Source organism: Artibeus jamaicensis, unplaced genomic scaffold (assembly GCF_021234435.1).
Source record: "Artibeus jamaicensis isolate MK-2021 breed Jamaican fruit bat unplaced genomic scaffold, CSHL_Jam_final contig_685, whole genome shotgun sequence".
Lineage (NCBI taxonomy): Eukaryota > Metazoa > Chordata > Mammalia > Chiroptera > Phyllostomidae > Artibeus > Artibeus jamaicensis.
In genome coordinates, this window is record NW_026521924.1 from 14,578,980 (window position 1) to 14,649,256 (window position 70,277).

General features: G+C 54.7%; 2 protein-coding genes across 3 annotated transcripts; both read left to right on the forward strand.

The window, feature by feature from the left end:
- The first annotated feature begins 27,357 nt into the window (after window positions 1–27,357).
- SCRT2 (scratch family transcriptional repressor 2) lies at window positions 27,358–38,793 on the forward strand. Its single transcript, XM_037143159.2, has 2 exons — window positions 27,358–27,580; window positions 38,003–38,793. The coding sequence occupies exons 1-2, from the start codon at window positions 27,448–27,450 to the stop codon at window positions 38,791–38,793; spliced, it is 924 nt and encodes a 307-aa protein (XP_036999054.2). The 5' UTR covers window positions 27,358–27,447.
- Window positions 38,794–50,924: 12,131 nt separating this feature from the next.
- SRXN1 (sulfiredoxin 1) lies at window positions 50,925–56,866 on the forward strand. Of its 2 annotated transcripts, XM_053671309.1 has the most exons (3): window positions 50,925–51,301; window positions 52,811–52,868; window positions 54,598–54,687. In XM_053671309.1, coding segments are annotated over exons 1-3 (348 nt in total). In that variant the 5' UTR covers window positions 50,925–51,013; the 3' UTR covers window positions 54,600–54,687. The 2 variants fall into 2 exon arrangements, with proteins under 2 accessions (XP_053527284.1, XP_036999053.2); XM_037143158.2 differs by lacking the exon at window positions 52,811–52,868 and having other exon boundaries at window positions 51,038–51,301; window positions 54,598–56,866.
- The last annotated feature ends 13,411 nt before the right edge of the window (window positions 56,867–70,277 follow it).

A 70,277-nucleotide genomic window follows, 5' to 3' on the forward strand; every position in this document is an offset into this window, starting at 1 on the left:
AATAAAAACACTCAATTCATTAAAAAGGAGGCAGAAAAAGGAAACAAAGAGCAGACAGGACAAACACAAGGCAAACAGCAAGGTGAGGTATTGAATCTAACCGTAGCACTGATCGCATTAAACGTAAATGCTCTAAACACCCCCAATTAAAAAGCAGAGATTGTCAGACTGGATTTTTTTTAAAGAACCAATATGTGCCACCTACAAAAAATTATACTTTAAATATAAAGACACATGTTAAAAGCACAAGGACAGAGCCCTGACTGGTGTGGTTTGGTGGGTTGAGCGCCAGCCTGCAAACCAGAAGGTCACCACTTTGATTCCCAGTCAGGGCACATGCCTGGGTTGTGGGCCAGGTCCCCAGCCGGGGGCATGTGAGAGGCAACCACTCTGTTTCTCTCCCTTTCTTTTTCCCTATCTTTCTGCCTCCCTTCTCCTGTCTCTAAAAAAATAAATAAAATCTAAAACCAAAAGTACAAGGATAGAAAAAGACAGACCACACTAACACTAATCAAAAGAACACAGGAGTGGCTAGTTTAATAGCAAAGTTCATCTTAGAACAAAGAATCATGGAGTCAGATAACCAAGCCTGTAACAGTTTAAAACGTTTATTCCCCCAATGGCAGGTATTCAAAATCCATGAAGCAAAAACTGATAGATCTGTAAGGAGAAATAAATCTACAATCATAGACTGAGATCTTAAATCTCAGTAATGGAAAGGATAGAAAATCAGACGTCACCTTCTTAGTGTGTCCCACCTTGACCTTCAACTTTAATCACAACTCCCCACTCCCTACCCCTCTCGTGGGTACACAATACCTTGTAACAAAATATTCATTTATTTTCATTAATTTATTTGTATAATGCCTAGAACAGTGGCTAGTACTTAGAAGATTCTAAAAATAAATAAGTAAAAACATGAGTGAAAAACTGTTCATTGCTGCTATTATGAGTCGGACCATGTGCCTCTGCATGGACTCTTTCTCTCTTGTCATTTCAAGAGCCAGACCTCAATAAAGTCAACATTGAAGACCCAGAATTCTAGAACATAAGGGCAGAAATCAAAGCAATCTAGAATGTTCGTGTAAGAAATACAGGATGTTAATATTCCAGAAAGTTGGAAGCCTACAATGTTGAATTCTGGGCTCTTTAAAGCCAGACAATTAGAATCAAGGACCAGAGCTGACGAGTCATCTGAAGCTGATGAGGGTACTCGGCAGGGAGGGGCGTCAGGGTCAGACGCACTTTCGTTATCCCACCTGCGGGTTCTGGGTGTCCCCAACCTTAGCGTCCACAGGGAGGCACACACCCCATGCACAGCTCGAGAACCCGGCTCAGCAAGAAAGAGACTGAGGAACTCACCACCCAGGCCTCAGGGGCTGTGGGAATGAGGGAAGTGAGGAGGGGGGAGGGGGGGAGGGGGGAGGGAAGCTGTATTTCTCCATTTTAATTCAGCTCCTGCTGACAGGGCCCCTTCTGGACTGTGGGCCCAGAAGGCCTTTCCGTCATGCAAGACTGGAGGTTGTCATTAGCAGAAGGAGCCACCGCCACCTCCACAGGAATAAGGGGGAGAAGCCGCAGCAGCCTGAGGCCTGCCCATCATCCCCGGGACCCCATGGCCGCAGAGCGGGCTGGGGAGGCCGGGTCCCAGGGACTGGGGAGATGCGCTGCTTGAGATCAGGGATGTAACCTTCACGGCTCCGGCAATGCGGCCTCCTGGTGTGGGCCGGGTGTCCAGCAAGTGGGTCGCACACACCTAGCCGGTTGTCCTGCTTTGTTTTGATCTACGGCCCTGATCACCCACCGAACCTCATGTGTTCTGTGTTGATCTTCTCATCCATTTTCCAAACCAGAGTGCGAGTCTGCGAGGGCAGCCAACAGCCTCCGCCGTGCGCACGCTGTCGGGAGAACCCGGCTTGGGCGGAGACGCCCCCTTCAGCGAGTGTTCGGTCCGAGCTGCCCGCGGACCGCTCAGGCGCGCGGCGTCTCCTACCCCGATCACAAAGATGCGGTGCGCACCGGGGCACACCCTCTCGCCTGAACAAGTGAAGGCCGCGGGTTTTCTCTCGAAACTCACACCCCTCCAACACTGGTGCAGACACTTCCCAAAGACCACACACACACACACACACACACACACACACACACACACACACACTCTACCAGTCCCAAGCTCTGCAGCGACTACAAGTTTTGGGCTCTTGCTCTGGCACCACTCTACCCCTGGCCCGTTCCCAGCACCATCTTTAACCCATCAGCTTTTATCCCCGGCCCGGTGCTGGGAAAACCACGGAAAAGACCCAAACCGTCACTGGCGTGCACACCCCGGGGCTGCACCAGGACAGTCTCCGCCATCCCGACAGGCGCAGGCCAGTCGCCGGACACACCGCCTCGCACGGTGAGTGCGGGGCCCTTTTGGAGCCTCCTTCGGACGCCCTGCCATCGGCCTCTACAACAGCCCCGGACGGACCCTCCATTTAGGACCCAGACCCTCAAACTTACTGGAACCACAGGACGCCTTTTTGAGGCTGGGTCAACTGCTAGTAAAAGGGAAAAAACAAAACAGAAAAATGCACAAAGAGGCACGAATTATCGGGCCAGTTCCCAGGGGTTCTCTCTCCCTCCGCCCTCCCCACTCCCCATCACGCAGCCATTGGAGCCCGTAGACCCCCAACCCGGGAACCAGGCGTTACACACCTGGGGTACGGGATGGGTGGCAGGGTCCCCTCTTTTTTGGACACTGCGGGGGACCCCCTCCCCATTCCTCAGACTGCAGTGCTTCGAGCTCCCGCCCTTAATTACTACCGCGCTGTTTAATTGGGCAACCCGTGCGCGCGCACGTGCGTGTCGGAGGGGGGTGCACTCCTCACACATGGGGCGCGGGGTTGGAGGGGGTGCTGGCTCCCTGCCCAACAGCGAGCCCCCTCCCCCAGCCCAGCCGCTGGAGGATTGTGAGCTCAAACAGATGGACCGAGCCGGAGGGGCGGGGGCGCGCTGATGGGTGCGAGACGGCAGCGCGGCGGCCGGGCCTCCCGGCGCCCTGACAAAGGCGGGGGCCGGGCGGCGCTGGGCGCCTTATCAGCGTTAGCAGACCGCTCGGCCCGGGGAGCGCCCGCGGCCGGCGATCCGGCGCACAAAAGCCCCGGGCCGGGCGGGGGGGTGGGGGGCGCGAAGATTAATTGCCCAATCAAGTTGTCGGCGCGGGGCGGGGGCGGGGCCGCGGCCCCGGGGGACGCGGGGCGGCGCATAATGAAGTGTGCAAAAAGTTAATTTACTCCGCGACTCGCTGCTCGCCACAATCAAAGGCAGGCGGCGGGGAGGGGAGGAGTAGGGAGTGTGCCCCCGGCCCCAGCTAGCGATCCGAGGATGAGGCAGTGGGGACATGGGGCACCCCCAAACACCAGAGGGGGCGGAGGTCCCCAGACCGACGTGCATCCCCAACTTCGCGCCGCCGAGCTCCCCCGCGGGTCCCGGCCAGGTTCCTCTCCACTCCTCTCCTGCACGCACAATGGTTGACATTTCTGGAGCGCTCGCTCTGGGTCGGGCTCCGAGCCAAGCGTTTTCTGGCGTGATCTCTGGTCGCAACCTAAGGAGGTAGGGCCAGCGAGCAGCTCGCTTTGCAAAGGAGGTACCGGAGGCATAGAGGTGCTCAGGAAGTGCTCCAAGGTCGCGCACAGGAGCCTCTCGCGGCCCCGCGGCCCCGAGTGGAAAACGGCAGGGTGCACATATCAAGGACAGAACACATCGGACAATATGGAAGATGATTTTATTCAAGCTTTTGCGATAAGGGCAGCGCCCCGGATCATAGTGCGTGGCCGGGGGGGGGGGGCCGCAGATTTGCCTCAGACTTTCACCGGGAGGTGCGGACAGTGGGGGGAATTCAGCATCTTGCAATCAGGGAAGGCCTCATCAGTCAGGGGAACAGGAAATGTTTATCCTTAGTGCCTAGTTTCAGGTGGGGCAAACAGTTCTAATCTCAGCCAGTCAACCACGGACAAAGAATAGGAAGAGGGAGGTTTGTCTGGCCTTACCAGCAGGTTCAGGCCGAAGGGGAAGGGGCACAGGCAAGCGAGGGAGTCATCCCCGAGACTTACATGGGAGTCTCAAAAAAGACAGACGGTATCTCAGTTATCTCAGTCTTGTGGGAAGGCGGTTGCTGGGGGTCGGCCATTCCCCTGAAGACAGAATAGTAGAGGCGTCCAGAAAATAAAATGTTGGGAGAGTTCTTCACCGAAGCTGTTGTCCCAGGAGCCCTGGGCTCAGATCAAGGTTAACATAGTGGAAAGGTCGGCTGGTAGCACAGGTAGAGGCCCAGGTGCCCTGAAACAGCAGCTTTACCTCAAGGCTTACAGTCACTGTCTGGTGAGGAGCTCGCTCACCCTCCGGGAATATAAGTGCCGCTCAGTCACCCCCTGAGGGCATTACCTTGGGCAAGTCATTTCCCACCTCCTCCCTAAGTGGAAGCCATCACAATTCCTTACAGGGTACTCTTGTCTGTGAGAGCAGAACAGGCCACACGAAACAGGCATGTGGAACATGGTGGGTGCTCAGTTCACGTCCGCTATGAGAATTCGTCCCCCTCCCCCAACCCTGGAAAGTAACTTGGTCAGGATTTGAATTCAAGCCGCATGGCTTTGGCGATGGTGTACCCACGTGCAGGTACATTGCCAGATCTCCATGTAGTCACTCAGTCTTCCAACACCAAACACATCCCAAACCATGTCCCAAACCATCCTGACACAGAAAGGAGCGGGCCCTGTCCTCCCTGAGCAGCTCATCCTGAGAAGCAAGGCAGCCCCAAAAAGACAATGGCCCAGAACCCACAGTGGCCCTGGGAGCTCAGAGGAAGCCAAGCCTGGGGTTAGGGACAGCTTTTGGGAGGCCTGGCAGTCATGTCCCAGATGCCCACGGGCCCGCTGACACAGAGTAGCACCTGCCCCAGTCCCCAGCCCCATCCGACTCCAGCCAAAGCCCATTTCCCAAGAAGCAGCTTCCAGGACAGGCTCACCCCCTGGCACTGACTAGTGGCTCCTGAGTCCTGGTTCTCTAACCCACTGCCCAGGTCGGTCGGTCCCAGGGCCCAGAGAGGACCGGGAACTTGAAGGTGACAAGAGCCAGGCTTGCAACAAGGGGTGGGATCACAGCCAAACCAAGATTTATGGGACCAATCATAATAATGAAAGAAAGAGAGTAAAAAGGGACGCGTGTTCGGCAATGCCCAGGGACCAGGACTGCTGCCCTATTACCAAAAATGTCGTCGCTCTTGACTCTGCAAATTAGCATAAAACATGCTGTTTTGCATTCGTTTGCATCCATTTGCATGCTAATGACTTGACACCACAATGCACCCAGTCCCCTAAGCGGCTTCTGGTCCTTGCTTTTCTCCCAGCCCTGCCCATTGTCTTGGGTTGAGAAAACCAGGAGATCCAGGTTCTAGGCTAGGCTGAGCTAACTCACTCCTTCTGGTGCCTGTTCCCTGTCCCTCTCTGAGTCTCAGTTTCCTTGACTATGAGCCAAAGGAGACAAACTGAACAGGAGTTTTCATATCATGCCCCAGTAGACCCCTTGGGGCTACTGACATGGAGACAGGAGAGCAGGTGGGGCGGGCGCCCCCCTTTCATCCCCTCCTAACAGCTGGGATTCTGAGTAAAATTTCTCTAGAGCAATGCAGAGCTTCTCTGTTAAAAACAAAGACCAAAAAGTTTGCAAACAAATGGACCCAGTTACCCCCACTGTCTTTTGTTTTAGAGAACAAAGATTGTTCTCTAAAGATAGTAACAATCAGAGTTAAATTACCACACTTACAATGGGACGGCACCGTTCTAAGCACCAGATACACACGTACTCAATCTTCACACAACCCTTGAAACAGGCGCCATTATTATACCTCCTGTATTATAAATGGTAAACGGAGGCACTGGAAGTGACTCGGCTAGGTTCGAACAGCCACTACACGGCAGAATGAAAGTTCAGATGGTCTGGCTCTGGAGTCCATACCATGAGTTTAGTCAGGTCAACCCCTGGTACACACAAGGAAACTGAGACCGACAGAGGGAGAGATGCTAAGCACAGCAGCTAATCTGGCACTTGAACTTCGCTTTCTACCCCGGCACCACGCTCTTTGCCACCTGGGGAAGGAGAGTTACAGAAGGGAGGTCTGGGCTCACCAGGGGGAAGGATGCCTTCTTCGCTGGCCACCACCACGGCCTGCTTCCTCCTCCTCCGCCAACCTAGTCCCAGCTGGTGGACTTCAGGAAAGAGGCCCCAGAACCAGCCAGAACAACCTCCTAAATCAGGACAGCCAGCAGGCTGGTGCGAGCGCCAGGTGTGCGGGTCAGAGCCAGCACACAATGCCCTGCGCCGCTGTGCAGGTGGAGGCACTGCCGAGGGGGCTCCACTGCAGGGGGGCTGGGGGGCTTTATCTCCACAGGGGCAGGCAGTGCCAGGCCAGCAGGTGCTTGGCCCCAGCCCCTCGGGGGTCTGGCTGGGAAACCCCCCAGATGCAGGGATGACTGGCCTCCCAGAAGGATGCCCCATGGTGTGTGGGGGAGGAAGCAGCTTGTCATCTCTTCTCTCTATTCAGTGCCCCTCAATGGCACCCTAGCCTTTCCCAGGGCCCCTCCCTCCTGCCAACCTTCCCCACTGAACTGCTCCCTCTCACCCTGCTCCAGCCACCACGGCCTTCTCTCAGCTCCCAGCTTCCACGTCCCAGGCTCAGTCCTGCCTCTGCGCCCTTGCACTGGCCGTTCCCTCCACCGGGGACACCCTGCTTGGCCCCTTCACACCCTTCAGGTCTCACTCAGCTCGAGTCACTTCCTCCGGGAGGCCCTCCCTGACCACCCCATCTAAAGTTAACCCCCATTCCCTCCCCTTCGGAGTTTATCTCATTTATTTATGTGTCTCCTCATTCAGTGCCTGCCTCCACCGCAGGAGTCAGGACCATGTCTGTCTTACAGAAATAGTCTCAATAAACACCTGTTGGAGGAAAGAAACAAAGGAAGACAGCACCTATCGATGATTTCTTTGCCTAACGTCTGTCTCTCCCCTCCCCTCCTCAGCCCTAAAACAGCAGCTCCACATTCCCCGCCGCAATCCCAGAGGCTAGCACAGGGCCTGGCACACAGTAGGTACTCAATAAATATTTGCTGCATAAAGGAGCCAAGTGTGCAAGATCTCCACACTGGTGGTCAGGAGACCGGAGTCCCTTCCCAGCGGTGTCCCTGATGGTGTATAGGACCCTGGGCAAGTTCCCGGAGGGAAGGAACTTCAGCTTCCTCGCATGAAAACCGGACTTTGGAATCGCTGGCACCTTCACCTGGACCGTGGAGTCCCAGTGTGGCCCATCCTCACTCATTCCCCGGGGGAGGCACAGGGGGCAGCTATGGCAAAGGGCAGGCAAGCCTGGGCTGCAGTCGGGAGGCAGCTACCACTCTGTTCCTCCCTGACTCCCCTTGTTCAGAAGGGGACAGAAGCTGCGAGGACTCCATGAGACACGCAAAGGGAAACCGATGTACAGATGTCACACGCCAGACCCATTAGGTGTCACTCTCATCAGCAAAGCAGTGCATCAAGGCAGTCACCGCACAGCGCGTTCTGTGTTTCTGTGAAAGGGGCTCCTGGCCACTCGGATCTCAAGGGACTGCTGTGAGGATTCAAATGAGGAAATGTATGTATGTACCTGACACATAGTAGGGGCTTCATGACCACAGGACTAAATAGTCATTAACTGCTTCTGTGGCTGATCCTAACTGATGATGGGCTTTCCAAATAATCAGAGCACAGCAGAAACCCAGGATGAGGGTGGGCCTGGTTTGAGTTCAGCATTAAGGTGGGCTGGGGAGGATATGGCTGGAGAGGCAGGCCATGGTGAGGTCAGGCAGCCCCGAGGGCCAGATGAGGATGCAGCCTTTTATCAGGAGAGCAATGGGAGGTACAAAAACGGTTTTAAGCAGCAAAGTAAAATGATCTGACCTGAGTTTCAAAATAATCTGGCTGCCAAGTTGCCAGGTATGGCTGGCATTGCTGGTGGTTTCCCATGTCCATTATCTCCCTTCCCCTCAGTATGAGAAGACCCAGATGTAGCTGGGAGCATGGACACCCAGAACAGAAACCACGTTATCTGGTCTCTCCAAGTTATGTGTGCCAAGAGGAGATGTCTCCACAGGTCTCCATTCTGGCCAAGAGGAGATTAAGTAGAGTGCAGTTTCTAGGAAAAGTCCTTAAAGAAAGGGGACATTCTTTGCCACTTCCTCCTTCCCTCTGGATGAAATATGGACATGATGGCTGGAGGGTGAGCAGCCATTTTGGAACATGAGGTGTTAAAGAGGACGGAACAGCAAGACAGAAGAAGCCTGGGGATCAAGGAGCCGCCTTGCTGGCCCAGGACTGCCTATATCCAGACCAATTATAACAAAGAAGAATCAGTATTTATCTCATTTAAGTCATTCTTCTTATGGGCTTGCTGCCACTCACAGCCAACTCCAGAGCAAAGAGGTGAGGTTGGTACAGATGACCCTGGAGCTCTGTGGCCCACCTTGAGGTGTGAGGGCAGAGGACTCTCCTGGGACTTCTTCCTGCTCACGCTGGCCCTGGAGCTGCTGGCCTTCACCACCCAACTCTGCCCATCTGAGGGCACAGCCCGGGTTGGTCCAATTGGCTGGCGTCCCTGGCTGGGCCAAGCTGTGACAGGTGCAAAGCACACGGGGGCCTGAGACCAGGGCTCCTGCTGCTGCCTTTGCAGCTCTGAGAGGCAGAGCAGAGAGGGTGGTGGACAATGGCAGGATAGCTCTGTCCATTCTCGTGGGCCACCCCCAGTCCCTCCTCACCCACCCTCCACGTGACACTCGATAGAGTTGCTGATCTCACCGATCCCATGCCAATGCCTTTCCACAGCCCCCCAGGGCCCTCGAACAAACACCCAGACCCCTCCCCACTCCACCAGGTCCTGTGGGGCGGGGCTGGTTCTTCAATACCCAGCTGTGAACTCACCCTCGAGCGCCGATTCCAGTTCTTATGAGCTCCTCGACTTAGGGCAACTCGCTGGAGAATTTGGGGTTTTCATTTCCTCATCTGTGAAATGGAGATGATAGTAACAACTACTCACTGTTGTCTTGAAGCTTCAAGGAGCCCACGTGGAGGTTCCACTTATTCACTGCTACATAACAAATCACCCCAAACACAGTGCTACTAATGAGTTTCATACGTTCTCAGATTCTATGGGCCGGGAATTCAGACAGAGCTCATTGGCAATGGCTTCCTTCTGTTCTACACCGTCTGGGGCCTCAGTTGAAAAGAGTTAAGGCTGGGGGTTGGAATCATCTAGAGACATCTCCCCTTGCAGGTCGGGCAGGCAAGACGGGTTCGGCGGAGCCTGTCGGCCGAAACACGTCAGTGTGGCCTGTTCTTGGACCCTGGGGCTTCCTCACAGCATGGCAGCCGGATTCCAAGAGTGAGTGGCCCCGGAGACCCAAGCACGAGTGGCTTGGCCACTTCTAACCTATTCTCAGAAGTCACACAATGTCACTTCTGCCTCATTTTATTCCTGGAAGCAATCACCCAAGGCGACACAAACCCCACCTCTTGACGGGAGGAGCGCTCAGGAGTTGGGAGTCATACTTGAAAACGGCTTGAACAATACCTGGTTCGTCACCAACACTCATGAAGTGTTAGCTGGGAGAAGCAGCAATAGTATAATGGTAACTGAGTTCACCCCTGCAGCTGCTGAAACAGACATGCGAGGCGACGCTGGCCACAAAGGGGTTAGTGGAAGAGGCACGAGGGAGGGCAGGTCCTACTGACCTGACATCCCTACTACCCTCTAAGAGGCACTGAAAGACAGAGCTTGTGTCTAATGTGTCTTGGGTGCTTACTAGATGCCAGGCACCAAGCCAGGCACTTTCTATGCAGGATCTTATATAATCCACACAGTAATCCAAGAGGCAGGCCCTATCATTGTGCCCATTCATTGATGAGGAGCCAGAGGCTCAGAGAGGCACAGGATCTTGCCCTAGGCCACACAGCTAGGAAGAGGCTCAGCCAGGATTAGAACCTAAGCAGTGGGTTTCAGAGCTGGTCCTCACTGCCTAAGACTCTGCTGGGCAATAGCCAGCCTGCCAGGTGGAACAGGACGTCCTGACTGTTTGGTGACAGACAGGGAGGGCTTGTGCTGCAGGATGGAGAGCCAGGACCAGGAGGTGTGTCAGCTGCAAGCCACAGTCACAGGCTGGGGGAATGGGGCCAAGCCCTCCGTCTGGTGGGATGGGGGGAGGGAGGGAGTGAAGAGAACCCACAGAGCGAGGCTGAGCGCCCCCCCAATCCCACCTCCAGAGGCAGCTAAGCACTGAGGGATGGAGACAAAGCCTGGTCACCAGTCACCTTGAACTGAGCTCCGGGATCACAGAGGGCCCTGACCTCTGCTCCTTGGAGCCCCCACCAGGCGGTCCCTGCTCCCCCACTGGGAGCAGGGCTTGCAGCCTGTTACCAGCGAGCTGGAGGCCTCAGCTGCAGGGGGAGGAGCAGCAGGACAGAGCGAGGAGCGCCGATCCACACGTAACAGCCGGGAAGGGTCACGGAGGGTACTCCCAACGGCTCCAGGTCCCCGAGGGGAACCGGCAAGCACACTTGCAGGGCTGGCGGGCGTGGCGGTTCTCCCCAGCACCCTCTGCCCTGGACTTTTCTTCTGTTACTCTCTACCACTCCCTTTCCTTCCTTCCTTCCTTCCTTCCTTCCTTCCTTCCTTCCTTCCTTCCTTCCTTCCTTCCACCCCTTCCCTTCTTCCTTCTGCCTTCCTTCCATCCCTTCCCCATTATGAAATCTCACTGGGAGAAGCTGCATTCTCCAAGCACAGGAGAAACTTGGTCATGGCCACGGACTTCATAAAATGAAACATGTTCTCTAAGCCTTCATGGAACGAGGCCCAACCATGTCATGTGATGAGTCTGTATGTGCTCCTTTGACTCTCAGACCTCACAGGGGTGTCGACTCCTCTGTGCCCAGAGTGAGAGGGTGTCTCCTGGAGCACAGGCGGCAGCTCAGTGTCACTGGGAGGCAGCTCCGTGGGGCACTGGATTACAAGCCGGATCACCTTGGACTCACAGCTAAGCCTCTCTGAGCCCTGGTTTTCTTGGCTGAAACACCTTTCCGGATTGAGTGGAAGGTTAAGACCGACGACACACAGTTGCACTCAGGCACAGGAGGGTTTCTGCCTTGCCCGGTCCTTTGCTGGCACAGGCCTCTGACCTTTCTCCTAGGCCAGTGGGGCAGAGCCAACTCTCAGCTGATGTTGGCAAGCGGCTGGGAGGGTGGACAGGCAGGCTGTCAGGGCCGGCCTGGTGCCCAGAGAACCTTCTGTGCCACTGTTCCTGGGCCAGGCAGGCCCAGCCCACCGGCCACTTCCTGTGGCCCTGGCAGGACGGGGCTGCAGGCCCCTCCTCTCCTGCATCTCGCTCAGCTGACCACGGTGGCCGCCCTCCTCCCCGAAGGCCCTGGAAACAGAAGTCTCCAATATAAATGCAAATTCACTGCAGTCCCCAGTCTCAGGCTGGCAGCTCCACAAAGGCCCCAGGGAGTCCCAGCCCTTCCTCTTTGCTGCCCCCCCATAAGGCCTGTCCTTGGCCTGCAAAGTCCCCCTTGCTATCACAGAGGGCCACAATCCTCATATAATGACGATGCTCCACCCTCCTACCTTCCCGGGCTGACAGGGACAAAGCCGGGAAGCAGGCTAGAGAAAGGGCAGGTTACCCGGGGGCTCATCTCTACCACGGTCCTCCACCAGGCTCAGGGCCGCCACTGTTGCAGAGAACTCCTTTGTGTGCATTAGAAATAGGCACCCCTTCCTCCTGGAGCAAGGCAGCCCCCCAGGAGGATGCAAGGCAGCCTCTTACCCCCTGGCCAGGCACCCCTGAGCCCAGAACAACTTGCACAGCTGCAAGGCACAGCTCTTGGCAGGCCCAGTCTCCTCTCCAGGCCAGGGGAACCACCTAGAAAGACCGCCAAGTGTCGCACACTCTTCTGCCTCGGCCGAGAACACAGAGCCCCTGGAGGTGGGCAGGGCAGCCCCGAGGTAAAGACTCTTCTGACTCACATGTCTTACCCATCCTCCCAGTCCTCAGTCCCAGACATCGCCACCCTTCAGCTGCGACTCCAGGATTCTTAATGAGGGAGCAAGACATCTCTGGCGGAAGCGTTCTGGAACCCACACAAGACAGAGACGGGGTAGGTTTGGGGTCACGAGCAGAGCTCTCAAATGGTGCAGGTTCAAGTCCAATACATTTCTGGCTCCGGCCCTGATGGCACCTCCTCAGAGAAGCCTCCCCCAGCTCACATGGGGCGGTCCCTTCCCTCCTGCCAGAGACCTTATCGTATTATCCTGTTGGTTGTCTTCATGGCATTTATCGCTATATGAAATTATCTCATTTATTTATGTCTTCCCGTGGTTATTTTCCGTCTCCCTCCCTTATTGGAGTTCCAGTTTCTACAAGGTCAGGCACCGTGAATCAATAACCCCTCCCTGGACACTTTCGGGAGATGATGGATGCCCCACTATAGGGCTAGTGAGAAGCCCTCATCAAGAGCCACATTTGCTCAGCAGGCAGCCAGCACACAGTCAGCGCTCAATAAACGCTAATGGATTCGGCGGCCGTTGTCACCCTGAAAGGACTGTGGTGTCCCGGTGCCAGGAGTCCCAGTCTGGACACACCCCTCCACAAATGCCACACCCACCGCTGGGCCACAACTACTGGCAAATCGCTGCTTCGCTTTATGCCTCAGTTTCCCTCTGTAAAGTGATGGGGTGCGCTCCTCATTGCCTTAAACTCTGCAAAGTTGCTGCGTCAAGTGACATAAAGAGGAAAACAGTTTTGAGTCCCTGACTACGATTTCAATGCCACAAAGAGCTCTAGACACCTCTCCTGACTGTTCATCCTCCAGCGCCACCCAGAGCCCCCCACCTAGAACCCCAAAGCCCTGCTTTCTTCTGACCCGACCCAGCTGGGTCCTAGGCTTCTTCCAAGGCAGAGGTCTCCAAGAGGCAAGGTGTTCCGAAGTTTCTACAGAATCATGCGGACTCCCCTCCCACTGCCATTTGCATTCTGTTGGCATTTCATTAAAATTAATATTTTCTTTAAACTGCCTCATTAAAAAAATAAAGCCAATTCATGCTCATGGGAAACTTTATACCACTGCCATAAATTTAAATTACTATCAATTACTATTCTTAAAAAGGGGATACATGTTGATATTCACTAAAATAAATGCCTAAGGGTTTTAAAAGTCTGATACCCCTAGCAAGGTTTTCAAGGTCTCAGCCCGACGGCTCTCTGGGAGACTTTTTTAAATTCCTTCATTCGCTGGACAAACGCTTCATGAGACCCTTACGCGCCCAGTCCTGGGGGCAGCAGCTATAACTAGCCCCAGTTCCAGCCCTCAACACAGAGGGCCTAGCCGGGGCAGCCACTTACACCCTTCAAAATACAGTTCACGAGCCGAGAATCATCACCCACGCTGGCCTCACCAGGCATTTCCTGGCTCTTTTCTCGCAACACCACCTAATAAAGGCATCTTACCTGTGGGGTCGCAGGAGGGAAGAGGGTGGGGACGGTCTTCATCCAGCAGAGTGGCCATCACGTGCATGCGCACGCACAACTGAACACACCTGCCCACTGCTCCCGTGCAGGACGCGGTCCCCAGGACCCCAACGCCATCCGTCTACCCTGCTGATCCCAGACGCTTGGGAAGGGCAAGTTCACACAATGGCCTATGGTTTCCAGGAAAAGTATCAAAAGCGAGACCCCTGCAAATTTGGTCAAACATATCAGAAACCTTTCATTGAACAGGCAATTTCTCTCCTAAGACTTTACCTACAAGAAATCATCATGGGTGTGGACCACAACAGCTGCAGGATGTTCTGAGCAGCAGTGCTGATAATAGTGAAAAATCGTACACCCAAACGTCCATCCACAGGGGATTCAGTAAATAGTATATTCCAGGCAGTGGAAAACCATGCAACCACTTACCAGTGATGCTGTAGAACATTCTGATGCGGGGAAACATTCGTGTTACATTGTTAAGAAGAAAAGTAGCTACAAAACAGAATGTAGAAGTGTCCCATTATGTACATATTTACAGAGTCCAGCACAAATAACACTCCTTTTTTACTACATAAAAATCTCTTACTACAAAATCATAAGTGTGTAATTCTGGACGTAACAGTATCAAACTCGAGCACACCATATGACATTTTAGGTGAAATGTTCACATTGCTGTCCATCTCATGCGAAACATTCATGCGCCCGCTTCTGCCGGACCCTGTCTGTGAAAGACTGGGATGGATCTGGGTTGCAGAGACTTTCTGGACCAGGAAACAAAAAGCCCAAACCACAAAGGCAAATATTAATAAATTAATCTACCCTTAGAATTAAGACTGCTCGAAAGTTCACCATAAAAAAATAAAAAAATAAAAAGATAAGCCACGAGCTGGGAAATGTTTCTAACACTCTGACGAAGATTAGTATCCAAAATGTATAAGGAGCTCCTGCAAATCAATAAAACAAAGACAAACAATCAAAAAGAAAAATTGTCTGAAGATTTAAACAAAGAATAGCAAACCCGAGCAGCCAATAAACAGGAATAAACACTCACCCTCCTAGTAATTAGAGAGTCTAAATCCAAAGCTCATTTCCTGTTGACTCGATTGTCGAAACTTAAAAGCTGAACAAATTCAAATGTAATCACTTATGTGGAACAAGACGGACTCTGTGACACTGGTGACAGAGGGGTCACCTTGGACAAACACTTTGGAGAACAACTGGGCATTATTTTATATTTACTCTACAGCCCAGCCATCCGCTTCTGGAGACATTGTGGGGAAACTGGTGGGTGCACTTAGGAGACCCGGGCAGAGTGTTCGTACCGGCAGGACTGAGCCCTTGCCTCACCCCCCAACCCCACCCTTGGGCACCTGATACATTCACCTGCCTTCCGCTGTGTCCACCGATTTTCACTGGACACCCTTTTTCCCAGTGCTGGGACTTTAACTCCCCTGTAGTGTGACCCAGTCCTGCTGCGCAGCCATTGTGCAAGCCGGGTCCCACGCTCACCATGTCAGTGGAAGTAGCAGGATGAGCTAAGCTGCAGGGACCATCCTGAGGGCCAGGGTGAGGCTAAGGATGCTCAGGGTACGAGGAGAAGAGGGGGCTGGGCTGCAAGCAGGGCTAGTTCAGGAAGACAGTTCATCCAAATGACAGACTGCTTTGCCGCAGTACGAAAGAACGGCAGCTCCGCGGGAGCCAACCCAGACCATCTCCAAGGTACACTGCCAAGGGGGAAAAGCAGGCAGAGCCCCACCATGGTGGCAAGTGAGATGGCGGGGGAGCTAAGTGTGTGCACACATATTCACTTGGATGTGCGTGAAATACTGAGCACAGGAAATTGGCCTCAGGGGAAGGGAGAGAAGTAGGGGGTGGTCAGTGGTGAGGGAAACTTTTCACGGCATCCCCTTTTTATTGTGCACACGGCACGTGGTACGATGGAACCTACAGTCCTTCAGAAATGGGAACAAGATGCAATCCCGTTAGATAGAACACACGCAGCTACTGTGAGAGTTGAATCGGTTGTTGGTCACCGGTTGGCCTAATGCTACTTTGTTGACAATTAAATTGTGCCCAGCAGCCCCCGGGTTCCCCAAGGGCCGGCCACTCTCAGGCAGGCATGCCAAAGACTTATATCATCTATAGGATCCTGCCCTCAGATCATGCTTTAATTCAAGTGAGTCTCTGGGAAATTGGCATGGATCCTCCCCTTATTCAGGAGCCAAAATGCACAAGGTCACTTCCTGAACCTCGGTCTCCCATTGGGTTGTGTATCTCCACCTAAGACACCCTGCTCTCTCCTACCCCTCACCTCCTTGCTCATTCTTCTCCAGGCTGGCTCCCACGTTCTTCGGACCCCCCACTGTGGCAGGCAGAAAACCCTAAGATGGCCCCCCAAGATCTCCAGTGCCCCCCGGGGGTACCTGCCAAGCATACTCCCCTGAACTGTGACTGTGATGAAGTTGTTACAGAGCACAGAACTGCAAGCCAGACGGGCGTTGTGTGAAGACACTGAGTCTGTGGTAATTTATTACGTAGTAATAGAAACTAGTGCAGGTGCTAAGCCGGCTCCACTCTGGGGCTTTCCTCTGTCCCTCAGCCCGGAAGGCTTTCCCCCCACATAAGCAGAGGGCCACTCCCTCCCCTCACCCAGGTTTCTGCTCAAAGGTCCCTTCCCAGAGAGGCCTGCCCGACCACACCTTCTGGAAAAGCTCCGCCCCTCCAGGCCTTTCCCCGCCCACTTTATTTTTCTATGTATCACTCATCACTAGCTGACATTACATGGTTTCCGTTTCATCTGAATTAACTTTGTAACTGTATTTTGAGGAATTACAAACATCATACAAAGGATTCCCATATATCCTTCATCCAGAATCCCCAAAGGTTCATATTTAAATACGAACCTGTCATATTTAAATACGTTCCTGTATCATTCTCTCTTCATGTACAGATTTTTTTTCCTGAACCCTTTGTAAATTGCAGATCCAATTCCCCATGACCTGCCCTCAGTACTTGACTCTGTATGTTCTACAAACAAGAAAATTCTCCCACGTAATAACCACAATAAAATCACCCAAATCAGAGTGCTGACATTGATAGGTCACCAAGTCTTCAGAAGCCACTCAAGTGTTGTCAGTTGTCCCCACAACCATGTCTTTGAAAATAAGCCAAAAGAGCCATCCAGAAATACTCCTTGTATCTAGCGGTCTCATCTCTTTTGTCTCCTTTCATCTGGAACAGTCCCTGGGTTTTTTCCTTGCCTTTCGTTATCTTGACACTTACCAAGATTACGGGCCCGTTATTCTGTGGCAGGTTCTTCCATCGGAGTTTATCTGATGGGGCCTCAAGATTGGACTCAGGCTTTGCCTCCACGGCAGGGAGGGACTCGGTGCTCCTCCTCGAGCAGCCAACCAGGAGGCGCGCGCCCAGAACAGGTGGCGCTGCCTTGCATGGCTTTATTTCAGGTCGTATCTGCCCTGCTTCTCCTCTAGAAATGTACCCTCCTTCCCTCTGTAATTAATACACTATCTGTGGTGAGAGACTTTAAAACCGTGTTACTATCCTGTCCCCAACAAATTTTCATACGATGGCTTTTTAGCATCCAGTGATGCTTCTCGCCAGAATCAGTTATTACCACATTTCCATCCTTCTTTATAGCTGTTATTGGACAGTCTACTGTCAGAAAGAGCTCCTTCCTCCATGCATATGTATGTACGTACGATCTACTCCCTGCTGTTTCCCCAGCACCAGAAACCATTAGACTATGGTTGGTAGGCTTTCAGTAAAATGTGTTCAATCAATGAATGAATGGCTGATGCTCTCTGCTTCGGAACTTGTCTCGAACACATGTGCGGCACTCTCGGTGTGCTAGGAGTTGTGCATCATCTTGCCAGTCCTCCAAACTCCCCTGTGAGGTAGGGACTGTTTGGACAGCCTCCCAGAGTCCCAGAGAGGGAGCACAACCAGGCCGACGTCCTACGGCTAGCCAGTGGCCGCACCACAGTCCTCACCCAGTGAGGCAGACTCTGGAGCCACCAACAATCTCACCCGCTGCTCTCCCCACACACCTAGCTCAGTCTCCCAGCCCCTCATGGACCCCGCGTCTTGCCTGTCACGCTTCCATGGTCCTATCCACTTCTTCTCAGCCTCGCCCTCACGCAAAGTCGCCTGTTCCCCACCCTCAGCCAGCACAGGACAGGACCAAGAAGAGGAGCTGTCATTTCCATACAGCTGTCCCCAGGAACCGGGCCCTGCCTGAGCCCCGCCATTTTCCCTGAAAAGGCTGAATTGTCTTGGCCATTTGGGGGCACCTCTCGGCACAGGCCGGGCTGCCTGGGCAGGGCCTGGCTGGGCTATTATCCCACATTATCTCACTCCCCTGCTCCTGAAAAGAACTAGTGACTGCTCCCCCCCCCACCCCCAGCCCTCCCCTGCCCACTCCTGTCTTTTACACTTAATTACCTCACTCATTACCCCGCAGCCTGCAGAGGCCGGACCACAACTGGGGCGTGAGTAATCTCTGCATCACACACCCAGCCAGCCGGCCGGCAAGGAGCAAATTGCTCACACAGCCCATAAATAAAGGAGCAGGGCCCACTCAAGCCTTCGCAGCAGAAGGGCCTTCGTGGCGCTGCCGGGAGAGGCAGGCGTGGGGCCCAGCTTCCCAGTTGGCCTCTGCCAGCCCTGATGACATGGTCTCCACCTCCCCTACCCCAGACCGTGACCTTGAACTTCCCCCGGCCACTGCAGGCACAGCTCAGTGCCACTGACAGATGGGGCAGCAGGGGCCCACGCCCCTTCCTCATCACAGCCAGGGAACTGTCCAAACATGGCTTCCAGGCTTCCTGGGTCACTCGCCAGCCAGCTCTCACCACCTCCACCCTCTAATCAAATGTTTTGCGAATCCCGGGTCTTCTTTCTTCCCCAGCTCCTTTGCACGTGAACACTCTCGTGAATTCACCTCGAGGTGAATTACCCAGACTGCACAGCAGCACGCATGCTTGAGAATCTCTAAGAGAGCCAGAAACCAGGACTGGAGGCTTCGTGTCCAGAAAAAATAAAAATAAAAGTCCCTAACTGGGTTGAAGTCCAGGCCTGGGGGAGACTTCACTGCTACCCTGTGAGGCCCCAAGGCCAGAGCCCACCTGCCGACCTGAAACTCTATGCGGACACTTGGACCTTTGTCTCTGCTGCCTTTGGACACTCGGTGGACACAGGCTATCACACTCTAGCCAAAACGGTGCAGGGCTAGCCTGGGCTGTGTGACCATCCCTGGCTGCAGAGGAAGCAGAGAGGGCCAACATGAACCCCACCAGTGGGAGGAGGGGGCTTCATAAGGCCAAGGTGTTTGAAGGTGCTGGGCAGCTGAAAGCCAGGTCCCCAGCCACACCAGCCACCATGATGAGGTGCTCCTGGTGGGCCTGGCTCTGCGCTCAGCACTTTCTGTGGATCGTCTCTGCTAATCATCTCAGATCTCCACAGCGTGTCTTGCTTATTAGTGCCTGTTATACAGTTGAGAAGTGTGAGGCTCAGAGATGCTGCCACGTTTTCCCAGTTCTTTTAACTGCCCCACACAGGGGAGCCGGCTAGGGTCGGGGGAGTCATTGCCCACTCTGCGGCCGACCCACTGAGCCCAGGGTACCACCGGTCCTGGGATCTCCAGGACCTCAGACGGAACCTGCCACAGCAGTGCTAGAACGAACCCCATGTCCCATCCAAGCATCTGATGCATCTGGACTTCACACAGATGTCGCCTCCTCAGACAGGTCTTCCTTGACCACCCCACCTAATGCAGCCCCCTCATCCTGTCTTTGTCCCTTGTCGCTTATCTTCCTAGTGCTTTGTAAGCAGGAAGCTGGCATATCTACCTACTTATTACCTGTCGGCACAGCAGGATGCGAGCTGCACGAGAGCAGGTCATTGTCTTCTGGGATGCTGTGCTGGTCCCCTTAGCACAGTGTCTGGCACACACTAGGTGCTCAGTAAATCTTCGGACTTACCAGCTGGGTGCCCTTGGGTAATCTCTTGACCGCTCTGTGCCCGGTGTCCTCCTTTATAAAATGGCTGTAATCATGCTGTCTACCACCAAAATGCTGGTGAGGATTCTGCAAGTCCATCCGGCATCTCAGCCAGGCAGACCTTTTAATGCACCCCAGTGAGCACCAGTGGCCAGCAGGGTTTCACTGCAGGGCCTTGACCATCAGAGCCACAGGAGTCAGCAAGGAGATGCTTCTTGGGGCCAAAAGGTCCACAAGGTCAATCATCCAGGAAGAGGGAGGGCTCAAGGTCAACAGTGGTGGTACTACAGAGCACCGGCTATCTGCAACCCTAGACACCTCACTCGTTTCCCACCTGCTCTGTGTGGTAGGCGCCATTAGTATCAGCATCTCCGTTGGACAGCTACGGAAATCGAGGTACAGAAAGGATAGGTAGGTTACCTAGCATAGATAGTGTTTAGTAAGTAGCAGAGGAGGGATTTGAAGTCAGGCCTCCCATGCTTTTAACCAACCTCTCTGCTCCTCTGCAGCTAGGAGAGCTGGAGGGACGCCTGGGAGGGTGGGCCCTGGGAGGCATGTGGATGTTCTGACTCTTCAGCAGTCTGTTCACCCACCAAGCCTGGGGTCAGGCACAGGTCAGTATTGACAGCGCCCTGCCTCCATCCACCTGGGCCACCTCCTGGCCTTCTCTAGAAGCTGATGGGTCCCAGCTGGTGTGTGAGCAGAGGCAGGGAGCAGGAGGCAGAGCCGGGGGTGCTGAGAGGGGTTGATTCCTCGGTTCCGGGAGCTCCGGGAGCCTGGAAATGCCAACTCTGCAGCTCTGACAGACGCCTCAGCATCTGCTAGAGAGGGTCCTGGGCTCGGCTGGTGCAGAAGAGAGGAGACAGGAGAGGCCACCGTGGGGCGGGGAGCCAGCCTTGATCTGGCAAGCAGGAGCTCGAAAGTCCCAAAGGGAGCACTTCCTTGTTCTGCGCCTTGGTTTCCCCAACTGTCAAGTGGAAGTGGGGAAGGAATGAGGCTGGTATCCCAAAGGCTGTTCAGGTAGAGCTTCTACTTATCCAGGGCAAACGACACTCTGGGCCTCTTACCGCCTTCCTCGGCAGGCGCTATCATTGGCCTCAGTTTACAGAGGTGAGACACAGGCACAGAGAGGAAAGTGACTTGCCCCAAGTGGCACAGCTGGAAGGGGCAGAGCGGGGATTAAAACTTGGCTCCAGGTGGCCCAGGCCCGAACTCCAAACCAGCTTACTTGCTCGAGTGTGGGGTTATTGTGTAAGGGTCTCTCGGCCCTCTACCCCCAATCCAAACTGGCATCCAGTTGCCAAATCTAAGCCAGTGGGGAGCCTGGGGGTCAGATTCCTTCAACCTGTTCTTTCTGAGGTTTTAGGGGGCTGCTTCCGGTGTGACCTTGTCGGGGACAGAGGTCAGCATGTTCAGGAATATCTCCAACTTTGAAAGAAAGAGGCTAATGGGGGAACGCCAAGATCTGTGGCCATCAGGACAGGGTCTCAACTATCTGCAAAGACAAAGGGAAATCTTGAGAGTTGACAAATCAGCTCGAGCCCAGGCCGAAAGGGACCAAGGTGAACGCGGGCCACAAGGTTTTCCACTCATTACTTTATTCATTCATTCGAGAGACGTATTATTGAGCACTCACCATTTGCTCAGCACTGGGTAGGTGATGGGCAGTGAATGAGGAGCACTCAGCCCTGGCAGGGGAAGGAAGAGGAAGAGGGAGACTCCCTTTGTAGGGCCCTCTCCCACCCGCCCAGTGTCTTAGAGGGACTCTGGTTTGAAATCAAGGCTTTGCAGCCATAAGGCCTGGTTTGAATCCTGACACCAAGCCGTGTCTCCTTGGACAAGTCACCTTGCCTTTCAGAGCCTTGATTTCTGCACCTGTAAAATGGGGACAGTGTTAGGCCCTCTCCACATGAAGGGTTGGATCTGGCCCCTGGCATACAATAAGTGCTCAATAAATGTCAGCTAACACTATGATAACCTGGGGCTTTGAAACATGGTTCTTGCTACCACATGTCATCTCTGTTCCGGGCTAGATCCTGGGGTCAAGCAAGAGAGCAACGGAAGGAGGGGCTAACCAGGCAAAGTGGGGAGGAGAGTGTGCTCTGAGTAGCGGGGTAGAAGCCTTAAGAGCATCTGGGACCCTGCCATGGCCCCCAACTGTCCCAGTCAGCCCCTCCCGGAAGTCTGGTCAGGCTCTGAGCTCCTAAGCCCATGAGGAACGAAAATGGGAAAGTGCCCAGAAATCTCTGCCAGCGCGTCTGCAGCCGGAGAGGAGGCAGAGGGGTGGGGAGCTCGGAGCACAGACCCTGGAGCAAACTGAGCCGGGGCTGTGGCTCACCACCTGTTAGCTGTGAAACATCAGACAAGCTAACCTCTGTGGGCACAGTTTCCTCCTCTGCCAAATGGGGCTAACACTACTGTCTGCCTAAAAGTGAGCGTGAGGATTAATGAAGGTAATACGTGTAAAGTGTGTAGATCAGTACCTGGCACAGAGCCCAGAGTTGTAAGTGTGTATTAAATGAGTAAAGTAAAGAAAAACACGCGGCAGCCACGGGAGGTGCCGGCCGCTTGGCTCTGCTACGGACCGCAGTCACTGAGAGCCTCTGGCGGCAGCACCCTCCCAGCCTGCCAGTGTCTGAGCCCCAGGACAGTGCTGGCCAGTGACCGGGCACAGGAGGAAACCAGGGCCATCCTGTCCGACGGGGGGGCTCCTCTTTGCACTGGAGCCCCCTGTAGGGTTGGCCAGACTTCCCTAGAGCTGCACCCCTGCCCGTGGCTCCTCTTACCCAATCTTCCTTTCTCCCACCTCTCCTACCACAGGCGTCCGACCTGTGTCTGACCTGGCGACCTGCGCGCCCTGGGCCGGAGGCGCTCCTCGCCCTTCACAGGGGTTATCTGCAATAGATCTTTTGTACTTCCACCTCCATCGGCACATCTGCTTCCCAGAGGACCAAAGTGACCCAAAGGAGAACACAGCATCTATGAGATTCCAGGAGGCCCACCGCATCCCTCGGGCAGGGCGTCTCTGTGAGTCTTGGCGTGCAGGGCTGTGAAGCCGCTCGTTTCCCCTTCCTTCTACCCACCTCCCATCAGCTCTGAGGAGGGAGAAAAACAACACTGGAGAAACAGGGCAGAGAAAGTGACGCTCGCCAGAGAAAGAGCGCCATCAGCGTGGAGAGGATGCATTTGTAGCCACTCTCCTCCTTGGAATTCATACAGAATTCAATTACCGGCCGTGGACAACAGCTCAGGGACCATCTCGTCCCGTACCCATTGGACAGATGAGAAAGCTGGAGCCAGAAGGAGACGCACAGGGAGGAGAGCCCGGGCTGGAATCGGGCTCCCGACTGCCAGGGCAGTTCTTCCGAACACCACGGGTGAAGCCTGCAAACGCGGCACCTCAGGCCCTCTTTACAGACATGCAGAGGGGGAGGCTCTGCCAGCCGCTGGGGTCACGGGACACTGAAATTCATGCCCTAGTAGCTACTCTTCTTGATGGGCAGAGCAGGTTAAAATCTGGAAGCTATGGGAGCAAACAAGGTAGCGTGAGGGGGGCCGAGCCAACAGCCCCAGCCAGCTAGGCCTATTATGCCAGGCCCTGCTCCTGGGAAGACAGGCAGTAGGACCCCCCCAACTCCTCCGGAACTGCAACTACAAAGCCTCGGAACCGTCATTTTACCCCCATCTATTGGATGGGCCAATAATAGAGCCTTCTCCCGTGAGGCCACTGCGGGGTTTAGATAAGAGAAGATATGTAAATGAAAATAGTCAACAATGGCCAAGGCAAGCTTTCCAGGTGCATTTAATCATCACTGCAATGTTGTGAGACAGGCCCCCTAAACACCCCCGTTTTCCAGATGAGAAAATGGGGGCGCTGAGACCCACAGCTGGGAAATGGCAGAACATGGCCTGGAAGTGAACACGGCTGTTGCCAAACCCCTCTGTCTGAAACTCCTGGCGAAGCCGCTTCTGTGCAGGCCGAATGTTCAGCACAGCGCCAGGCACGTGGAGCTGCTCAGTACTGCTGCTGTTGACATAATAATAACCACTGTTGCTGTCGGGGAAATTTGCCACCAGCAGTGCCATCAGCCCCAAAGTCAGAAGAACCAGCACCCTGACACGTTTTACAAAACCTCACCCTTTCTTCCCTTAAGAATTAAGGGAGTAGTTGGCAGGTGCTTGAGACAAGTTCTTGATGAACCAAAACATTTTATGGTCTTTTTGGAAAACACAAAAAGAAGGGGAGAAAAGCCCTATCGTCCTACCACCCTCCTTCCACTTTTCCGCGCATGTTTATTTTTTATTTTGGTTCATAATTGTTAACGTGCTGTGAGCGATTTCTGGAGCCTGCAGGCCTCACTTCACATGATCCCAGGAGCTTCCCCATATATAATTCTTAACGGCCGCAGGCTATTCCATCCTGCAGAGGTCTTCTTCACAACCCCCTCCCATCTCCTCCAGCTTGGGGACTTGATTTGTTGTGACTTGGAGAAAGAGATAAAGGCCTAACAGTAAACGTTCTGGAACCAGGAAGCCGGTGTCAGAGAAGGCTTGGGAACATAACGCCCTTCTCCATGTCCTAGTGATGAAACCGCGCCGGCCACTGTGCATTCCGTCCATGCTGAAGGCCTCCTCCCGCTCCACAGGTATTTTTGAACCTCACCTTCTGGGCTGATGATTTCTTCTTATCTGCTAAAGCTGCCCACACCACCTTCCAACTGGAGGGCAAAGACCTAGGATGTCACCCACAACCTGGCACCTCAGGGCACCCCTTGGATCCATCACTTCTGGGGCCTCTGCCTGTCAGTGCAGGGGTGTGTTACCTCTCCATCCTGTCCAGTGAAAAGCTCTGGTGAGGGAGAGTCGTGCTCCAGCCTTGTCCCCAAGTCACCACGGATCCTCCGTGTCTTGTGAAGCCCTCTGGGCTCTGCTTTACCATCTCTTTGAAGGCGGGCTGGCCCAGGAGAACCACCAGGCAGGCAGAGGTGAGCTCACAGGCACCCACCTCTCTGATTCACCCAACTGAGGCACCCCCTGAGGACAGAGACCTCACATCCCAAACTCCAAAATGTGAGTGCACCACGAATAACTATCAACAACTGCCTCTATGGCCCAAGCCCATTCCTGTCTTAGAGCCTTTGAATTCACGGAGCCTCTGCCGGGAGCACTCTTTCCTTGCCTCCTCCCACGGCTGGTTCCATCTCAACACTCAAGTCTCTGCTCCGATGTCACCTCTTCCAGGACACCCTGATTACCCTGTATAAAGGTACTGCCACCTTCGATCACCCACTTGGTTTTATATTTGTAACAGCACTAAACAAGTATTTGAAAGGAGATTGACTTCAGTGTTCCCTTGTTCAGTGATCACTGAATGTCACCTCCAAGAGAGCAGGGACAAGGACTATCTAAGTCCCCACTTATTCCACACTCCCCCCCACAAACATGTGAGAGATGAATCCCAGGTGCTCCAGGCACAACTGCACGTATAGAACCCACATGAATTGAGCACCTACTGTATGCCAGGCACTGTGCCAAGACTTTTATACAGAGCAATTCTGTAATACTTCCACCGACCCCTGAGAGAGTGACATTAGTAATGTTTTGTAAATGGGGAAACTGAGGCACGGGGCAGTTGAGCAATTTGTCCAAGGTCCCATGGCTATCATGCAGGGGAACCGAGACACCGTACTACACACTGCAAGGATGTGCTGAACCAACATGGGACAGCGGCCCTGTCCTCTCGAAGCTCAGGGGCTGAGGGGCACTCTGGCCTCGTCCACGGTGTGGTAGTCAACGCCCCCTCCCGGGGGAAGTGGTGCCTCTGCTACATCCTGAAGACATGTCGGGGTGTGCTGGGGTGAAGTGGGGAGAAGGGCAATCTGAACAGAACAGAGGCCAACAGGCAAAGGAGAGAAGCAGAAAACCCAAGGGACCAGAAGGAAGACCACGTGGCTGGAGTAGGGAACATAAAGTGTGCTCTGAGTCGGGGGGTGTGGTCACCTCAACCGGCACTGACTGAGGTTAAAAAACGTCCCAGCAGACAACAGATGAGGTGAAATGGCTGGGAAAATGGGCAGGGTCCCTCAGACCACACAGGGTCTTGGCAAGGTCAGGGACCCCACTTTTACCCTGAGGTTTCTCGACCATCTTTCAAAGACTGTGTGAGCCCCTAACTCAGTGATGCCCACAGACCACAGGGGTCTCTAGAAATTTCTGCTGACTCATTGTGGGACCATGGGCACCTCCAGGGCCTCTCCGTGTCTGAGTCTCCCAACTGCTATGGGATGACCCAGTCCCAAAAGCACATCCTTGCTTCCTCAGCTTTGCGTCCCGTAAACAGAACACTGTTGACCAATGAGATCTTGGCATTCCTAGCGTCTGATTCTGGGACTCCTGTGTACTGGCCATCCCATACTGCCGAGGCCAGCCCCCCACCACGGCACTTTGCCCAGCAGCTTCTGGGCTGGGGGCTGAGTTCTCCTGCTCCTCAGTCCTGCCAAGATGTGGGAGCTCCCTCAGGTTTTGGCCCGATTGGGTTGTGGGGGGGGTGGGTTCTGCTCGGATTCTCCAGGAGACAAAGAAGCTGACCTGCAAAGAGTTCCAGCAGGAGCCCCGCTCCCCCTCCCTCCCCCCCTCCCTTCCCAGTCCACGTGTCTCTATTGTCTGCTCCCGCTTCAGGGAAAGACACAGCCTCGGATGTGTCAAAACCACCCCCCACCCCAGCAGCAGGGAAATTAATTACTGGGCGATTTTCACTTCCTCTGGCAGCGCCCGCCTGAGCGAGGCACCGGAACAGGACCGGCTGAGCGGGGCAGGCGCCGGCATGGAGGAGTGGCTCCCCCCCACCAGTCTGGGAAAAGAAAGTTGAACCCCAAACGCAGTAGGAGGCTTCCCAGTGGGGAGCTGAGCTGGCGTGGGGGGACGACTTCCCCTACTCAAAGCCGAGTGTCCACATCGGCCACTTCAGAATTGAGGGCGAGGGAGAGGACCGGAGGCAGGAAGGTCACCACTGGCGACTGACACTTTTTTTTCTCTGCACCCGTCCTCTGTGTCCCCATGTGCCTGGACCCCACCGGCTTGGTCGGCTCTCCCTCCCCTCCCCTGGGCTTCTGCCCCCCTCGCGCACTTTTCCTTTCTTTGCGACGCTGGAGGGCTTTCTGTGTGTCTGGGTCTCTCTCTGTCTCCCGCGGGTGTGTGAGTGTATGGTGCTACTTCGCTCCATCTCCGTCCTTCCGTTTCTCTTGTGTCTCTCTGTCCTCATCTTGGTCTCTCTGCTTCTATTGCTACCTCTTCGGCGCGTGTCTCTCTTTCTCTGCATGTCTCTTTCTGTCTTTCTCCGCGGATGCCCCCTCCATCCTCTCTCTCTTCCCCCCCACCCCGTACACACTCCTCTCTCTCTGTCCCCGCGCCTTTCTCGCCCTCACTTTCTCCCCTCCTGCCTGCCCGCTGCTCCCTGCGCCTGGCCTGCCCCCACCGCCGCCGGTTCAGGGGAACGTGTGCGGAGCGATTGTCCTGGGGGACATTTGATGGATTAGAGCGCTGAACAGTTCCATTGCTAGGGGACCACCTGATCTCCTCCAGCTTGCGTCCCATATAAAGCCGGCAGCCGGAGTGCTGAGCACAGCTCCAGCGATCGCCTGTCTGCGCGCCGCCGCCGCCGCCAAGCCCGAGCCGGGCGGCTGCCACTGGGGCCGGCTCGGCGCTGCTGTCCGCCCGCCCGCCCGCCCGCTGGGAGCTGTCCAGTGCTGAAACCCCGCGCAGACAGCCAATCGCGCCCCGCTGGCCGCCTCCCCCCACCGGGGCCCCACGCAAGTGCCACCGCCGAGCCCCGCGCCAGTCGCAACATGCCGCGCTCCTTCCTGGTAAAGAAGATCAAAGGGGATGGCTTCCAGTGCAGCGGGGTGCCAGCCCCCACTTATCACCCTTTGGAGACCGCCTACGTGCTGCCTGGCGCCCGAGGGCCGCCGGGGGACAACGGTGAGTGGGACCGGCGCGGGGGTGGAGGGGAGGGGGTTCGGGCCCTCACCAACTCGGGCTCCGAGGAGGGGTGCGCCGGCGGAGAGCCCCGAGAGGAGACTTCCCTGGCAGCGCGCGCCTCCCGGGCTTCCGGAGGGCCCGGCGGGCGGGGCAGGGGCTAGGTCCCTACAAAGGGAAAGTCGCGGGGTCGGCCCATTCCGAAGCCACGCGCCAGATCGGACTCTGAAAGTTGAGGCCCCAGAACGGGGCTAGAGTGAGGTGTGGTGAGAGAAAGGAGATAGAAGGGCGCCCGTGAAGGGCTAATGCTGGGGAGGCTAACGCACAAGGCAGTCCGAGGGTCCCCTCCCCCTGGCCGTGTGAAGGAACCGGCTACCCAAGTGTGCTCCCCTGGTGGGGAAGGTGCACGGACCCAGACTACCAATCTCTGGGGGGATGGGGGCTGGCTCCCAGGGGTAGCTGGGACGCCCTCCTTCCCTTCCACCCTGCTCCCCCTGGCGATGCCTGACAAGTGTTCTCAGGGCCCCTCTCTCGGCAACTCTTTTGTTACCCTCAGCCACATGCCTGCCAAAGGCTGGGCCTGTCCTGGGGACCCTGAAGAGCAGGAGATTTCTAGGAGGGGTTCCCCAAAAGTGACTCCTGGTCCCCTGGGCTGCAATCCCTCCCCACTCCAGCTTCTCACCTGCCTCCAGAACCAGCCCTGCTGCTCCTTCTAAGTCCCCCACCCCTGACACACTCCATCTCTTCTCAGAGCAAGTTCCCGCAGGGACAGGGGTTTGGGGGGCAAGAGAGGTCATTCAGGCCCAGAACAGGGTGATGCCGGAGGGTGTGGAGAGCCGCCGACTGCTTCTGCAGACCCATCGAAGGCGTCCCAAAAGCGTTCTCAGCCCCCATCGGGCGGGTGTCCGGAGAGGAGGCATTCTTTTGGCAATAAGAAATCTGACATCACATGTGGCATCAGCTTTGGGGGGTGCGTGTGTGTGTGTGTGTGTGTGTGTGTGAGAGAGAGAGAGAGAGAGAGAGAGAAGGGAAGAGAAAAGAGGAGAGAGAAAGAGGAGAGAGGAGAGGAGAGGAGAAAGGGCCAAGGATGAAGGGGAAGCTGGCCTGGCAAAGGCAGGAGCCCAGGAGAGTGGGCGCTCCCGCTTCGGGGATTTCCAAGCACTTCGCCCACATTCCATCACTCTGCCAAGCCAGGTAGCAAGAGGGCGCTGGGCAAAGGGCTCTGTGACCTCATCAAGGTCAAAGAAATTAGGGAGCGATCAGAAATACAGCTGTGGCCCCTCAGCCCCTGGCTCACCCACACAGCAGAGAGAACCAACCCCCTTTCTTGTTGCCCACATGCTCCTTATTCTACTGCCCTCTTTCCTTGATCCCAGGGCCTCTTGGGGTCCAGGACAGCAGCTCAGGGACATGGCTGGGCTTGGCTGAGTGCTGGCAGGACAGAGGGTGGACCTGGGGCTGTGCCAGGGCTGGGGAGTGCATGCTGGGGGCTGGGCAGAAACTGAAATGTGTGCCACACTGCAATGGGGATCCCTTAGGGGACTGACAGAAGCCTGGGGCTCCCACCCCTCCTCGAGGCGCCCACAGTTTTGCCCCAGGCCAGCTGAGGAAACCCAGAGAAGCCCAGAGACTTTCCCCACGCACAGCTGAAACTGCAGGCTGCTCCTCAGGGGGAGAGCAGGAGCGCCTCTCCTTGAATTCGGTCCAAAAAGGCTTCAGAAGGAGCCCCTGAGTGAATGGTGGGGGCAGGATTAGGCAGAGCCGTCAGCAGAGCTGTTCCTGTGGAGGTTCTACCAGACTGGACACCCTAGAACCACCCTTATCTTTGGCCCTTTCCCCAAAGGGCTCCAGACCAGCTCCCTGACCACAGGGGAATCCCAAAACTGTCCCCGCAGTCTGACCCCTGGCCTGAAACTCTGGGAGGCCTGGGCTCTAGATCTCCAGCTTGCTGTGTGACCTTGGGCAACCGCCTTCCATCCTCTGGCCCTCTGTCTCCCCAGCAGTAAAAGAGTTTGCATAGCATGAACTGAGTATCTTTCCAACTCTGACAATCTCCGTTTCTCTGAAGGTCAAGTGTAATGTGGGAGGCCCTGGAGATGCCTGCATGAGGGTCTAAAAGAATGCATGGGGGCCATTGTCAGGGTTTTTGTAGGGCTCTATTTACCAACCAATGCCTGGCTGAGGGTGGCAGAGTTTCTAAGACCCAGCATTTTTCTTGGCCTCAGTCTTTGCAGGCTGCTCCGTGGTGAAGACAGGCACCCTGGCCCGGCTGCCTTGGCCCTGTCTGCAGTAGCCGGTCGGTGCCAGAGACCAAGCAGTGACCCTTCAGGCTGGGTATGACCAGGAAACACAGGGTCTGCCTTATCCTTTTTCAGGGGCCTCTCTCATCCCTGGGGTGTGGCTGGACTGGGCAGCTTGGGGCTCCCTCACTCCAGGGTTGGCAGGGGTGCTGGGGTCCTCAGAGAGCCTGCCAGCTCCCAGTGGTCCGTTGTCTGCTCTGCCGGAAATAACCTTGCTGAGCGTTTGAGGGAAGTGTGAAAAATTGCTGAGCTGACGTTTTTTCTCTCCCAGCGTGTGTAAGTGTGCTGGGTAAACAAGGAGAAAGAGAGGAGGGGGGAGGTGAGGAGAGGGAGGGAGGAGAGGAGGGAGGGAGGAGGATGGAGGGAGAGAGGGAGGGCCTGGGGCTGGAGATAGTTCCAGTTATTAGAACGATCCTCTTACCAGCCGTTCCTGCAGCAAGGGCTGCAGGGTCAGAAGGATGGTGGGAGGGGAGTGTGTGGGGCGGGGGTGGGGGAGGCAGGGGGCAGCCTGTGCAGGTGCAGGTCAAGGGAATCAAAGGCTCCTAACTGATGAAGATGCAAGACCCCATATGAAAGAGGTGTACCCCCAGCTCAGGGAATGCCTGGGAGTGCTGGAGAATTCCTGGAGGACTCCTACACACACACACACACACACACACACACACACACACACACACACAGCAGCGCTCTTCTTCGCTTCCCTACGCCGCTCCTTTTCAGCTTCCATGGGCTGGGCAGAGGATGCAGCAGGTGTGTCTGGCCTCCGGGCTCCCCCCAAACCACAGAGCCCATAAATAGGGGAGGGGCAGCCCCCAAACGGGGAAAGCTCCGCAGAGCTCCCCAAAGAAGGAAGACAGAGATCTAATTTCACCATCCTCTCCAATACGTGGCCTCTTTTCTCCTCCCCCTGACCCCCTCCCTCCTCCACTGTTTTCTGCCTCCTTGGAGCTTCCCTTCCCCTCCTCTCTCCTGGGTGATTCTGAGCACAGATTCAGTCTGTGGGTGAGATGCCAGCTCACATCCTCCTAACCCTTTCAGAAACTAGCCCTCCAATTCCACCAAGTGCCCCCTTCACAGGCCCGGGCTCCCTTAGGGGGTGGGCAGAATACCGTGGATGCTCACCATCCCAGAGAAGACTGCTGCCCACCCCTCTGCACAGCGGTGGTCTCTCTGGACCCCAGCTGAGTGTCTACCTTCTTCATACCTTATCTGTGAACCCCAGCTGGGCCCCAGGTCCCCCTGCCTCTGCACCCCTTGTTGGTCCTGCCCTCCTGCTCTTTCAGAGTGCATTCGACCCGAGCAGATGAGGGATCAATGCCAATCCAATAACGCAGTTGTCTGCCCTCCACCGCTACATTAAGTCTCCTCACTAGCAGGCCGAGGAAGCACTCCTACTTCTGCCCGAGGGCTTCTCTGGTTGACACATCACACCAGTGCCCACTTCCTCTCACTCCTCTGACGGCGCCAGGGAGTCGCTCTGGGCCAGGCCCCGGAGCCTGACTGGAAGGCCTCAGCCCATCCACCCCACACCTCAGAAAGTCCATCTGGGGAGCAAGGATCCAAAAGGGCTGCCCCAGTTCTGTGGCGGTGGGGCACAGAGAAGGTTGGGGAAGTGCCCAGTGACACACAGCAGGCCCCTCTGAGTCTTCTTTAACCATGACTTTCCCTGGCATCTCGGTCTTGATCTGGGTCCACGGTCCAGATTAGAGACATGTTGGAAATCCAGGTCCAATGTCTAGCCCACCGTCTGGTCCAACATCGAGGTCCAGAGCTGAGGTCCAGGTCCCATGTCCACACCCAACGTCCATACCCCACCCCAGGTCTAGGACTGGGTCTACGGTCTAGGTCCAGGGTCAGCGTCTGAAATTATAGGTCCAGTCCAAGATTCAGAACAAATCCATGTCTAAGTTCAAGTTTCAACATCTGGAATCAGGTCCAGGTCAATGTTCAGGATCCAGGTCCAATGTTTAGTCCAAGGTTATGTCCAGGTCCATTCTCGAGTCTGGCTAATGTGGCTTTGGACTAATCTTCCCTACCCCAGCCTCAGTTTCCCTCCCATTAAATCAAGCAGTTGAACTTGATCTCTTTCAGCACTGACTTTCTAGGGATCCAGAGATCTGATTTTCCTAAGAATTAGTCAGCGGGAGTATGGAACAACAAGGCCCATGTGGAATATGGAATTTGGGGACCATGGTCCACCCTAAAGCCTGGGATCATAAGGGGTCCAATAAGGGGTCCAAGCAGAGCCTCCACTCTTTGGACGGTCTTGGCCTGTGGTTCCCAAGGGAGGGCAGGAGAGGACACCGAGTCCCTATGTCACGGCCCAGTGATTGATGTGTCCCAAAGACCCCCCCACGCGAGCACACACGTGCACACTCACACTCCAGGCCAGAGGCAATGAGCACACGGGGGCATTGGCCCTGACCTACAGGGGCAAACCGAGGGCCAGGGAGGGCCCACGACTTGCCCGAGGTCACAAGGGCACTAGTGGTGGGCCCTGTCCCACCTCCCAAGCGGGTGCTTCACCCACACTGAAGGGGCACCCACAGCCTGCAGGCCTCTGGTGGGCGTGGCGAGACACTGAGAGATGAGGCCCCTGAGCTCCTGGCCTCCGTGTCCCAGCTGTGGTCTCCCCTGGAGTGGCCACTGCCAGCCACTGAGCGGGAAGGGAGGTTGAAATGAGCTCTCTGACTGCACCTGTCTGGGGCAGAGAGCGGGTAGGGCAGGAAGAGAGGGCCTGGATAGTCAGCACACAGTGTGCACGACACCTGGTCTCCAGTAGGAGGCCCAGAAACGGCCCATGAAAGACCCCCTGAGGGAGCGGGAGGAAAGACCCTCAGCCACCCACTCCTACCTCCAGACCCCTTGGAAAATCTTTCCTATTGATTCCTGCAGAGCTGTGGACCTCCCTGTGGGCCATAGGAACTGGGTCACAGCCAGGAAAAAACAGAATGTGGGGGATTTCAGAAGGTGGGGGTGGGCCCTGGAACCCTTTAGACACTCCCTGTGTCTGGGTCAAGGGTCATGAGCACCACACCCTACAGCCCTGGTCAGGTTGGACCAAACCTCACTCTGCCTCTGCTCATCTGGACTCAGAGACCCCTCCCCAGTGGGCAGGTACACCAGCTGCCAGGCCCTTGGAGGAGGTGGGTGTCGTTTCTGGTCCAGTGCCCAGGGAACCACTCACAAAGATGCTATAATAAGGGGAGGGGGAGGTACCAGCCCCTTCGCCCAGCTCTGTGAGCAGACAGGAGAAACTATTTTTAACCCGCTTTGCTGCTGACAGACCTGGCTTTCTGCTCAGCTGGCTGGAGCTGATTCTCGAGGCCCGAGGCCCTGGCACAGCAAGAAGCAGCTCTAAATATACCCAGGCAGCAGCCCCTCCAGCCCCCACCACCAAGTGGGGCTAGGCCCTCCTCAGGAAACTGGGCCACCTGGGAAGCTGGCCCACCACCCAGCCCTCTCAGTGTCTGCCCATCTCAAGTCAGGCAAGTGGGACTGAGGCCAGAAAACTCCCTGGTGGAAGTTTCGGACCCTGAGAATCTGGGAGGGACTGAAAAAAGGAGCTCTGGACTGGGAGGCAGGAGCTCTGACGTCAATCTGCTTTGTGATGGAGGTGGGCCAGGGCCCCTCTCTGGGCCTCAGTGTCTGCAGAACCAGGACCCCAGAAAAAGTGCCCATCGTGCTCCCTAAGACACAAGCTAATTAAAGCTCTGAAGGGGGGACCTCGTATACAGGAAGTGCTCATAGTGCCAATCATCACTTTTATTAATTATTTACAAAAATTCACAAGGGCTGCAGCATCTTCTGGAACAGCTTCTCCCCACCCTGAACACCCCATCATCCCCTCAGATGCAGGCCAGCTGGTGGATATTATTTGAAGAAATCTACCACCCTGCTAATTAGAAAAATCTTTCCTCCCCCAGCCAGTCTCCATGCCTGCTCAGGTGTTTGGGGGGAAAAAACCCACAGGCTTCAGAGGGTTTCAACCCCAACACCTCCTCTGATAACCTTGGGCGAGTCCTCTCCCCTCTCTGGGCCTCTGGGCTTATTAGTGCAGCGTTCGGCCCCCAGTGCCGGGAGGGGTGCACAGGGAGCTGGAGCATTAGCGATCCTGGCTGTAGTGCTGGGAGATTCCCCCACACGCATTCCCACGGGTCCGAGAGCAGGAGGAGACAGAGTCTGAGAGGGTCCTGCACCCTAATTCTGATGAAATCCCCTTCCCACCACTCCTCTGGGTGCGGGGCTTTTGAAAAAATGGACTCTGGACCTCCAATCTGAACTATCGAGACCCTTAGGGAAAACCAGAAGTCATTCTCAGGTGACATGTACACGACATCTCCCCATCACCCCACCCGGCAGGGATGGCTCTGGTTCCTACCCTAAACTGGGGGCGTTTGAGCCCGGAGAAGCTTCGTGACCTGGTGGAGGTCAAAGATCTAGGGTATGAGTACAAGGGCCAGGATGGAAGCCAGGTCTCTTCTCTCTGGGTCTCTGGGCTTCCCTGCCTCTCTGAGGACCCAAACAAGAGAGCCCTGTCCCACTCTGTCAGCTGAGGGACAGCAGCTCAGCCTTCTATAGTCACCTGTGAGGCAGAGAGGGGCACCCAAAACCCATCCGGGTTCCATGTACAGAGTTAAAACATGGCTTATAGTGTCCTAAAGAATTCTCCAGAGCTGAGGCCCCGACAGGTAAGGTGCTTTGGGCAAGGCCGCCCAGCGACCCTGGGCGTGTTGCTTAACTACCAGGTGCTCAAGACATTCATGTGTCTCCTGCTCTCTGGCCAATTGGAAGGATGTCACCAGGAAATTAAGGGATAATAATAATGATAATAACAGCTTGAGAGGCTATTGTATGCCAGGCATTGTACTGAGGACTTTACATGCACTAATCCATTCACTCCTATTACAAGCTTCCTTACACAGAGGTGACATAAAAAGGTTAAAGAACTTGCCAGAGGTCACTACGCTAAGGAGAAGTCAGTGGATCTGAGCAGAGTGAGATGGAGATGATGGGGTAGGGGGATGAGGGACAAGACCACGGCATCACTGAAGAAGCTATTCAGCACCAGGCAGAAGGAGTCTTCAGAGCATCTCAGTCACCCTTAATCCATAGAGACCAGGTCCAGGGAGGCGAAATGACCTAGCCAGGCTCACAAAGCAAGTTAGACTACCTCCTTCTAATAGCCCCACTCCATCCCACAGCCCATGCCAAACTCCACAACTGCTGGGCATCAGGTGTGGCCCCACGAGTTCCTGTCTCAAAGGCAATTCCACACCTCTTCTTACGTAGATGAACAACCTTTCTGGAAGGTACCCCTATTTCTATATAAACTCCCAGAGACAGGAGTAAGATGCTGTAGTGCTGCCAGCCACCACCAGAGGGCGCTGTGGGTAGAGAGCATAGTTTGGGTGAGGACTGCCTGGTTCATTAAACTGTATTACCTTCCAGCCGTTTCCTGAACAAGAACATGAAGTAGAAATTACATATCCTGGGTGAGGAAACAGAGAGGAGCAGGAAGATGTGTCCAGGCAGATGCCAAGAAAACTGCAGCACAAAAACCCCTCTGGGGGGATCGTTATTATTACTTAACAATAACAGCCAACACGTCTTGTGGGTTTACAATGTGCCAGGCACTAAGTTGGAATCCTGACTCGAAATTACTAGCTGTGCAGCCCTGGGCATGTTCTTGAACTACTTGTGCCTCAGCTTCCTCATCTGCAACATGGTAGCAACCTTAGAGTCACACGGGTAAAATGCATCCCTGTGTGTGAGGCCCGTAAACAAGCGTCTGACACATAAGTACAGTGACAGTGTCGGTTATTATTTACTTTTCACTTACTGTTCACTCCTGGGCTCCTTCCTACAACTGTGTGAACTGGACCCCTTTATTATCCCTCGCTTTACAGCTAGGAAAGAAGGAGCAAAGAGAGATCGGGGAGTTGGTCCAAGATCGCACAGCTGGGAACAGTAAAGCTGGAACTCAACCCAGGCAGCCCGGCTCTGAAGTGTGCGCCTAACCCGCACGCCATCCTTCCTTCGCGACAGAACGTGCAGGGCACCGGTCGCCTACTCGGCCACGCCTACAGAGACTGCGTTCTATTCCCATAACCAGTGAAAGGACCTGAGGCACAGAAAGATGCATGACTTCCTCAAGGACACCCAGCTAGAACCTGTGTAGGGAATCGAGTCACTCCCAAACCAGGCAGGCAGGACAGCCCGTAGCAGACCCAGCTGGGCTGGCCTGGCAAATCTTTATCACCCATTTCACAAACACCGAATGCCCACTAGCCCGACCCCTGGGTATAGGTAGTGAACATCCCAGCCTCCACCCCTTCCTGGGGGCCCTCCCAGTTTGGGAAACTGGGGAGCAACGCAGTGAGTTCTACGCCATGCTCCATCCCCTGAGCAAGTACCGCCACCACTCTGTACCTGTTTCCTTCTCTGTAATATAAGAATTTTTGTGATGGCTCAGTGAGGCAAGTGAGGGAAGTGAAGCACTCAGCCCAGAGCCTGGCACATCGTAAGTGCTTAATACATACAAGCTATGAGTATTACCACCAGTAATTACAATGGGAAGAATTACTGAAGGAGAAGGAGGGAGTCCGGGTAATTAACTCAGATATTAAACAACAAGTATTTAACTCAGTCTGACACAATAGTCCCTGAACGCTGGGGGCTTGAGTACTAGGCCTGACTCCTGGAGTGGGAGGTGGGAGACTCTCCAGACTGAAGGCAGGCAGGGGGGTGGGGAATGGGGTGCTGAGAGGCTGTGCAAGCCTCCCCCAATTAAAAAACTGGTACCACCACGGCCCTGTCGGCATCTGACCACAGAGCCCTTCCCTACTGAGGCCTCCACCCAGACCATCCCCAATCACATGCGTGTGCCGAGGGTCCTGTGCAAGCAGCGGAAAGGGTAGAGGTACAAATAAGGGTACATCCTGTCTTCAGGGTTGGCAGACAGTCTGCACAGATTGGCCCTCTGACCACACTAAATGCCAGATGACAGGCGAAGGGGGCCTAAACCCTACTGCTGTCTGGAGTCGGAGGACTGAATCCCCAGAGGCAGACATCAGAAGGCATCTAGTGAGGCAGGGAGCAAAGCAGGTTCCAGAGTAAGGACACTGCAAGGAAGTCCCCTTCCTGGAGCACCTGTTATATGCCACTCACTTGACCTGAAATCCCCCAGCAGCCCCCGGTGGCGGTGGGGCGGGGAGGTGTTGTCCACCAGGTGTGTGATCCATTCAGGCAACATCTACCCATCGCCCACCTCTTCTGAGCCAGGCACAGGCTGGGCACAGGGATCTGCCCCAGGGAAGCTGGGCCTGTCGAGGGAGGCAGACAATTAAATAATCTTCAGTGAAATCACTGTTTCAAGCAAGTAAAATGCACAATTATGATAGCTAATATTTATATAGCAATTACTGTGTGCTCCCTTTCTCTCTTTCTCAATTTCCTTACATGGGAAACGGGGATTATAATGAAAGCTACTTGGTAGGGTCTGTAACCATTAAATGAGCCAACATGGGGAAAGTGTGGAGGGAGAACCTGGAGCACAATAAGAGCTTAATACGCGGTACTGCTCATCACTTCACCAAGTGTTTCCAAAACCCTGGGAAGGAGTGCCCAATTACAAGCTCTATTTTACAGATGTGGAAACAGGTTCAGAGAAGCTGCAGAACTAGAACAGTAGAACGATGTCAGAATAGGGAAGGCATGAGCTTTGGCGTCAGGGTGCCGAGGTCTGAGTCCTGGCTCCATCCTTTACCAGCGGTGAGCTGAGGCTCCGTGTGCCTCAGTTTCTCTATTTGTAAAGTGGGTGCAATAAAAATAAGACCTTCACGGTATGACTGTAAGCACTTGACAAGCTGGGGAAAACGAGCCCACTAGAACAGGGCGGGGACACTGCTCCAGGAGAGTGGGTGGGGATTACTTTGCAGTCCATGCAGAAAGGATTTGAACCCACGCAGCCTGACACCAAGAGCAGGCACCAAAGATGCCCCACCACGGCCTTACCAGCAGCCATCATCTTCCAAGAGCTGGAGGGCCTGGGGAGAGATCCGCCCCAAGGGGGAAGCCCTCTTCCGCGCCTCACCTTCCTCCTGCTCCCTTCTCGCCCCTCCAGGTTACGCCCCGCATTGCCTTCCTCCCAGCAGCTACGATGTGGACCAGAAGCCAGGCCTGGAGCTGGCGCCGGTCGAGCCTCCGTACCCGCCGGCGGCGCCAGAAGAGTACAGCGACCCCGAAAGCCCGCAGTCCAGCCTGTCGGCGCGCTACTTTCGCGGGGAGGCGGCCGTGACCGACAGCTACTCCATGGACGCCTTCTTCATCTCAGACGGGCGCTCTCGGCGACGGCGGGGCGGGGGCGGCGGGGACGCGGGGAGTGCGGGAGACGCCGCGAGCGCCGGGGGGCGCGCGGGGCGCGCGGGGGCGCCTGCGGGCGGTGGGCACCGGCACGCGTGCGCCGAGTGCGGCAAGACCTATGCCACGTCCTCGAACCTGAGCCGCCACAAGCAGACGCACCGCAGCCTGGACAGCCAGCAGGCGCGCAAGTGCCCGACCTGCGGCAAGGCGTACGTGTCCATGCCCGCGCTGGCCATGCACGTGCTCACGCACAACCTGCGCCACAAGTGCGGCGTGTGCGGCAAGGCCTTCTCGCGGCCCTGGCTGCTGCAGGGCCACATGCGCTCGCACACGGGCGAGAAGCCCTTCGGCTGCGCGCACTGCGGCAAGGCCTTCGCCGACCGCTCCAACCTGCGCGCTCACATGCAGACGCACTCGGCCTTCAAGCATTACCGCTGTCGCCAGTGCGACAAGAGCTTCGCGCTCAAGTCCTACCTCCACAAGCACTGCGAGGCCGCCTGCGTCAAGGGAGCCGAGCCGCCCCCGCCGCCCCCTGCGGGCCCCGCCAGCTGAGCCGGCCGCATCACCGCCGCGCCCGGAACTCGCTCGCTACGCGCCCCGGGCCCCCTACCTGTGCCCTCTCCAACCCCCAGCTGCGTTTCCCTGTCCACGACCCTCGTGGCGCCCCCTCTCCCAGCCCGGAACTTTTCTCTCCAGTCCCAAACCCACAATTCTCCTGGCACTGTCTTCCCCAGCGCGTCCCGACCCGTTCGCCCCTTCCGGCTCCCAACACTCGAACCTTGACCCCCCTGTCCGCCCCCTCAAGGCTCCCAACTCAGGCACCAGGTCCGCGCCCCTTCTGGGGCTCAGAGCCGGAATTCTCTCCCACCCAGACCCTGCGCCTTCCCCCCGTCCAGCCTTCAGACCTCCCCTCTCACTTCTCAGCTGAGGCGCCGTGGTCTCTCCTCCACTGGAGGCCCCAGGCTAAGGCTCAAACTTACCCTCGACTCTCACGCCCGCCGCCTGCCTTCGTTTTCCCGTCCACACTCGGACGCAGGGCCTGCAGCCTCTAAGCCACATTCCAGCGGCCGGCCATCCCTCGGGCCTCTTTGGAGAGTCTCTTTGTATGTGTCAGCCACCATCCCCGCCACACCTGGGCCTTAGGCCAGACGTTCACACACAGCCATCGCCCACCCACCCTCTTCCATCCCGGGGGTCTTTCCCAACCACCTCCCGCTCTCTCCAGACCCCCTCTTCCCTCTAGCATCTCTCGCCCCTCAGAGTTCTCCTGACTTGGGGCAGACTTCAGGGGCAGTTCAGGCTTCACCCCTAAAGAAACCCCTCTCTTACCCCGGACATGCTGTCCCTGGGTTTCCAGACTCAAGCTGCCCAATCCCGATTCTCTGAGCACTTTCCCTCCCTAGGACTGCAGGTACCCCTCCTTATTTGTTGCAGGGAGGTCTGGGGCACCTCACAAATGCCCGTGCCCCGTCCGTCTGCCCCCCCCCAGTTATTTATTTGTGTATTTATTTATTTATCTATCTATTTATTATCATATTTAGTCTCTTGTCCTCACCCAGGGACAGTCTGGCTTCCCCAGCTGGACTGGGAGGTCAGGGAGCCAGACAGGGAGAGGGACAGCAAGGCCATAGGGGGCTGTCCACCCCACCACACCCCACACCGTCTTGGGGAGTGCGAGCGCAGCCCCGCCCTCATCAGAGCCTGAACTCGCTGGGGAAGGAGGCACAAAAACGGGAGGCTGGCCCACCGACCCGAAGCTGGGGTGGGGGAGGCGTCAGGAGGTCCAGGCATGGGGCAGGCCCCCGCCCTCCTGAGCCTTCCACTCCCACTCCAGGGAGACCGGAGCGAGGAGCTTCCTTTTTTGTTTCCTGTTGATTCCTCTTCTCGAGGGACCCCCAGGTTCCAGGGACCGACTGAGCCCCGGACCCCGCTGGGGCCTCCCTCCCGCTTCGCTCCCCGGGAGGAACGCTCCCTCCCGGCCACGTCTATGCAACTCTCCCGGGCAGAGGGGCCGGGGCTGCCAGTCGCCCCCCGATGGCCGCCACTACCTCCCCAGCCGCGCTTTGGCATGCCCGGGCGAGGACCGAAGCACACACCTCCGCGCTTACGGGGCCGGCCCTCTCGGCTTTAAGCACACGCCTCTGCCCCACCACTAGGCGCCCACCTCGGGGACAGGAGTCCTGGAGTCTCCGACCCTCCCCCTCTGCCCCTAACCACAAAGGAGGGTGGAGACTGGAGGGGACCCTGGAGTAGGGCCACTTCTCTAGGGCTTCCTGGTTCCAGGTCCACCCCGGAAAGAAGGCGGCAGGGATGGGGGGAGGAAAAGGCGTCGCAGAAGCAATTACGGAGGGTGTTGACCCTGTACATAGGAACTTCCGACAGCAATAATTTTCCATGCATGCTAGCCTTCTGGCCATATTTTGTATGAGCGCTTGGCGCTCCCCCCTCCCTCCTACTCCCCATCTCCTGACCCAGACCCCCCATTCCTCCCTCATTTCCAGCAGTATTACTTGTAACGCAATTCAGGGATATTAAAGGGACTTTGGCCACTCATCAGCGCCTCTAGACCTGGTGATTGGGGCGGGGACAAGGGTGGGGTCGGGAATGTGCTGAGAGGAAGAGGGATTTTTTTTTCCTACTCCATTTCCATTCGCGTAGCCTGACCCGCCTGTAGCTGCCACCAGGGGTCGCACACATCTAGGGGTCCCGTGACGTCTACGGATCGCAGGCTTCCTCAGTCCTAAACAGTCCTCAAATACTGGGTCCACACTCAAGGAGTTCAAGAGCCGAATTAATAACCTAAGTGAATACAGCAGGCCGCCCGAATACACTGAGGAATGTGGAGCCAGTGACTACCGGGAAAGAATGCAGTACTCGGCTTGAAGGACCGTAATTCTAATCACGCCCGGCAGACAGACTGGGAGCCACCTTCGTCCCTGAACAACCAGCTCACAGCCCCTGCACTCTGTGTAAGCCCCAGCTTACAGCGCCTTCCTGCTCTGGCCAGAGGCCTCCTGGTCACACGAGCAGCAAAGGCATGCGTGCAAAAAAAGCTGACTTTGGCTGAAAGTTGTCCAAAAACACTGAACTGCCGCTAGAGGTCACGGGCTACCTGTTGTTAAGTGTTCAGGAGCCAGGACCAGTCCCCCTTCTGTACTAGCAGTCTTGGTGATCTCTCAAAACACAAACCCGCCCTTACCTCACTCAAAAACTGGGAGCCACCAACCCCAGGCCACTAAACCCCAGCCCCCCACACAGAGGCACTGAGCAGTGGGGCCTGCGCACTTCAAGAGGTGGCTGCCAGGCCGGCGGGGACAGGGGCTGGAGGGTGGCACCCATCTCGGGCTGCCTTTCCAGTTTCCTCCTTCTGTCCGCAGTGTACGCAACTTTGGGGCCCTTGTCCTGTGTACCTCTAGACCCTGGTGCCGGCCCGCCTTTCCCTTCGCACACTCTGCACAGGCAGCTGCACCCTGAGCTGGGCGCTGCGCGTCTCCAGCAATGACAGCAGTGTGGGAACCCCCACAAAGTTTCCACCGGGATTGTGTGTGTGGGGGGGTGAGGCACCCGCTGCCTTCCCTGGCCACCCACACGCAGTCTTCTGTGGCTACTACGCACCGCACCTGAGCAGCTGGTGCATCCATTCCATTTGTTTCCCATCCAGGAAACGGAACCCTGGCTCTGGCAGCATTTTACAACATCTCATTCCTGTATTAAATCTCTCTGAAGCGGTAAGTAGTTAACACAGGGAATTGGCTGCTGGAAAAGATTGTTGCAAGGGCTGAAGGCCCTCAGCTGGGCCCTGGCCCGCCCCACAGAACTGGCCCGTGAAGGGAGCCGCTGTCTGGCAGGAGGCTGCAGTCCCAAGTTCAAGAACCGCCCAGCAGGTGTGACCCAGGGATCCAGAAGCCCCTGCCACTGCCTCTGTAACTTCTCCCGGCGCTTACCTTCCAGGGTGTGGCTCACCCTGGAACAGTGTTACAAGGGAACTTAGCCCCTCCACCACCATCTGGCCAGTGGTAAGAGACAAGACAGTTAGAAAATGGCCCCTGCCCGCTTCGCCATCCAAACCCCACAGAAGCAATTCTAACTGGCAGAACCGAATTCGCTGTCCGTCTCCTTGCTGCAGGGAAGTCTGAGAAACGTAGTGTTAACTCTCCGACACACAATGTGGAAGGCACCCTGCAGGGAGATGGGAATGGACTATATCCGGCCCAGGTGTAGGTTCCCTCCTTGACTGGGAGCCATGCAATTTGGGGTCATCAGCTTGAGGGGTGGCCTTAACTGGTCCAAGAGTAATCTCATCCCCTATGGGTTGGGAAGTGGGGGTGTGACTCAATTTTAGCTAATTGGACTTAAGAAGTTTGCTGGAAGCTTACAGGGAATTTTGCTTCTTCCCCTCTCTTAAGAGAAAGGAGGCGAGTGAGGTCTCCTTCCCCCTGGACATAAACAAAGAAGCGTGTCATCTCATGACCACGAAGGGAACCAGCCTTGGCTGGTAGCACGGAGCTCACAACCTGGATGGCAGAGCAGAGAGACGGGAAAAGTGCACGTCCCGATGACGTCAGCCAGTCGTGGGAAAGGCCACCCTGAAACCCACTCAGTGCGCTGCCTCTGGACTTTGTGGTGAGTGACCCGAATGTCTTCACTGTGCGAGTCGGCCGAACCAGGGTGCTGCTGCCTGCAGCCCGGAGCACCTCAGCCAGAATATCAGTCCAGCTCGCTTTCCACAGTTCTCTCAAAGGTCTCCATGAAGCGACACTCTGGTTTTCCTCCAGCCTGCCTGGCTGCCCCACCCAGCCCGAACCGGAGAAAGGAAGCTACCCACTGTCCCTCCTCTGTTCTGGTCTGTGCTGCTCGAGGCCCTCGCCTAGACTCCTGTTCTCGCTGCACATTCCCATGATGTAATCTCATTACACCATGGCTTCCATTTCCAGCCACAGACAGATGACTCACAAATGTACACTTTCAATGCCAACCTCCTCTCTGAGCTGCAAATCCATATCTGCCTGCAGGCCGCCCCCACAGGAACGTCCCAGAGGCACCACAGGCCAGCCCCAGTCTGGAGCCACGATTTAATTCTCCTCCAGGGTTTCCCAGCTCCGGGAGCGGCACAAGCACCCATCTAGCCTTTCAGCCACGAGGTCCAGAAGTCCTCTCTCCCAGCCCTGTCTCCCCCACCCTCCCATCCAATCCATCCCCAGGTTCTGTTGATTTTTCCTCTCTGTCTTCTCAGTCTCCAGCCCAGTCCGTACCTGCCACCATCTCTTACCTGGACAAATGGACCAGCCTTCTCACTGGCCTCCCCAGGCCCATTTCGCCTCCCACACCTTCCATCCTCCCTCCAGAGCGGCCACAGGAGATCTTTTTAAAAATGCAGATCTTATCAAGTGACTTCTATCTCTATTCTCTGCTCAAAATACTTCCATGACTTCGCACGGTGTGTGGGGAAAGTGGAACTTGTTTAGGGCAGCTTCGAAGCCCGACCTGGTCTAGCTCCTTCCATCAGTCCAGCTGAATTTTCGACCAGTGCTCTCGGCTCTTTGAGTTCCTGCTGCCTCTTTTCAGCAAGGTTGCTCCCTCCTGCCACAGGGCCTTTGCACAAGCTGCTCTCCCCACTAGTAACGTGCTCCACCTGCAGTGCCCCGTCGTCACCACCCTTCATCTCCCAGCTGGGCGGTCACTTCCTTGGGAACTACATGCTGTTTATTCTCAACACCTACATCCATGTACACCTTTCCATCGATCAGCGTGATTGTTTGGTCGCCTCTGTCTCCCCCACTAGACTGTAAGTTTCACGAGGCAGACACTGAAGCGTCTTTTTGCTCATCATTAAACCCCCTGGGTCTAGCACAGCAGCCCAGCCAAGAGCAGATGACCAGTAATTATTTTTTAATAAACAACATATATTTAAGTGATAATCAACTATGGTTCTTTGTGCTTTTTTAAAAAAAGTTTCTGTCCCTAATGGCCATGGCTGATCGGTTCAGATGTGGTCATCTGACTAGAACTCGGAAATTTTCTGTCTTCCTTTCTCTGAGTCATTAGACTCATAACTTGAGAGCTGTGGCTTAGATTGACAGCTACTTATCCATCTCCGCTGTCTCCTTCCTTAGTAAAACAACTCCAATTTTAGCTGAGCATGCGCTTCATATCCCAGCTGCCCTTGCAGCCAGGGGTGGCTATGTGACCAAATTCTGGCCAATGACTTGCAGGGGAAAGTATTCTGTGAAACTCGAGAGACAGCCTTCTAAAAAGGAGGAGGTCGTCTGTCCTTTTGCCTTTCCATTTCTCCGCCTCCTTCCAGGCTGGCACGTCAGCGGCGATCTTGAACCAGAAGGTGGCCCTGAGAACGAAACCCTGCTCTAAAATGATGGAGCACCCAGAGTGAAAGGGCCCACGCCCCTGGTGACTGCGGAGCAGCCGCCCCAGCCCTGAGGCCCTGCTTCACCCCCCAGGAAAGGGAGTAGCCGAGTGTCCCCACTTTCATTAAACGAATTCACAGTGGCTTTCTTCACTTGCAAACCAGAGTCCTGGCTAACACATCGAGGCTAGTCTAGACGGGCAGCCAGGAGAGATCTATTCACACGGCGGTGGCCGACCTGCAGCCCTCAGGCCGCACGCAGCCCAGCATGGCTGTGAGTGGGGCCCAACACAAAATCTCAAATCTACGTAAAACACCATGAGATGTACTTGTGATTACACCTCACAATGTATTTCATGTGTGACCCAAGACAACTCTCCTTCTTCCAGTGTGGCCCAGAGACGCCAAAAGGTGTGTTACATCCAACACACCCCTGAATGTAATCAAGCCATTCCCACTCACTGAGCACTTACGATGCGCAGGGCAGTGTTCTGGGCACTTTCTTTTCATTCTCCCAACAACCCCACAAATGAGGTGCCATGTTATAGCCCGTGTGCAGGTGAGGAGACCGGGGCACAGACAGGTGACCGGCCCAAGGTCACACAGCTAGTAAGATGCATGCGATTTTAACCCAGGCAAGATACAGAACTGTTGGGATGACCTGTGACATTCCCCCTCTGCCCTGGTTTTGGTTCCCCGATAGCAGCCCGAGACTTGAGTGCGGGTGTCTACTTGGGAGGTGGTCCCAGGAAGCAGGAGTGAGGGGGTGGGAAGGAGACAGAGGGTGTGTTAGTGAGGCTGCTGCTGCAACGCCAGGACTGGGCCCCATGGTCTCTGAGAGGGGTCCAGAGGGGTCCGAACAGCCTGGAACGTCCACCTGAGACAACGGGGACCGGCCTTTCCTCATCAGCTCCTGCCTCCATTGGTGCACACCCTGGCACCTCTGGGATGCACTGGCCTATGGACAGAGTCCCCTCGGGGATGGGAAAGGTGGGGACACAGGAGACTTGGGTGGGGGAAATGGGCAGCGCTGGGTGAGCCCTGGCTTGCATAAACCTTCCCACCACCACGTAGGCTGAAACCAAAGGTGGGCCAAGGGGACCTGTCCTTGACACCCAGGCCTTTGCTCCACCCCTTCCTTACCACCATTTTAGACACCCGCCCATCACTTAGCCCATCCAGGTGCTTCAGAAGAGGCTGGCTCCTGTGTTTATGGCTGACTGGCCTCCTCCACGCCGATCTCAGTGGACTGGCAGGTCCCAGCACCCATGTTTAAGCAGCTGAGCACAGAGTTAGTCCCCGGAGAATGTTAGTCCCGGGTGGTCATGTGACTCAAGCTAGCCCAGTCAGACCGAGGAGAAAAGCTTTAATTCCATCATCGCTGGGGACAGGTTCTCTTTCTTTTCTCCTGGATGCGAACTGCCATGGACTGAACATCTGCGTCCCGTAAAATTCACATGTTGAAATCCTAACCCTCTGGTACAGTGGTGTTTGGAGGTAGAGCTTTGGGGAGGTGATTCAGGTGATGAAGGTGAAGCCCTCATGAATGGGGTTAGTGCCCTTATAAGAGAAGACCCCAGAGACCTCTCCCTGCCCCCCTCCACCATGTGAAAACACGGCAAGAAGAACCAGGAAGTGGAACCTCACCAGACACCAAATCTGCTGGCATTTTGACCTCAAACTTTCAGCCCCCAGAACTGTGAGAAATAAGTGTTGCTTAGCCAACCAATCTATGGGATTTTGGTATAGCAGCCTAAGCGAGGACACGAACAAAGAAGGAGGCTGTCCCAGTGAGAACTGGCAGTCATTCTGTGACTATGAGGAAGAGTAGTTTAAGTGCAAAGTTGCCTCAAGACCCTCAAGGAGATGGCTAGCAGGCCCTGCAGCTGCAAAAGAAAGAGACACACTTTCTGCCTAAAATAAGTACAGGAATTTACAGGTTGGTAGAGGTGACAAAGAGGAGATGGGAGGAAAAAAACAGAAAGGATGGCACCCAGCAACAGGGCTGAACCCTGTAAGCCAAGCTGTAGAAATGGACTAGAGCATTTTAGCGGTAGGGGAATATAAGATTTTAATGTTCCTTTTGTGGCACAGAAATCCTTTCGTCTCCCAAACACTCAGAAGTCTTTCGAGTACCCAAATGAATGCTTGAGGGACTGGATTCTTTGTCAGAAATGAAAGAGGAGGACAGGGGCGGGGAGCCCAGGAGCAGGAAGGGGAGAACAGGTGCTCAGGGCCTTCGGCTGCAAACAGCAAACATGGATCCAGCTGATTTGGGCAGAAAAGAAATGTCCTGATGTCTTGCCCCTTACTCCCTTCGGCCACCCCTGAGGCCACCATAAACAGCAGCTTCATCCTCCGGGTCCTCAGATGCTTGCTAAGTTTGAGTGCTGGGCAGCCAGCAATGGCAAAGACTGAACATCCGCAGGCCACCCTCAACCGATAAAGGACAGGAGTCAGTGAATGAAAAAGGCCCAGGCCCACCCCTACCCCTTGCTCCTCAGAGGGACAGTGCCGACTGACATGTGATGTGTGATGTTCTTCTCAGAGTCCCCAGGAGGAGTGAGCCCCGGTTCCCCGCCAAGCTGACCTGCTCCTCACTGTGCCCTTTATTGCCACCCCCCCTCATCATTCCTGGGATCGTCTCCTACAGCAGATGTGTCTTCTAAGACAATCACAACAATACTTCCCACCCACAGGCTCCTTTAGGACCTTGCTACTCTACCATTAAGAGGCGCAGTCTCTGTCCTGTCCCTTGAGCCTGGGGGGAAAGGGTGGGGTTGTGCCAGTGCCTGTATATCCAGCAGAATCAGGAATGATTCTGTATGGCTTCCAAGACCAGACTGGAAAAGCCCATGAAGCTTCTGCCAGGTTTTCTTGGGGCAGCAGCTCTGGGAAGCTGGAGCCATGATATGAGGAAGCCCGGGCCACGTGGAGAGGCCACGTGGGGAGGCCACCGGGGGTGTTCCGGCTGGCAGGCAGTACCATCTGCCAGACGTGCAGATGAAGTCACCTCCGCATGATTCCAGCCCCAGCTGGCCAGTCACCTCCCAGCTGATGGCCCAGATATTGCAGAGAACAGATGAGCAGCCCCCACCGAGCCCTGTCTGACTTCATGACCCAGAATTGGTGGTGATAATAAAACAGTTGTTTTGGGCCACTGCATTCTGGAGCAGTTTGTTTTACGGTGATAATAACTAGAACATCTCCCAAAGAAACGACCTTCACACAAGTTTTTATCTCAGGGTCTCCTTCTGAGAGAATCCAAACTAAAACAAAAGGATATTGTGTATGTCTCGAATCTTCTCCAGCTTCCAGTTCCAGACTTACATTAGCCCCCGTGGAAGGCGCCTTATATTAAACCCGACAAGACGCTGGAGTCCCAGTCTCACTGATTTAGGGACAGGTGGGCCAATACAATGCAATTGCTGTTGGGGCAGGCCCGGTCAGGTCCCTCCTTTCTTTTTGCTGCCACGTCCCCTCACCCCCGACAGTGGGGTCTGGCCCACCAAACCACACAGTCTTGAGAGTGGGGAAAGGAGGTTCTGCACAGGAAAACGAGGTTGCAGCTACCAGACCTTGCCAGCTGTGTTCAGAGATCAGGGACCATGAACTTCAGTGGAAGGTAGGCCCTCTTAAGCCCATAGGTGAATGAGAGTTAAGCTAAGCCTACCTTGGTAACTCTACTTCCCTTGCCAGGGATTGGTTTAGGCACGGACATGATATAATTCTCAGCAATGAGTTATGAGGCACAGGCTCCTGGGCAAGGGGGTAGGAGGGTAGACAGTGGTTAGTAAAGGTTTCTTCACTCTTAAGAAAGGAGGCCCAAAGGGATATCTCAACTTCTATCTTTAAAAGTCATTTTATGGTGATGTGATGTTTGGAGCCACAGCAGCCATATTGGGACCATGAGGGGCAAGCCTGAGGAGAAAAACCAGAACATGGGGAATGACGGTACAAAAAGATGGAAAGAACCTCAGTCTTTGATGACAGTGATCAACTACTTTACCAACCATGGATACAACTACCTCAAAACATATTTGGAAACAAACAAATTTTAATTAATGTTTAAGCCATTTTGAGCTGAGCCACAGGCATCTTACCATACAGAACTTGGTACCAAGAGTGGGAGAGCCTCACTAGGCGTACCACAGTGAGAGATTCAGGTCAAATCCCCATTTTTTCCATTCCAGATGCTATTCTCCTGCCTCTTCTTATTGAGGAAGTCATGAGGAAGTGGTTCTAGAAGCGACAACTTCCCTCTTGATGAAATTCTCTAATTCTCTAATTCTCCTTAATTCTGGGGCTGAGGTGTGGGTATCAGTTCTACTTCCAGAAACAAAGTATGAGTAAGTTGCTCACAGGGGTTACATTTTGAGGGCCTCAGCATTCTAAGGTTTGCAACAGCCTGAGAACCCAGCATGAGCGATCTTCAAAAGTAAAATGGGTGTCACACGCCAGGAACTTATTACGTACATCTTCTCAATTCACACTCCCAACAATTCTGAGCGATGGGCAGCGTTACCCCATTCTGTACGGGGTTCAGAAAGCATCAGTAACTGGTTCATGTGGCAGTGCCCCCCCCACAGTGGGTACCATTCCTGGTTTTCTGCAGCTGAGAGGGTGACTGCGCATTGCCCACGCAGGTGCCCGTCAGGGTGGGGAGGACAACTGAGCCAGACGTGTCCGTCTCCAGCTGGATCTGGAACTGTCCCACCTTCCCTGCTTTTGCTCAAGCTGACCCTGTGTCTGGAATGTCCTTCACATCTGCCTTTCATCCCGTACTTTCTAGTGCCAGGAACCTTTCTAAACACTTACTGTGTTTTTCTCACTTACTCTGCCCAGAAAGTCAGGGGAGAAACTGAGGCACAGAGAAGTTGAACAACCGCCTCTGCCCTCAGATACCACAGCTGGCAGGCGGTGGTAGAGCCGGGATTCAAATCCATGCCATTCGAGGGATTCCAGAGCCCACACCCTAAACCATCACCCGCTTCTTCCCTCCCCTGCTCCAGGGCCACGCCGTTTTCCCGTCTGGATGCCCCCCTCCAGGGAACCTTTCCTGACACCCTCAGTAAAAATTCACCTCTCCTTAAGCATTCTGGGTGTTCATGATAAAACCACTATGTACTTGGCCGACCGCTAAGCACTCATTTACGGCCCCTACCCTGCCCTCCATCAGCCATTATCTCTGAGTGTCCCCCAAATTTCCCCACAACTACTTTACAAAAGAGACTGCTGAGGGTCAGAGATGTAAAGCAACTTGCCTCTGACCACACAGCGAGGGACTGACCAGATGAGACCTGAACCCAGGCCAACCTGTGCCAAAGCCCCCATGTTCACACAGATGCTAATAAAACCTGGAATTTAAACCTGGACCCTCTGCCTACCTCTCCCTGGCCCCAGAGGACACTGGGTGCTGAACGTGGGCCCAAGGGGACAGGAGGCTCTAAACAGAGGAGAATGGGGCTGGCAGTCAGCACGACCGGATCCACGTCATTGCCACCACCCTCTGAAGGCTCAAGGTCCCCGTCAGTAAGCAGGTTGTCTGTGGTTAAGTGGCCCCAGGCTCTGGGCTCAGATGAACCGACTTGCATTTTCAGCTGCTGTACCTTAGACACGCGGTTCCACAACCACCAGGGGTGACGTCAGGATTTGATGAGACAGTGTGGAACTCAGGGCAGTGCCCACACGCTGTCAGCACAACTCCAGAAGGCTCCTTGTGACAGTTACTTCTGCCGGAGGGAGGCAACCAGCGGTGGGGTAGGGGGCGCACCCTGGAGCCAGCCTGTCTGGATTTGATCCCTGCTTCCGCCACTTCCTAGCTCCATGAACTTAGGCAAATCGCTGTGCCTAGTTTCCTCATCTGCAAAGAGGATTATTATCCCAATAATCCTACCTACCATGCAGGGTTGTTTCAAGGTTTAACTACGTTGGTACACATGCTAAGTGTTTAGGACAGTGTCTGACTCAGCACCAGATTCGTACAGCCACTGTTGTCATTATTATCACCTCCAGGACTATTATCCGAAGGGTTTTGACTGCCCCGCGGCCAAGTACTGTGGGTTTTGCCTACTCATCCTCGCTCCACAGATTCGGTTACCGCCCCCTGTCCCCGCCCCGACCCCGCGGGCCTGAGTCACCCCGGACTGTGCGTCAGCGGCGCTCTCCAGGCCCACGACTTGCAGACTCACCCTGAGTCAGCCGGTCCGGGCGCTTCCACTCCCGGGACTCCACGCGGCAGAGGGGAGAGCACGGGGCGCCCCCCAGCGGAGAGCCCGAGCCCCGCACGGCTTCCGCAGCGCCCAGCAAGCCGAGCCCACGTCAGGTTGCGGGGTGCCGGGGTGGGACCGGACCACCGCCGGGTCTGGGGAGAAAGGCACCCTGACTCGGGCCCCCGCCGGCCTGCCAGGAATGGTACGGCCCGGTCGGGTTAAAGTCCCGGGTGGGGAGGGTGAGGGAGGAGGCGGCACGGCCAGCGGCGGTGGCGCAATGGGGCTACGCGCAGGAGGAGCATTGAGTAGGGCCGGGGCGAGCCGGGGGGCGCCCGAGGGACCCGGACCCAGCGGTGCCGCGCAGGGGGGCAGCATCCATTCGGGCTGCATCGCCGCGGTGCACAACGTGCCACTGAGCGTGCTGATCCGGCCTCTGCCGTCTGTGCTGGACCCAGCCAAAGTGCAAAGCCTCGTGGACACGATCCGGGTGAGGCCCCGGGGACGACCGTCAGAGGGAGGGTGCCGGAGGAGGCAGGTCGCACCGGACGCTAGAGGGGGCTGGTTCCTGGCTCCGCCTGAGCACTGTATTTGCTGTGTGACCTTGAGCAAGTAGCTGGGCCTCTCTGGGCCTCTTTTGCCTCACTTGAGCAAGCAGGGGATTGACGGGATAGTTAAAATAAGGATCGCTAACATAAAGATAGCACTTGCAGCGCCCAGCAGCAGTTTTAAGTGCCGTAGCTTCTTCATGTCAACACTATAAGGTAGATACTACTGTTGTTCCTCTTTTACAGAAGAGGAAACTGAGGCATGGGAGGATTTAAGCAACTTTTTCAAGGTCACTTAGAAAGTGGCACAACCTGGCCCCAGTTCCCAGCAGCACTGCCACCATACTACCTGGAGATAAGCTATGCTGTCCCCTCTGGCTGTGCACAGGAGTGACAAAGGAACTGGCAGGTCCTGTCCGCTGGGCGGGCCTTGTTTGAATTGGAACGGGGCGAGGATGGGCTCAGCCCTGTCAATGAGGGAAGATGTTCGAGAGTGCAGGTGGGATCCTGGCAGGAACTCTGGGGAGGGGCCAGATGTGTCAGGTTAGGCCTGCGTGGCATCTTGGCCCCTTCCCTCAGACCCTTGGAAGGTGACCATATGAGACCCCAGGCTGCGCCAAACACCTCTACAGCTCCCCCCAGTGTCTCTCAGTCCTGGGGTTTGCTCTGCTGATCCGCTGCCCGCAACTGCTTCCCCAGGCGGCCACAGGGCCTGTGCCCGCACTTGGTTCGGTCTCTGCCTCCCTGTCCATCGGGGCTGATGGCCTCTCCTCTGTCCTCTTAACCTGAGGTATCTCCCCATGAAGCACTTCCGTCCACGTGGCATTACATTAAACGTTTATCTGTTGGTGTCTCCTTGCCTGCCCCACCTCATGTGACGCCGTAGCCTGGCTGTTTCCTCTGCACTAGCACAGTGCCTGGCTGTCCGTGGAGGATCTGCTCTTGCACCCTGTCTCCCACCCTGGGCCTTAGCACGGGCTTCTTACCCTGCGGGGAACACTCTTCCATCCCTTCTTTATTAGTTCAAACCCCTCGGTCTTCCTGTCTCAGAGTCAGTGTCTTCCCTGATGGCCTCTCCTGGGTTAGGGGCCGTCTAGGGGCCCCGAGCCTCCCGCACGCCACCAACATAGTTCTGGTCCCTCTGGGTTTTGATGGGATGTTTAGACACCTGCCTTCCATGCTAGAACCGCATGCTCTGTGAGGGCAGGAGCCAGTTAGTTTTCTATGCCTAGGGTAACAAAGTACCAGAAACTTAGTGGCTTAAAACAATGCAGCTTGTTATTCTCTAGTCGGAAGTCCAAAATGGGTCTCACCAGGCTAAAATCAAGTTGTCAGCAGGGCTGCATTCCTTTCCGGAGTCTCTTGGGGAGAATCCATATTTCCTTGCCTTTCCCAGCTCCTAGAGGCCACCAGATTCCTTGGCTCACAGCATCTTTGTTCTGTCTTCAAAGCCAGCAGCATCTCCCTTGTCAAGATCCCTAATTGCATCTGCCAAGTCCCCTAAGCCATGTAAGTAACATATTCACAGGCTCCAGGGAGCAGGAGGTGGCTGTTCTGGGGAGCTGTTATTCTGCCCATCCGCCGCCCACACCACCAGCACCCGGCACAGCTGCCCCTAGTCAGTGCTCCGCTGCCCAGCAGGCCACACTCTGTGCCTCCCTGCACCAGCTTCTTAATCCTTCACCAGCAGCCCTACAGGGTGTCTTACTCCCATGGTACCAGTTAGGGATGACGCTCAGGGATGCAAGGCCACTTGCTCAGGGTCCCTCTGCCGCTCTTTAGAGGAGCTGAGATTCAAACTCACGTTTGCCTGGTTCCAGAGCCCTGGCTCCTAACCGCTCCTAACTGCTTAATAATCATTTCTGGAATAAGTGGATAAATGAATCCAACAAAGCGGCATAACAAAGGGAACCCATGGGCCAGTGGAGGGGGGACTTCCAAGCAGTTCCCACTTAATGTGGTCTCCCCAGCGTGCATGCGCTACCTCTGCCCAGCCCTGCCTCTGTTTTTCCCTACTTAGAGGACCACTCACTCTCCAGCTGGCTGCAGGCCCATGGCAGGAAGTCAGCTTAGATTCTCCTTCTCTTCTCCTCACATTCACCCTTCCCCCAGTCGCGTGAGGTCTCCCCCCTAAACATGCCCCATACTTGTCCGCCTCTCCCTCTCCCCGCACCCCTCCCCCAGGCCAGTGTCTTCCGCTGAACACCTGCGGAGGCCTGTCTCTGCCCCGCCTGCTTTGCCCTTGTCCACGCCACCGAGCCTGCTTTCCTGGGACGACTTTCACAGAATGTTCATTAGATCCTGTCACCCTCCCCTGGGCTCCAGGGCCCAGCCACCACTCTTAGAAACCAGCCCACGTGGGCTGGCTCCTGCTGACTTTTCTGACTTCCTCTCTGCAGTCCCCCCTGAGTGCCCTCTGGTCAGCCAGCATTTTTGCCACGCCTCCAATACAGCCAACTTGGTCCTGCCTCCGGCCTTTTGCCCGAGTTGTTCCCTCTGCCCGGAATGATCTTCCCTCACATCTAATCCTCGAGCGCTTAGTGTGTGGCATTGACAGATGGGGCAACTTAGGCACAAAGAGATTCATTGTCTAAGGTTGCCCAGCTGCTAAGTAGCAGAGCTGAGATTTGAACATGGCAGTCAGGCCCTTATTCTAAACTATTCCGACTCTGTCTTTCCAAGTGGGCTTCTCTTATGTTCAGTTCTCTATGTCATGTTCATTGTCACCTTGGAGAGGCCTGTGGACCCCCATCCGTGGCATGGCAACTCGCGTTATTGTCTTCCTAGCATTTCTCTAACACTCACTTCATTCCATTTGGCCCACTAGACTGAAGCCCATGAAGGCAGAGGCTGTGTCTGTCTCATCCTGGCTGTACCGTATGCCCGAAGTCTAGGATAGTGCCTGAGAGATGTATGGAGTGTGTGTACATGTATGCAGATATCTACGCATGTGGTGTGTTGATAAATGTTTAACAAGCTGGTTTCCAGGGAGGAGAAGCCCAGATCTGTAGCACCTGCCCATTTCCCTGGTGTAAATACTCTCACCATGGCTGGATTTCAAGCTACCAAGGTGATGTCAACCAACTCAGAGAATTCCTGAATACCTGACAGTGTTTCCCACGAGCTGGCATGAGCCACCACGCTCCCCTGTGGGAACTCAACACAAACTAGCAAAGTCTGCCGTGTGAACGGTCAGGCATTGTCCCGTACTCACGTCCCTGCACCCCCTTCTCTCCAGGAGGACCCAGACAGCGTGCCCCCCATCGATGTCCTCTGGATCAAAGGAGCCCAGGGTGGTGACTACTTCTACTCCTTCGGGGGCTGTCACCGTTACGCGGCCTACCAGCAGCTACAGCGAGAGACCATCCCTGCCAAGCTTGTCCAGTCCACCATCTCGGACCTAAGGGTGTACCTGGGTGCTTCCACACCAGACTTGCAATAGCAGGCTCTTTGCCACGTGCCAACACTCCTGAAAGCCCAAAAGACACACCTGGCCTCCAGTGGGCGGGGCCATGCAAAAGATGTAGCAGGGGGCATTCTCTTTGTGCCTGGAAGGAGGAGGGTCTGGCACCAAGCACCCCCTTTGCTGGCTGCAAGACGTTGGACTCACTGCTGAATGGCGTGGGAAGCCCAGTTCCCACCCCTGTGAAAATGGGTTGTGTCTTCACCTTTGAGGGTTTGTTGAGAGGACAAAAATGAGAAAGGAGATGGGTTTGGAGAACCACAAGCTGCAGGCTCCAGAGTACCAAGGGCAGGGATCCTTCTGTATTTTTGTATATCCAGTCTTTGTATATCCAGTTATGTGGAACACATTGAGCTCTAAGCAAAGGAAAACGCAGTTTAACAAGGAGAAATTTGTGTTTCCATACAGTGTCAATTCTAGAGGCAGGCAACTACCAGCATTGGTTTAACAACTCGCTGAGATGAGATGCACATCTCTATGGTCCTTTCAGCCTTTCCCTCGTTACTCATTGCTTCATGGTCACAAGATGGCTGCTGTGCCTCCAGGAATCATGGCCATGTTCTAGGAAGCAAGTAGTGAGGGAGAAGGAAGGGCTGAGCCAGCTGGACCTGTCAACTTCTACCATAAAGTCAAACCTTTCTCAGAGGGCGTTTTCCTGCTCTCTCCCCTGCATATTTCCACTTAGGTTTCCTTGGCCCAACCCAGCCACCATTGTCTCCCCTCGATGCAAAGAAAGCTAAAGACAGCAGGGAACGGAATTGTCACAATTGAGTGGACCGATCATATCCCAACTCCTGGGACTGGCACACTGCCTCCGGAAACAAAATTGGAATCCCGTTACCGAGAGAAATGAGCAATTGTTATCAGTTAGCCTTTGCTGTGTAACATACCATCCCCAAACTCCACAGCTCAAAATAAGTCATTTGTTTGCCCACAGTTCTGTGGGTTGGCAGTCTGGACTGGGTTCATCTGGACAGTTTTTGATGTCACCCAAGGTGGACTCCTGGGACTGCATGCAGTCAGCTGTCACCTCAGATGTGTCCAGGATGTTCTCACTCACTTGTCTGGCAGTGGGCGGGCTGTTGGCTGGGTGACTAGTTCTCCACGTGGCTTCTCCAGCAAGCTAGCTCAGGCCCAGTCACGTGACGGCCTCAGGATTCCAAAAGGATGAGAGTAGGAGCAGGGAGCTTCTTGAGTCCTAGGTCCGGAATTAGCACAACATCACTTCTGCTAAGTTCTTTTGGTCAGAGCACATCAAAAGGCTGGTCCAGATCCAAGGGGTGGGGAAACAGACTATTTCTCTTAGAGAAACTGAAAATAATGTGGCCTTTTCCATCTTTCCTACATTATTTGCATAGGCGAATAGCAAACAGTGCTTCTCTTGCTCTTGCACAGGGAGAGCCTCTCTCTGCCCAGGCTGAAGTCACCAGACATTGCTCCAGCCTCAAATTAGGGGAAGAGTTGATTGGACAGGGGGTGGGTTTCTCCCAGGGCTGGGCCCACTCCAGGAGGGGCACCGTGTTATCTGCCCTGGTGAGATGGGGTAGGTCAGGTGGGACATTCCAAAGGGTCCAAGAGTCCTGGGTGGGAGGGAAGACTTAGAGAAAGGGCACAGAGTGGGGCGGGCCTTGTTTGCCCTGCCCTGCTAAGGGATCTTGGTCACTCGGCCTTTGCAAGCCTTGGTCTCTGTAGTTCAGTAATGAAGACAGCAGCTCTCCCACCCATTCTCTGTCCCAGGGAAAGCTGACTGAGGTGACCAATAGAATTTAAAAGGAATGCAGTCTTAATGCAGTGTGATATCCTGGATTGGGTCCTTAGAACCAAAAAAGGACACTAGTGGAAAAACTGGAACTTTGAATAGGTCTGGATTTTAGCGACATTAACAAATGATAGTCTCTTAGCTTTGACGACTGTTGATGTTGCCGTGGGATTAGGCTGGGAATTCTCCGAACTATCTTGGCAACTTTTCTGTACATTGAAAATCATTCCACAATAAAAGATTATTTAGTAAAAAGAGGGATGTGATTGCTTTAGACCAATGGTTCAGGTTCTCAGACTGGTTTCTTAAAATGGGTGGCTGGGCCCCGGGGTCCCCAGGGTTTCTAGTTCAGTAGGTCTGGGCGGGATCTGAGAAATTGCTTTTTAAAAAGATTTTATTTATTTAGTTTTAGAGAGAGGGTAAGGGGTGGAGAACAAGATGGAGAGACACATTGATTGGTTGCCTCTCATATACACTCCAACCCCCAAGATATGCTCTAACCCAGAATCAAAATGGGGACCTTTAGCTTTGCAAGACAACGCCCAGATACCCAACCAACCCTGAGCCACACCCGTGAGGGAAGAGAATTTGCTTTTCTAACTAGTTCCCAGGTACTGTTGCTGTTGCTGGCCAGGAACCGCAAGCTGGGACTTACTGATCTAGACTGTGCCACCAGTGACACCCCCTCCACCCTCATTAGGCTGGCTCCCAGCATATCTGTGTTCTAGGGCCAGCTCGTACACATTCCACTGTGACATCAGACAAACCCTCCCTGGGGGCTTTTTCCAAGCTTTCAAATGGACTGTCTATCCCCAAGGTTGGTAGCAAGGGTCAGGAATCTGAGGACATGGTTTGTAGATTATGCTGTCAGGAGGTGCTGCTGGCTTTTGATTGGCTAGTGACGCAATGGTTGTCCCTTCCTGAAAAGGTTTTTTCTTCTTGCAAATAAGACGCCAGAAGGCAACACTAGGGGCCTTGCCAGACACTGTTTGGAGGGTGCAGAAGAGAATTGGACTGAGAGGTGTGGGTTATTCATAAGGAAGAGGAGGGGCGTTTTGAAAGGTGAAACCTAGTTGCTCTCAGTGGAGGCTGAGAGCTGCGTTTCCTTCTTTAGCCAGCAGGTGGGGATGCTTCCCAGCCTGCTGGAGCCGGGCTGGGCCTATAGCCCCCAGGGCCACGGAAAGCGGGTGCGTAGAGAGGCCCGGCTGAGAGAAGACCCATTAGTTACCCAGGGAAGCGGGGAGTCCAGGCGTGAGGAGACTGAGCTGGGAGTTTTCAGTCTCAGGTTGTCCGTGTTCTAACCACTCTCGCGCTGTGCCAGTGGACACGACTTCTCCAGGCCTGTCTTGTAGTCTGGTGGTGCTGAGCCAGCCAGTCTCAGGCTTGGCAAAGGCCGCACCTCCTCCAAACAGCGTCCTGATCCCTGATCCTCTAGGCTGAGCCGCATGTCTCTTACTGGCTCCCCTGATCCAACGGTGTGTCCCCTCCCCAAACAAGCCACTGGCCCCAGGAGCTTGGGTCCAGTGTAAGGCAGTGTGTAGGGACCCCTTGGTCCCCTCACTGGCCGGCAACCAACCCTCTTCACCGTGGTAGATTTATACGCTTTTTGAATTTTACAAATTATAGGTGAATATTCACCTTTAAAACATTACAATAGTAAAATGCTAAGTGACTAAACATTTAAAATTAAAATATTAGAGGCAAGCTGAAGTCCACCATGAGTCCTAGTCTTAGTTGTCCCTTTGCCTCCCTGGTTGGGACGATCACCTTCACTCATTTGGCAAATCTCCTTCCAGAACTTTTTTTAGCAGTGTTAGTGTGGGTAAGTAAAGAATGCTTTCCTTTTATATATTATTTTGCAGACTGCGTTTCTTCCCTGTCAATGTGCCCTGGCCATCTGCCACATTGGTGCCTCTGTTCTCCCAAAGTCTCTCATTCCAGCCACTTCTTCAGAGGGCCCTTCCTTGACCTCACTGTCTAAAACAGCCCCGTCCCCATGAGTCTATCACCTTCCTCAGTTAGACTTTCTTCCTGGCCTTGATCACACTCCGTGAAATCATCTTCCATGTCTGCTGACAACTCTCTCACCCACTAAATGTAACTTCTTGAGACAGGACTTGGACTGTTTTGTTTATCACTGCAGGCCCAGTACCCCAAACCACGAATGGTATGTAGCAAGTGTTCGATAAATACCTGTTGAATGAATGAGTTCCATACAGGTTGAGCTTACTCTTTTCATTGCTTCATGGTGTTCCATGGTCTGAATATAACTATTTATTAGTCACTCTCCTGTTGATGGACATTTGAGTGTTCACGGTTATTTTGCTGCCGTGAACACCTTCACCCATCACTGTCTGTGTTCTCTGAACTGTGCACCTAGGATTGGACAGCCTGGCCAAATACACAGCTCAATTTGTAACTTCTTTTGTTTTTTTAAGATTTTATTTATTTATTTTCAGAGAGAGAGGAAGGGAGGGAGAGAAACATCAATGTGTGGCTGCCTCTCATGTGTCCCCGACTGGGGGCCTGGCCCACCAGCCAGCATGTGCCCTGACTGTGAATCGAACGGGTGACATTTTGGTTCACAGGCAGCACTCAGTCCACTGAGCCGTACCAGCCAGGGTTCAATCTGCAACCTTAGAAGCCATAATAAGCCCTTTCTCCAGAAATACACACACACAAATACTCTGGGCGATTGCAGGGGCTCCCTGGACTTGATGGCCTTGCCCCCAACAGGGACCCCGAGTGGAGTGTTTAGAAGCCTAGTCGTCTCATGACATGGATGGAACACAGAGGCACGGACTGAGGGTGTGAAGGAAGGAGTGAGTGGCATCTAGTTTTGTGGAAGGTGCAGGAAAGTATTCAGACCGGATGTACCGCCAGTCAGGAAAGGCATCCAGGCGGGCAGCAGGGGAAGGGGTCCTAGCTGGAACAGACCCCCCACCCAGATGGTCTTCAAGGGGTCCCAGGACTCAGGTTTGACAGCTCCGCCGAGCAGCCCGGGCAAAAGGCAGCCCGATCTGGCGCCCGGGGTCAAAGCAGGGGACCGGGAAGAGGCTCTGACTCCCCCGGACCAGACGCGAGTGCTGTGTTTGCTGCCGGCCTGGGGGGTCCCAATCCCGACCGCAGCGTTTCCACAGAACAGGGAGGCGGGGAGCGCTCAGTGCCACCGCCACCACTGCCACCATCGTCATCCCTTCGTCCTTGGCACAGTAGTCTCGAGAGGTGGACAGAAATGACCTTTCCTGCGGGACAGACGGATGAAACGAGGCCTCCGGAGGAGCAGGGACCTGGCGCGAGCAGCCTGGTGAATGGGCCGCACACCCCGACCCGCCACCCGCCCGCCCTCGCGGCCCCTTCCGCGGGCCTGACCCCCGGCTCTGCCTGACAGATGACCTCAGCTGCCGCCAATCCATTGGTTCCAGCTCCCGGGGGGAGCGCAGAACAAAGCGCGCTTTGTGGCGGGCCGTCCCCTCCCCGGCGCGGCCGCCGCCGGGACCCCCTCCGGAACTCCGAGCGACGCCCCCCGGCCAACAGCCGTGTAATGTCTTCCAGGCCGCGCAGCTCCTTCCAGAGCCCGGAGCCACGCTCGCCTGCCCCGGGGGGCTGTCCGCGCCCCTCGGGGCCCCGCTTGGCCCCCGGGGCGGCGGGACTGGGGGCGCCCCAACAGGAGGAGGTGCGGGCTGCCCACCTGTCCCCGCGGAGGAAGCCGCAGGGCAGGGGAATGGTGCTTGTGGTCCCGGCGCAGGGCAGGTGCTGCCACCTGGTAACCTCGTGCTAACCCCGAGGGCTACCACATGCGGTGGAAAATACTGTTGTGGACGGCGCTGTTACCGTTCTCCTCGTTGTTATTGTCAGTACTATTATTGTTATCTTGTGGAAGTGAGGGGGAGTTAGGTACTTTACTCCAGAGCTGGGTTTGAGTCTCAGCTTTACCACCTACTGGCCAGGGGACCTTGGTAAGTAAGCGCACCTCTTGGAACAACAGCTATAGCACCCAACAATTCCTGAGCACCTACTGTGTGCCTGGCCCTACTATGTGCTTCTTAAAGACTTTATTGAACTCATTTAAACCTCACGACCACCTTAGGAGGGAGGGATTTTTGTCCTCATTTTGCCGAGGAGAGCACTGTGGCTCCAGCTGCCCTGGAAACAGATTCACCTCTCAGAGCCTCGGTTTCCTCGTCTGTGAGTAGAGACAAGCATAGTGACTTCCCAAGGGCTGATCACTCCTGTTAGTCTCAGGTCTTTCCAGATGAAAATGCAGGGACACCCAGCATGGGTCTGCCCCCAGAGCCCTGGTCGGTTGAGAACTCCCCGTGCACAGCGGGGCTCTGTGGCCATGGCTCCCACCAGGCCTGCAGGGGGAGGGGAGGGCAGAGGAGGAGGAGGGTCTGCCCGCAGCTGGAAACCTCTCCCCTGAGAGATAAGCTTCACTAGCCCCTCATGCCCATCAGGGTTGATGGGGCGGAGGCAGGAGGAGAGAGAAGCCATGCCCAGAGAGGGGACCAAGGGGCCACAGAGAGGACTGGCAGGAGTGTCTGCCCCCTCCCACCCTTCACACACCTCCCTGGATGTTCACTCTGCCCATTGGTCCCAGGGGTCTACTGGGTGCCGGGCACTGCACCAGGCCTTGGGGCCATCAGGGAACAGGACGGATGGAAACTCCTGTCTTCTTTTCAGTGAGACGAGCAAGGAACACACATACAAAATATGGATAAAGTGTAGAATGCAATATCCTGTGATCTGTGCTATGAGTGAAAAGCAGGCGAAAGAGAAAGAATAACCTAGGAAATATCGGTTTCTTTAAGGTGGTCAGACCTCTCTGAGAAGGGAGTATTGACCTTGACAGAGAGGAAAGGAGGCCTGATTTCAGAAGGAAGTGTGTTTCAAGCAAAAGGAACAGCACATGCAAGAACCCTGAGGTGGGAACCCTCTTGGAGTGTCCAACAAACAGCAAAGAGGCCAGCGTGGTGGGGCTGGCCGGGTGGGACAAGGGCTGGGGCTGGCAGGCGACAAGGCGGGACAGGTGGGCATCGTGTACTTGGCAGGGACCTCGTAGGTGGTGAGGATGTCACCTCTTCCTCCAAGTGGCCCAGGAGACACGTGAGGCTGCTGAGTGGAGAGGGATAGGAAGGGGGGTGAAGGGGGAGCCTGTCACTGTCACAGGGCCCAGTCGATGGTTGGTGGATTGGGCCAGGGTGGTAAGGGATCAGGACCCAGATATCACTTGAAGAGGGAGCTCCAGGATTGTCCAGTGGATGGAACTGGATCTGGATGATAGAAAGAGAGGACCCCAACATCCCCCAGATTCGGGGGTCCACCAGAACCTTCCTAGTAGGGCCCCAGTTCCTCAAGAGTTGAAAAAGGAAGTGAGCTTAGCAAAAGGTTTCTAAGAATCTCATCATGAGCCTCCTTCACAATTTGGGACACTTTTTGGTACAGGACGGCTTGGTGTCAACTTCAGGGACCATGGACTTTGAATCATTAAATCTATCTGCTTTGGTTTTACATAAATTAAAATTTTTTAAGGAAATGAGATAGGCAGCCTAAGTGGAAAATCAGTATCATGTGACATAAATAAGTGTCGCTGACAATATAAACAATGTAAGCATAATACTGTTCTGAATTTCTACCAGATCTGACAGGGCTCTCTCCTTGTATTTAGTTTGAGAAAGTTTGAGAAACCCACCCCGGCCAGCTCGGGACTGTCCCCTTGCAGAGGTCTCTTCTCTGCATCCTCACCCTTTTATGCTGTATTTAACAAACACAAAGCAGTTATGATAGTATGCAAATGCTTTCCAAACACAAAGTCATTTGATCCTTACAACCACCCCAGGAGGTTCTTACCCCCACTTTGCAGATGCGGAAACCGAGGCTCGGGGAAACGAAATCCCTTGCCCACAGTCACACAGCAGGCAAGACGCAGACCCAAAATTCAAACCCAGTCAAGGCTATCACTTTCCCTTTGGACGTGCCAGACTATCGGAACAAGAAGGGCCTTCAGTTCACTTCAATTCCGTTAAGTATTTGCCAAGTTTCTACTAAAATTTAAGTCATATCATATCACCCCTTGCTTAAAAGTGTTTAAGGATCAAATTTAGAAAACAATTCCAGCCCTGGCTGCACGGCTCAGTTGGTTGGAGTGCCATCCTGTACATTGAAAGGGTTGGGGGTTTGATCCCTGGTCAGGGCACATACCTAGGTTGCAGGTTCGATCTCCAGTCAGGGTGTGTGTGGGAGGGAGTCAGTTGATGTTTTTCTCTCACATTGATGTTTTTCTCTCCCATTCTCTCTCTCCTTTCCTCTCTCTCTAAAATTGATAAATATATTCTTGGGTGAGGATTAAAAATAAATAATAATACTTTTTTTAAAGAAAACAGTGCCAGGCTCCTCACCATCAATGCCCAAAATGGCCTGCTCTTCCCCAGCTCTGTCCACTCTCGCCAGGCCGGTGGCCTCACAGTTCTCCGACGCCTTCTGACCTCGGGGCCTTTGCACGTGCTCTGTCTGGCCTCTGCTAGAATGCCCTTCCTCTGCTCCTTCTGGCTCCTTCAGGACTCAGCTCAATGTCAACTCCTTGGGCTTCTGCTGCTTCTTCACCCCTCCCATGGTCTTCCCACTGTTCTTACCCTGTTTTCTCCTCCATGGCTCGTAACTACACTGCTTATTTGCCCGTATACTTGTCTTTGTCCTGCTGCCTCGGCATGATGTAAGGCCCGGGTAAGCAGAGGCTGGCGGACAGAGCAGCTAAGCGTCTGGGGGGAAAATCCCCCAGAAGAGCAGACTGGGAGAGGCAGCCCGGGGGGGCTGTCCCCAGCTGGGGAAGCAGACGTGCCTGTGGAGCCGCGGAGGGCGGGGGGTCGCCAGGGAGATCAACTCGATGTGAGGACAAGTCTGTCACACAGTGCTAGTGATCGGGCAATGGAGAGGACTATGTCTTGAGGGAGTGAGGACTCCATCACAGGTGTCATGGAAGCTGAGACGACTCCCAGTCAGGGCCACCCAATGTGCTGGGGATGTGCAAAACAGACTGGTTACCGTGGGTGGGGTAGCTATGCACTGACTTGCTCGATCACCCAGTTGTTCATTCATTCTGCCTCCTGCCTATCCATTTATGTACGGACTGTGCTTCCCAAATTCACCGTGTCGTGGACAGGCTCATGGTTCCAGTCACGCCCACACGGCGTCTGTACTGAATATGTTAAGCACATAGTAGTACAAAGGCGTATAACATCTTAAGTCAGCCTTGAGAGGCGGATTTAAATACATGTTTTTACATGAACTTTATTGAAGTTTAATTTACATACAATAAAGTACTCCCACTGAAAGTGTACAGTGCAGCACATTTTGGCAACACACACACACACCCACGTAACCACCACCTCAGTCGACACACAAAGCATCTGTCACCACCACGAGCTCCCTCCTGCCCCTTTTCAGTCGGGCCCCCGTTGCCACCCTGGTGCCAACAACCACTGCATCAGAAAGTGCCAAACGCACCTCCAGGGTTTCTCCAAGACCACTTTGCCTCCCACCAATGTCTGAACATACAAGAAACATCAGAATTCCTTACCACAACTAAAAAGTGATTGACCAATGTGAATAAAGTAGAAACAAAATAACATCCTCAAATGTGAGCTGGATACCATTGTTTGTAGAAGCTCTGAGTCCAAGACCAGCTCTCTTCAGATCAGCGCCCATCAGCAGATGAGTGGATGAAAAAACTGTGGTATGGTTACACAATGGAATACTACACAGCTGTAAAAAAAGAAAAAGAAAGAAAGAAACTCTTACCTTTTGTGACAACATGGATGGACCTAGAGAGCATTATGCTAAGTGAAATAAGCCAGTCAGAGAAAGACAAATACCATATGATCTCACTTATATGTGGAATCTAGCAAACAGAGTAAACTGATTAACAAAATTGACAGAGAGGTGTGGACACGTGGAACAGACTGACAGATGTCAGAGGGGAGGGGGGTTGGGGCTGGATGAAAGAAGGGCTTAGCCAAAAAGCGTATATAAACATCACATAGACAGACAGCAGTGTGGTGACCGCCAGAGGGAAGAGGGGTGGGGGTAGGTGGAGGTGGGTCAAGGGGCAAAAATGGGAATGAAAAGAGATTTTGCCTGGGGTGATGGGCACATGATGCCCTGTGCGGATGATGTTTCCTTGAGTTGTACACTTGAAACCTGTGTAGTTTTGCAAACAAATATCAGCCCAATAAACTCAATTTTTTAAAGAAGGAAATTGATTCAATAATGGGGGGGAGCACTTTGTAAAGTATATGATTGTTGAACCGCTACACTGTACAGCTGAAACTAATCCAAAGTAATATTGAATGTAAACTGTAATTGAAAAATAAACTTTTTTAAAAGGGGAAAGAAAGAGAAAGCGACCCCCACCAGTATTAGAAAGGGGTTACGGGCGTCCTTGGAGACTTCCTCCTTGGCCTATCAGAAGGACTGGGAGATATTGAAAAACAGTGACTTTCTCACTTTGGACTTATTGTTATTTAATACAGTCCTCCCTCGGTATCCGCAATTTGTTCCAGGACCCCCGAGGATACCAGAATCCTCCAATGCTCAAGTCCCTTAAGTAAAATGGTGTAGTATTTGCATGAAACCTGCATATAGTCTCCCATATACTTTCAATCATCTCTAGGTTGCTTATGACACCTAACACAATGTCAATGCTGTATACATAGTTCTTATACTGTGCTGTTTAGGGATCAACTTTCTGAAGTTTTTTTCTTTAAGATTTTATTTATTGATTTTTAGAGGGGAAGGAAGGGAGAAAGAGAGGGAGAGAAATATCAGTGTGTTGTTGCCTCTCACACGCCCCCCACCGGGGACATGGACTGCAACCCAGGCGTGTGCCCTGACTGGGAGTGAACCACCGACCCTTTGATCCACAGGCCGGTGCTCGACCCACGGAGCCACACCAGCCAGGGTTGGGAGTTTTTAAAATCTGCATTTGGTTAAATCTGTGGATGCAGGACCCATGAATGTAGATGGCTGCCTGTTCCTTGTCGCTATTCACCCACATTATCTTTTGTCCCCTCTGCCCTCACCCAGTGGTTCAGGCTCCAATGGCAGCACCTCAGTCCCTCTAACATCTGCCTACTGGTCCATTCATTCACGTGCCAAGTGTTTATGAGCAGTCACTCTGGGCCAGCTGCTGGAGCGACAGAGAACAAACGCACTCTGGTTACCACGCCAGCCTTGAGGCGGCAGAGTGCCCGGCGCAGAATGGGCTCTGAGCAGATCTCTGTTGAATGGGTTGCTGTGAAATGAAAGACACAAATGCCCATGTCCTCCTCGATACTCTGAGCAGTTCTCCAACAAAGGCCGGAGGGAAGGCTGCCCTGGGGAGGCGGCCCTTGACCACCGCCTTCCTCTCACTCTTCTTCCTCTCATACGCCGGTGGGGAAAGGGAGGCACACAGCGGTGAAGCGACTTGCTCAAGGCTGCTTTACCGGAAGGAGAGAAGGAAGTGAGAGACAGGCAGAACCTAGGACTCGGGGCCCCAGCACACCACTCCTCCGAGGGCTGGGCCACGTCCAGACCAGCAGACAGCAGAGCAGGCCTGGGGGGGCAGCTCCTGGGCCCCGAGTCTGGAATCCATTTGCTCCGGCCTGCAATGTTTTCCCAGGGACAAGTAGGAGGCCCTGGACCTGCCCCTCCCTGGCCCACCCCACCACCACCACCACCACCATCTGCTCCCTATTTATTTATTTATACTTAAGTCTCACCTCCCAACCCTGCCGGGGGCACCAAACAAACCGGCATCCCTGCAGAGAGGGGAGTGGGGGGAGAGGGGCACTGTCAGCCCCTGTGGCCAGGGGAAGCCGGGGCCTGAGAGCTCCTTAGCACTACTACCCTGCAGGGGCCAGCCAGGGTGACTGGGTTCACATCCCAGCTGCGGGACTTCCTGGCTGTTGACCTCTCTGTGTCTTTGTCTCTTTATCTGTAAAATGGGGTTAATAATAGTCATCACCACGTGGGGTTGGTGGGGAGGATTTAGAGAAGCGCTTTGGACAACATCCAGCACAGACAGGATCAACGAGTCTTTGTGCTGTGTGACCTTGAGCAACACACTACCCCTCTCTGTCTTATTCCATCGCCTCTGCAATGGGCCGCTAGCCACGAGGGGCTGGAAACCTAACGTCCTAGGGCTTTCAAGGGCTACAACCGCTGTCCCCTCCCCAGGGCCCTCTCCCCTGGCCCTGGCCTGGGATGCGTAATTGATGCCTGCCCCCTGCCTCCAGTGGAGATTGCCCTCCAACGTTCTCCTAATCTGCAGGGAAGGCAACACTACACCTTCTCAGGCCCATGGCTCCCTGAATTGCCACCCCCTGGAAGGCTAGCGCCTGCTGCCCTCCACAGAGGTGCTGATGTGCTGATTGTTGCTGCCAATTCAAATCCCAGGAAACTGGGCCCAGCTGCTCATTAATGATAATTAGCTTGGGGTCTGTCAGCTGAGAAGGAGCCGCAGGGGTCCAGGCTGCTCCTGGGGCTTTGTTCTGCTGCCACCTCAGCAGGCACAGCCGGCTCCCTCCCTGGGTTGCAGTGGCCTCTGTGCGCCACCGCTCCCCAAACTGACCCTCCCCTCTGCCCTGCAGCCCCCAACTGAGCCTTCACCCCCTGGTCTGAGTCCGCGCCCTCCCCCACCTGAAACCCACCCTCCCTCTGTTCCGACAGCTCCCTCTGCCCCCAGGCTCTCTGAGACACTGCCAGCCTCACCAAGTCTGCTACATCACTGAACCCTTGTTCCCTCTGGTGCCCACCGCTCCTTTGAGCCCCCTTTTCCCTCGCTGAGCCCATTCTTCTACCCCCATCCCTCTCCCTGAGCAGACATCCACCCAGCCTGCCTCCCCTTCTGAGCCTCCGCCCCGCCCCCTGCCCCCTCACACACTGCGCACACAACGCACACCACGCAAGGCTGAGATACTCGTGCCATCTGAAGGCCTTTGGGGGGCAGTCACAGGGCACCTAGGCAGACCCCTCCGTTGTGGGGAACACGCTGCCCTGCAGAAACCTCAGGGAACAGATTTCTGGAAGGGGAAGGGAGAACTTGAAGACAGGCAGAGCTGAGGGCCACCCTGAGGGGGAGCGAGCACCCAGCACCTGAGGCCCGGGGGCCTCGCCCAGGGCCCTGCTAGCAGACTATTCAGCAGCCCCAGGTGCCTGCCTGTCCCAGGAGTCCGGGAGCCAAACGGCTCAACTCCAGTTGCTTCTGGGGGGGGCGGATAAGTTGTGGAAAACAGCTGGGGGCTCCCATAACCAGAGAGGGATCTAGCCATGGAGCTTTAAGAGGCGTGGAGACATTTATGGGGGCACGCCTCACTGCCTGCTCTAGACTCATGCGCAGCAGGGTCCCTTCTCATTGTCCCCAGGAAACTGAGGCTCAGGAGGAGCTATGCCTGCCTGACTCTCACAGGAGGGCCGGGCTGTGTCCTTATCCCAGCTTCTCTCTACTACACCCAGAGGCTGCCCAGGCCAGAGAGAAAGGAGAGGACAGGGGTGAGCCCCACCCCCGCGAGAACAAGCTGGGAGAGCAGAAGCTCCAAAGAGGGCAGGAATGGCAGGGAAGGGGGAGAGGAGGCAGGTGTCCGTGGGATCCTCTACCCTCGCCCTCCTCAGCTCTCTATCCCCCACCCAAGTGGGCCCCTCACCCCGCCACCCCATTCTCATCTGGCCTCCATGTGCTTGGCCTGCACCTGAATACACAGTCCCCAACGATCTGTCTTGGGCTGTCAGAGGATCAATGGGGGTCCCAAGGCCGGGCCCAGCGGGAAGCTGCAGGAAAGTCCCTAACGAGAGTGAAGAAGAGACCCAGGTGGGGGGGCAGCGAGAAGAAGCCAGGCTGGGAACAGAGCCATGAGCCTGGGCCTGGCATCGTGCTGGGGCAGGCCCCGGGGAAGGCCTGGCTCCCAGGGTGAGATCTGCCCGCTGGCTCCCCAATGCAGGGTCTCGGGCTGGTTTCCAGGTCTGCTTGGCCTCCTAAGTTTGGGGACCAGCCCCTCCCTGACTGTGGACCTTAGTTTCCTCATTTGTGGACAGAAAGGGATTGCATCTCAGGTGGACATAAGGTTCTCTAATCAAGAGGAGATCTCTCTTCACGTGCAAATAGAAAATGGTCCCCAAGATGGTAAGGGCAAGTTGAAGGTCTTCTCTTCTATACCTTACCACGGCCACTAAGACCCGTCTCAGAAGTTGAATCTAGATAAAGTCACCCCAAAATTGATCTAAAGTTTTTACCATGCAGATGGGAAAACTGAGGCCAGAGTAAGGAAGCTATTGTCAGCCATTCCTAATACAAAACAGTAGTTGACGGCCTACTGTGTTCCAGGCCCTCTGCTGGGAGTGCTGGGGTGAGGGCAGAGCCTGAGGTGAAACCCCACCACTACCCACGCCCGCCTAGAGCTTATTCTCCAGCCCAAGGAAAGAAACAGATCACTCAACACTGACTGTGTAGCAGGTGCTGCAGGGAAAAATAGGGGGAGCACCAACAGTGACCAGCTTTTGGGGACCATTAGGGACAGAAAGCCTGTGAGATAGAAGGGAGGGCCAGTGATGTGACATTACACCTGAGACTTCAAAAAGTCTTTGCCACGTGAAAAAGAATAGGGGGTGACTAAATGTTACCAACACTGACCCAAATGTTCATCAACATGGAGTTCTGGATAGTACACTGTGGTATGTTAATACAGTGGAATATCATACAGCAGTGAAAAAGAACTGCAGCTGCATGTCTCCACACAGATGGATCCCCAAAGCATATTGCAAAAGGAAAAGAACAAGTAATATAGGATACATATGTATTAATACAAACATGTATTATCCTATGGGAATTTCTCTAGGCTTTTAAGACTGAAATGCAGTCTCATATATTGTATAAGGACTTGTACATGTGTAGTAAAAGTTAAAATATTCATGGGGCCCTGGCTGGTGTGGCTCAGTGCATTGAACACCGGCCTGAGAACCAGAAGGTTGCCAGTTCAATTCCCAGTCAGGACATGTGCCTGGGTTGCAGGCCAGGTCCCCAGTTGAGGGGCATGTGAGAGGCAACTGATTGATGTATCTCTCAAACATTAATGTTGCTCTCCTTCTCCCTCCCTTCTTTTAAGATTTTTAAAAATCTTTTTAAAAATTCATGGGAATAATAAATCTCAGGATAGTGGTTTCTTCAGCGTGGGCAGTGGAATTGTAATTAGAGGGACACCAGGGACCTCTGTATTAGCTCTCTGTCCTATGTAATGAGTAACCCCACAACACGATGTGTCAAAGCAAGGAGTCATTTGCCGTATCCCATTGCTTTTCAGCATCAGGAATCTGGGAGTGGCGTAGCTGGGTGGTTCTGGTCCCCAGGAGGCCGGATGTCAGCTGGGGCCGCAGAGACCTGAAGGCCTGACAGGACTGGAGGCGGGGCCCTGCGTGTGACCTGGACTCCATCACGTGGTGACTGGATTCCGAATGTGAGCACTGACAGACTTCTGGGCAGAAGCTGTATCCTTTTATGACCTGGCCTCGCTGAAACCCCCCACTAGCACTCAAAGGTGAGGGGAAATAAATGCTACCTTTCGAAGAAAGGAGTGTGAAAGAACTTGTAGATATAGTTTAAAGCCACTACACCCTCAATTGGATGTAAAAAGTTTTCTTTCTTAAACCGGGTGGTGGGAACATGGAG

Bases quoted from the DNA above. Each gene is read 5' to 3' on its own strand.
- SCRT2 (XM_037143159.2), top strand. From the start codon at position 27,448: ATGCCGCGCTCCTTCCTGGTAAAGAAGATCAAAGGGGATGGCTTCCAG. The intron at 27,581-38,002 runs GTGAGTGGGACC...TCGCCCCTCCAG, and splicing joins AGGGCCGCCGGGGGACAACG to GTTACGCCCCGCATTGCCTT.
- SRXN1 (XM_037143158.2), top strand. From the start codon at position 51,092: ATGGGGCTACGCGCAGGAGGAGCATTGAGTAGGGCCGGGGCGAGCCGG. The intron at 51,302-54,597 runs GTGAGGCCCCGG...CCTTCTCTCCAG, and splicing joins GCCTCGTGGACACGATCCGG to GAGGACCCAGACAGCGTGCC.